Source organism: Ahaetulla prasina, chromosome 2 (genome assembly GCF_028640845.1).
Source record: "Ahaetulla prasina isolate Xishuangbanna chromosome 2, ASM2864084v1, whole genome shotgun sequence".
NCBI classification, from domain to species: Eukaryota; Metazoa; Chordata; class Lepidosauria; order Squamata; family Colubridae; genus Ahaetulla; species Ahaetulla prasina.
The window spans coordinates 20,280,392-20,351,756 of NC_080540.1; the positions used below are offsets into that span (position 1 = coordinate 20,280,392).

General features: G+C 41.0%; 4 protein-coding genes across 14 annotated transcripts in view; 3 read left to right on the forward strand and 1 right to left on the reverse strand.

Annotated features, from left to right (window-relative positions):
* Positions 1-2,824: 2,824 nt before the first annotated feature.
* On the forward strand, positions 2,825-12,969 carry LOC131190284 (uncharacterized). Its single transcript, XM_058167528.1, has 3 exons — positions 2,825-4,149; positions 6,709-6,835; positions 7,803-12,969. Exons 1-3 carry the CDS (start codon positions 3,301-3,303, stop codon positions 9,518-9,520), a joined length of 2,694 nt encoding a protein of 897 aa, XP_058023511.1. The 5' UTR covers positions 2,825-3,300; the 3' UTR covers positions 9,521-12,969.
* A 4,327-nt stretch (positions 12,970-17,296) lies between these two features.
* On the reverse strand, positions 17,297-37,748 carry LOC131190291 (zinc finger protein CKR1-like). Of its 8 annotated transcripts, XR_009153279.1 has the most exons (4): positions 37,260-37,409; positions 34,455-34,576; positions 18,401-21,149; positions 17,297-17,843 (listed from the first exon to the last, which is right to left on the reverse strand). XR_009153279.1 is itself a non-coding variant. In XM_058167547.1 (3 exons), exons 2-3 carry the CDS (start codon positions 34,540-34,542, stop codon positions 19,618-19,620), a joined length of 1,620 nt encoding a protein of 539 aa, XP_058023530.1. In that variant the 5' UTR covers positions 34,543-34,576; positions 37,619-37,748; the 3' UTR covers positions 17,297-19,617. The 8 variants fall into 8 exon arrangements, 7 of the variants coding, with proteins under 7 accessions (XP_058023530.1, XP_058023531.1, XP_058023528.1 ...); XM_058167547.1 differs by lacking the exon at positions 37,260-37,409 and adding an exon at positions 37,619-37,748 and having other exon boundaries at positions 17,297-21,149; XM_058167548.1 differs by having other exon boundaries at positions 17,297-21,146.
* A 7,941-nt stretch (positions 37,749-45,689) lies between these two features.
* LOC131190302 (zinc finger protein 271-like) lies at positions 45,690-55,441 on the forward strand. 2 transcript variants are annotated; one of them, XR_009153280.1, is made up of 3 exons: positions 45,690-46,640; positions 48,743-50,569; positions 51,193-55,441. XR_009153280.1 is itself a non-coding variant. In XM_058167571.1 (2 exons), exon 2 carries the CDS (start codon positions 48,770-48,772, stop codon positions 49,952-49,954), a length of 1,185 nt encoding a protein of 394 aa, XP_058023554.1. In that variant the 5' UTR covers positions 45,690-46,640; positions 48,743-48,769; the 3' UTR covers positions 49,955-55,441. The 2 variants fall into 2 exon arrangements, 1 of the variants encoding a protein (XP_058023554.1); XM_058167571.1 differs by having other exon boundaries at positions 48,743-55,441.
* A 5,813-nt stretch (positions 55,442-61,254) lies between these two features.
* LOC131190305 (pantothenate kinase 3) overlaps positions 61,255-71,365 on the forward strand; it is a 19,889-nt gene continuing 9,778 nt past the window's right edge. The window contains exons 1-5 of one of the 3 annotated variants that reach the window (XM_058167576.1): positions 61,436-61,910; positions 64,574-64,926; positions 66,454-66,707; positions 67,365-67,541; positions 69,787-69,910. In XM_058167576.1, coding sequence (XP_058023559.1) covers positions 61,883-61,910; positions 64,574-64,926; positions 66,454-66,707; positions 67,365-67,541; positions 69,787-69,910 — 936 coding nt within the window. In that variant the 5' untranslated portion in view covers positions 61,436-61,882. Of the gene's footprint in view, positions 61,382-61,435; positions 61,911-64,573; positions 64,927-66,453; positions 66,708-67,364; positions 67,542-69,786; positions 69,911-71,365 lie in introns of those variants that run through there. The other 2 variants (XM_058167577.1, XM_058167578.1) reach the window with 2 other exon arrangements.

Here is a 71,365-nt window from a genome sequence, read left to right on the forward strand (position 1 = left end):
AGTGGTTTTTATACAAGACTTCTATATACGTACATAGATGTGGTAGGCACATACCAGGCAAGCAAGCAATCTTCAACTCTACACAGAGAACCACAATGCAGATAGAACACAATGAGGAGAGAGATACTCGAGGAGAGAGATACGCCTTCTCATGGCCTCCCTTATATAGACAGCTTCTTAAAGCGGCAATAACCCTGCCTACTCATCCTCAGTCCATCATCCTGGTCCACAGCCTTACAGGGCTGGTCAGCTTTAAATCTTCATTACCCTGACACTCCTCCCATTTAAAACTGAACAGCTGAATGCTTTAACATATTCATGTTTTTTCTATTTCTATTATTCTTCGCTTCATACTCTCATTGCTATACACACTACAAGTACCAGTACTACTATAGCTGCTGGAACTACTACGGTCAGTATCTACTGACTCTGTACACTCATTATTCTCCATTACATCCTGTTTACCATCCCTTGGCTGCATACCTTTACTTTCTATTTTCACTAGCTCAGTTTCCTTGCTTTGGTTTATCTGTCTGCCCGTCATTCTCTTTAACTTCGGCTTCCTCCATTTATCGCATTGTTCCTTAGGCAATGACCATGGCCATATCTCTTGGCACTTACGGGACTCATTATGAATATCACCTACTCTAACCCCACCAGCTTTGAACTGCTCAGGAAGTAAACCTTTATTATACCTTTAGGTCTGCTAGGTATACCTCTGTTTGTTTGCCTTGGTTTTTTCTTACTCACAGGATACACCCTGTATTTTTCCTCCTTACAAACAGTGCACTCTAGATACATCTTGCACTGCTTTGTTTTTTTTTCTGTGGCTTATGCCACCTAACTAAGTCTGGCATCTTCTGTGACCCCCTGTTATTCACATGCTCTCCCCTCCTACGCAACAAATGTACACGGTTGCCATGTGTGGGAGCATTCGTTGGTGCACGTGGACTATTCTGCCTTCCTAGAACATACAGGCCATCCTTCTTAATCCCTTGTGGGCATATCCTTCCACCTTTCTTAATGGAGTACTGCCCTCCTGCAAACAGTATTTCATAACCCTGCCTTTCTAACCTGGATACACTTAACAGATTATGATTATATATGTACCTGCAGATTATGCAGGTACATATGGGACATTGTACAATGTTTCTCCTATCCACATTACCTTCTCCTTTTACAGCAACTGTTTGACCATTGGCCAGACTAACACATGTTTGCATAGTTGGTTTCAAACCAGAAAACGCTTGTGGGTCATTTGCAATAAGCTGACTCGCCCCACTGTCTAACAACCAAGTGTTCCTGGTGTTTTCAAACACTGTTGCTGCTAGGGAAAACGATGCTGGAGAACCGCTCATGTCCTGCATCCTTGTCTCGCTGCTCCTCTGTTTCTCCTGTCAGGGCAGCGTCTCTGGAGATGTTCTGTAGAACCACATGTGGCATCCCTTCACTGTATAAACTGTCTCAGCTGCTCTGCTGGCATCCTGGACTGTTGCAGATGCTAATCTGTGCTGATCATTCTCTCCTCCCTTTCCGGGTCACCTCTCCAGCCGTTTCTGCTCCTCCTCCAAGAATCGACCCGTCAAATATGCCAGGCTATGCTTTTCCCAGTTGCAATGTATGGCTGTGAAAGTTGGACCATAAGAAAGGCTGAGCGCCGAAGAATTGAGGCTTTGGAGAAGATTCCTGCGAGTCCTTTGGACTGCAAGGCCACTTTTTGATTCGTGCAGTATATAGGTCCTCAGTGGAAGGCAGGTTGGTAGCAATTGTTTTTTTCTGCAGTTCTAATTATCCTCTGAAGTCTGTGTCTGTCTTGTTGGGTTGCAGAACCAAACCAGACAGTTATAGAGGTGCAGATGACAGACTCAATAATTCCTCTGTAGAATTGGATCAGCAGCTCCTTGGGCAGTTTGAGCTTTTTGAGTTGGCACCGAAAGAACATTCTTTGTTGTCCTTTTTTGATGACATTTTTGATATTAGCTGTCCATTTTAGATCTTGCGATATGGAAGAACCTAGAAATTTGAAGGTTTCTGCTGTTGATACTGTATTGTCTAGTATTGCGAGAGGTGGAAGTATGGAAAGGTTTCTCCTAAAGTCTACCATCATTTCTATGGTTTTGAGTGTGTTCAGTTCCAGATTGTTCCAGTTGCACCACAAGCCTAGTCATTCAACCTCTATTCTATTCTATTCTATTCTATTCTATTCTATTCTATTCTATTCTATTCTATTCTATTCTATTCTATTCTATTCTATTCTGTGTTCATTTTCTTGGCTATTCTTGTAAATCTTCTCCAATACTACTATAATTCAAGTTATTTTTAAAAATGAGCACTTCAGGCACTCTCCAATCTAAAATTCAGGATCCTGTAAAGATTCAAAGGAAAGATGCTAGAAAGTTATTTACATATTTTATTAATCCCTGTTGGTTTAATCAAAGTGTATTTAATAAACCACAAATTAAGTGATTTTGTACAAAAGTATGGCTTACTAACCACAGTCGCTAAACCAAGAAAGCAGATCATCTTTTGTGCAATAACACAACCCAATATAATCCTTCCCTCCCAAAAATTAAAGCCTCAAGTTCAAAGGATCTGTTCAAAGGTAAATGTGTACAATTACAAAGTATCCCCACAAGGAGGCTCTTTAAAACCAAATATCCTGGCAAATTTTCCTTCGCACAGGATTACTTCCAGTCGCTCATATACAGTATTCACAGCTGGATAGCAACACCCATATGATGGGACTTCCGCCTTTATTCCTTTAAAATGGAAGGAGGCGTGGCTAAATAGGATATCTCCGGTTACTCAGCGAATTACGGTAGATTCGGACCGGAATGAAAACTAGGAGTACAGCTAACTGGTTTCTAGGCTCTTCATTTCCAAATAGCATTTAAAGCGCTAGACTTATGATATTAAGTAACGTTACGGAGAACAAGAACTGACACGTAACGAGGAAGACTGCTTCTTTTGTGCTCTGCAAGGAGTAAGGAGCCAATTTACAGATCCGGTTCGGCTGTCAACCTTAGGACTTGGGGAAAAATGGGAGCAGCCTGATTCATGTTCGCCTCTGTGGGGGAAAACGGGAAAGCCTGAGCGGACCAGAAGGAAGCCTTTCATTCTTCGGTAACTATTCAAAAAAAATCTTCCCTCACATTTGAATTTTTCTCTCCAGAAGAGCCATCGGTGCAAGTCATTATAGCAAGGGATTTCTTTCATTACATGTCTGGTTTCCTCTGTCTCTGTCTTTTACCTTGTTGTAAAGCCATTGTCTAAGATCCTATATACGGTGTCACTGTGAAAATGTCCTTGCAGTATATCAAGGATGACAAAGGTAAGGATCAGCTGCTTTACAAGGGATATCTGTATAAGAAAGTGCGTGCAAGTGGGAACAAAACATTTTGGAAGTGTGCTGAATATCACAAATACTGTTGTACAGGAAGGGCTCACACAAGCCACAATCAAGTTATAAAGTCTTTGCCACATCTTCATCCTCCCACCAGGATGCCAACAGAAGCTGAACAAGTGCCATATGGCATGAAGAAAACCACCCTGAGCCCAGAATCAATCCCTAAAATGAATACAGCAAGTTGTAATGCATTGTCAGAAGTTCGTACCAAGAAATGGTGTACAAACCATCCAAGTCAGACAATACAGCGTTTGAGAGCATGTTTGAAGGCAACCCGCCAATCTTCACCCAATTTACGGGAACCTGCTGTTGAAACGACTATTAAAGAGCCAATTATACCATCAGCTTTAACATCTCCTGGCTTTCACGAGTTCACTGACAGCTCTATGGATGGAGATTACAGGCCAAGTCCCTTTCTTCGTAAAGAGAAACACGCTCTGAACTCGCCTTCAATCCAGGCTAATCGGGAAGCTGGTCGACAGCGATTCCGCCTATCCACCCTCCTACCTGGAGAAACTCTGCAAGAGATTCTGTCCAGGCTGAGTACCACAGCACTGCAGTGGCTCTGTCCTCAGGAACACAGCAAGGACCAGATTGTGGACATGGTCATCCTGGAGCAATTTCTCAGTGTGCTTCCAGCAGACATGCAGACATGGCTGAAAGCCCAGGAGCCAGGCAGCAGCAAGGAGGCCGTACATCTGGCTATGGCCTATCATAAACAGGAACCTGCCAAGCCCATTCAGGTGCTGGGGAATGGGGTATACTGAGGATTTATTAGAATGACATTATCTTTAGAATGTAAAGCTGTCAATGTAGTTGATATTTAAACATGCTGGAAGTTCTGATGATGCCCTTGCTGCTCCTGAATTCACAGGCAGCAAGCAGTGCAGGCAGTTGTGAATGGAGAAAAATGTTTGGCCTCTCTAGCCAGAGAACTACTAATGCTGTAATCCTTTACTTACAGCTAGAACATCCATAAGGAAGTATTTTGAAAAGGAGGGGAGGGGTCTGGTGAGTACAAGGAATTTATTTGAAGTCTCAGCTTAAGGAAGGAAAAGGCTTTATCCGGAGTACGATATTCAGAAAAGCAAGGGATGACTCATCTATGCTTTAAAATAGCCAGCCTTAATCTGCTGGCAGACTTTATATGCTTTCTTCATTTAGAAATTGGGGAGAGTGAAAGCTGGATTAGAATGCATATATTGCAAAGAAAGGTTTTTATCCTGCTTCTTTTATTGCTCTCAAAGGCCCATGTATGTTGGAAAAAGAAAATACTTCCTGTCCATGTGTTGATACAGGCTAATTGGTAGTTTGTAGATTCATGCACAGATTGTGCTGCCTACATGTAATCTGATTATATAACGAACATGGATGGTATGGATTTGATATCTTTGCTGATACACAAAAGGTGGGGTCTTTTATCAAAGACATGCAATGATAACATTGCCTCAGTCCTCAGCTTTTCAGTACATGTGTAGTTCCACAGTAATTGTCATGAAACATTCAGTATTTTTGCAAAGAAATATGGATGTGGCAGCAAGATGCTAAAATTTGGAATAGTGGAGGAAGATCTGGAGGTAAAATAAAATTAGAATTCAGTAATATAAGTATTGGAATAAGTATAATAAATGTATACGTATTCCCATGTATAAATGACAAATTGGCAGGCTGTTTTAGGTTAGCACTTGGGCAGGGACAGAAAATTTTTTATACACACACACACACACACACACACACACATACATACTGTTTTATCAACAGGAATAATATGCAAAACAGAAAACCATACATTCAAGAGTAACAACAAAAAAATAATTGTGTACAAAAAAGAAAAAAGTGACCCAAACATCCAAATAAGTTTAACATTGAACATACCAAAAAAATCCACCCTGGCTGAATGCGGAACAGAAAATTTAAAAATTCTGATAATTTCTCCTCCTCTTACATAACAGATTTACAAATAATTCTCTCATCCTTATTTAGCAAGAAAAATATATTAACAAATATTTCAGATTAGGAAATCTCTAATAATCAAATAGACCCAACATCTAATTAGAAAATATATTTAAAAAATGAAAAAGAACAGTCAACAGATTAGCTCGAACATTATCTTAGTCTTCAAATCCCTCTGTTAACCATCCTATTTATTGTATTATAGAAAATCCACAAATGGCTTCCAGTCTCTTACAAAGCTGTCTTGTCCATTGTTTGATTATTGACTTGATCAGGTTTATAATTTGTTAAGAATACACTAGAAGTTTTTCTTCTAGTTTATTATTAACAAATTATGAACATGATCAAGTCAATAATCCTGATGTAGAATTCTAAAGTCAAACTGGCTGATTCTGGTCATTAATACCCTGTTTCCCCCAAAATAAATCATCCCCTGATAATAAGCCAAATCAGGCTTTTGAGCGCATGGCAATAAAGCCAATGGCTTATTTCAGGGCTTAGATTTAGAGCAATGCTTGCCAAACCCTTTCCTTCATTACTCAAAAGAAGTCTTAACAAACTATAAGGACTGGTCATAAGTCCTTCCCTTCAGCACCGTCGTGACTTCAAGTGGTCACTGAATGAATGGTCATAACTCAGTGACTACCTGTATTATAATACAATATTATTGAATGGTTATGTCATTTCAACAAATTCGCCTTATGAATTATATTAATTTTCATCTTCAGATGAATTCTTTGGGAAGTTTTTGAATATATTTTGGTACACGTGGCAAAAGTAATTTAAATATCCCTATTGTAGTAAGGGGTTTGTGTGTCATTATCCAAAGAACAATATCTTTGACCCATTTTGGGTAATTTACCCAGATTTGGGAAGTGCTGATTTAGAGAATCCATTTACTTGTTATGGTTAATAGCTGTTGTTAGACTTGTAATCCATAAATGGTTAAATCCTTTCTTTGAGTCATCCAAACCAGTTGCCAGTTAGGGCAATTTTTTCTAAAACAAAAGTAGTGGCTGGAGAAAAGAGCTTTATGTGTCAGTTACATCAGTGGAGTGGATAATTGTCTAGATGGCAGCAGAATTAATTTGAGGAATACGAAATTTTTACTTTTCATACTGATACTTTTTCATTGCTTTGTTGTTTTCAGTTTGCATTTCATATCTAGCCATCCAATAATCATGTGTAGTACATTGCTTATTTCCCTCGTACAAATTGGGAATAAAATTGGATTTGACCTGGGTAATCAAAGAAATTGAGGATAGTGCTGATATTTGATCAGTAATCCCATCTCAGAGTCTTTGTAAAATATTGTGTAATTAATAGACTAACCCCTCTGATTATTTTAGGATATGATAACCTTTGAAGATGTATCTATTCACTTCACTGAGGAAGAATGGACTCTACTCAACCATAAAGAAAAAAACCTTTATTGGAATGTCATGCATCAAAATTATGATAATGTAGCCTGTTTGGGTAAGAATTCTGAGGAAATCTAGAATGGAGGTATTCTGAAGATTAAAAAACTAAGGCAACTTGTTACTTTTTAGATGTTTGGTCTACAATTCCCATAGCTTACAAGGGTTGAGTAATTGGAGCCAAAGGCCAAAAGATTTGAAAGGCTCAGATTAATTTACCTTGGAACTAAGCTAAATTCTGATGTAAAAAGATATTATCGGAATTAATCCAAAAATGTTTTAATTAGCTGGTGGTTCCACAAATCTATGCATGCTGTCTTGAGCTTCTTGGATTAATGATAGGCTAGAAGTAGTCCTGATTTTTGATTACTAGTTTCAAAGAGTATTTATGAGCTAGTTCCAACAGCCATCCTGACCCCCATAGTCATGTGACCATATTTTAGGCATTTGGCAACCAGCCCACATTTATGGCCATTTGCAGCATTACATGGTCATATGACCAGATTTTATAACATTTTTGCCAAAAACCAGTGTTTACTTTCAAACCAGCCCATAGCAAACAATCGGTTTAATTACTGTGGCGGTTGCTTTATAATTGCCACGTTTGCTTAATGACTGCTGCAAAAAAAAAAAGGATATATAATCAGGTCACTCATGTAGGTTGACCCGTTTTATGGCAGTCATGACTTACAACCGTAATGGGCAGGCTTTATTACGGTCATAAGTTGAGGATTACCTGTACATAGCAGAATATTAAAAAGTGAGCTGAAATGTTATTTGGTTGTATACAAAGAGCAAGTATAACCATCCAGAATAACTGAGAATAAGTTATGGTGGTATACAAATTTAATAAAATAAAATAATAAAAAAATTCTGCCAATAGGTAAAATTTTTCATATACTTAGAATACAAAGCTTTTTATAAAATTACCATATTTAATATTATGATTGATATTGAAACAGAGTTTTCACTGCAAACTAATATTGATGGGCTTAAGGAACATTTTGATTGTTTCTTTCCTCCAGCAAGTGATCAGATCAAAGGAAAAAGCCAAGAGGAAGAACCTTTGCAGGAAGTCTTTGAACCAGCAGTGGAATGGTTGGAAAAATCCAAGGAGGCCGTTTTACAACATCCTGCACAAAAGTTGAATAACAACTGTCCGAAGAACCAGCAAAAGACAGCCTTGGAAAAGGAAGCAATATTCACTGGTTCTGAAAGAAATGTGATGGGACCAGATAGAGACATCATTCGTCTAGAAGTAGGGCTGCAGAATCAGTGCATGCATATTGATTATGGAGAAGGTGGTGCATCTGCAATACCTATCAATGATCAGAAACGCCTTAAAGAGGAAGATCTAACAGGCTCATATGGAATATCCAATAAGATACATCCCCAGAATTTTCAGCCAAATTTAATCAGAGAGGAACAGAATGATACCGAAAGGCAACAGTCAGAAAAAGAGAAATTTTATGGAGGCCATTGGAGAAATCCAGTCCACCATGAAACTAGAACAAGTTGGAATGCTGAGTGTGCAACCATTGATGATACTGAACAAACTGAGCCACTGATGCTCGACAGTCAGAGAGATTTTCGATATGTAGATAAATCATTGGAAACAATTATGGAAATAATTTCTCCAAGTCCTGAGTCAGATCCAGTGCTCATTTGCTCAAAAATACATTCTGCTGAATTGAATGAAAGTACGGATTTGACCAGTGAAAACCAGAAGATTTTGGAAAGTGGCCTGGTAGAAAACCAGAAGATTTTGGAAAGTGGTAGTTCAGGAATTGAAGGAGGGCTGGAGAAACTCAATTCTTTTGGAAGTGTTTTACAGGAACCAGCAACACAAATTCCTTGTTCAGATGTTCAACAAGATTTGGAAGCCCAGTACAGATACGCCAGTCTTAGTAATGAAGATGATGCTTCCAAAATCAGCCTTGGGGGTCAGTTGATTACACGTCCTAAGTATAAGCATTTTAATTCTTTCAAACAGTATGCCTGTTCCAATCCTGAGGAAATCATCAGTAGCCTTTCAGCTTTAATAAAACGCAGGAGACCGGACAGGAAATATTTCAGCAGGAGAAATTTGAAATTCCAATCTGGAGCACATCATAGAACTCACACAAGAAATAATCTCCAGAAACGCTTGATTAGGCATAACTGGTGGTACTTGAAACAAAACAGAAGCTGGCTTCTTGAATCAGGAGTTACTGTAAAACAGTTCCCGAAGTTTGATCCTGTAACACTTAACACTCAAATAGGTGAAGCTTTGTACCTGGCTATGCAAATCATAAGGAGGTTTTCTGCAACTGGGTTTTTCTCTTCGAGTTCCCCTCAAATGGAACAACAGGAGAGATCTTTCCCTCTTCCCTTTCTAGACAAAATGGCTGCTGAACCTACCTTAAGCCAGGTAATGACAGTGCTGCAGCAGGTGGCTGCGAATATTGCGGAAATCAAGGCAGCCATCTCCAGCCTGCATTCTACTGTTACTAGCCTCCAGAATGAGTCTTTCTCTGCGTGTACAGTTGAAGCTGAAGGTAGGATTTCTGATTTGGAAGACACCTCCCAAAAGACCAAAGCTCAGCCTGGGAAGTTTTGTAATGATATTAAAGCCAGTGAAGTCAAACAGGTGGGAAAAGCCATGCAAACCAATGTAAGAGCTAAATTGTGGTCATCCTCGAACGTTGAAAAAGGTGCAAATTCTCCACATCTCTCCCCAATTCATGAATCAGGAGATTCATGAAGAAAAAGATTCCATCCCCAAACTGACAGAATATAGAATTATAGAGCTGGAAGTAACGTTTATTTATAGTAACATTTGTAGAAAACTTTTCAGAACTGCAAAAAGAAGCAGTAGTGATCATAGTAATAAAATGAAGTGGTTTTTGTGTCAGTGGATTGAAAGCTGAGCATGGAAAAAGGAGGTTTAAAGCACTTTGCTGTAATCCCCATGTTCAGAAACTAAGAAGATGGCCTCTCACTCATCTTCTATCACACAAAACATAATATGGTGAGGAATATCTATCAGAAAAAAATCCTCTGGGAAAAGATTATGCAAGTAGAGAGAAGCAGAATAATGGTTTAAAAAGGTTGGCCCTTTTTAGAAAGAAGGAAAGGAAGAAAAGGAACCTTTTAAAATATGCATTATGTAACATGAGGAAATTGTCTCCCTTCTTAGCTCATTCCATATAACTTTCTTTTAAGCATAATGTTCTTGCAGCTTAGGTGTTAACCAAAATGCCTTTAAAAATAGAATTCTATCTGTATGTTGATGCACACAAAGACAGCATTTTGAGTGTGCACTTCTATGCACTCTTACTTGTGAATAAGCACTATGGTTACTGGGACTTATTTTCTTGTAAACATGCATTATTATTCAATTTTTAAATTCCAACATGAAATCAAAAAAGAGGCTCAATAATCGGTGGGGCAGAAGGGAAAAATGCTTCTCAGTTTCTCCATTGTTATCTAAGCCCTCAGCTTCTTCATCTCAGAGGATTTACCACATATTATAAATATTTTCTTAAACTGAACTCAAACCCTGATTATAGAAAGGTGCTTTTCTTGGGAAGAGTACCAAGTGGTTCATTCCTGCTTCTTCTGTAATATTGGTTCCACTTCCCAGCCTGGATCAGGTCCCCGGAATCTTTGGTAGTTTTCCATCCAAGCATCATCAGCCAAAGATAGTTAAATGCAGCCATTTTGCTAAAGGAATAAACTGTATGGCAAACATGATGTGTAGTCCAATTCCAGCAGCAACCAAGTAAATCCACCTCTTTATGGGAATCCTACAAGTAGGCCAATGCTTATAGGAAAGAGTCCTCTCTCAGAATTTGTCTCCATAACTTGAAATAACTGCCTTTGACCACAATGGTTCCATTTAGGAAACACGTCTTTTTCTTCATGTGTCAAACCCCCTTTGAATTCCAGCTTGACAGCCTGCAAGCAGACAGCTCATAGAGAGGTTGAACAACATACGGCTGTGTTTCTCAGAGCTTGGCTCTTAAGTCAATATTTTTCATTTGGTAATCTGAATACTTAGAGAAAGTAAGAGGGCCTTTTTTATATATAGAATGTGCCTCCCCACCCACATACCCACAGTAGATGCTGCCTCCAGAGAAATATGCCTGGCTCTGATTATTCTCAGTGTCAGCCAGGGACCAGTTTATTACCTCAGGCATTCTGAGTGATTAATGGGTTAATTTAAAACTTTCTTGATTTTGGGGGCTGCTGCTTTTCTAGTAATATTTTATAACACTTTAGTGTTATGCATTTTAGCTATTCCTTTCTTAATGTATATTTTGATGGCTCCAAATTTAATTTGATGATTTTAAAGGTAAACCGTAAGGTAAGGTATCCAAGTTAACATACTTTGGCTGACCAAATCTAAGTTTAAAAAGCTAAGTACTTTCTGCTTGGATAATAACATGGATGACAGAATGACAGATTAGAATGGAAAGTCGAAAACATCCCAGTGATGAACTGTTTCTTTATTACTACCAAAACATCCCCAAATGAACATCTCTATGAATTCAATAGTTGGGAAAACTAGATTTTTCAACAGTGGGATACCCATTTCAAAAATGAAATTAAGAAATATATTGACAATTTTCCCTTCTGCCCCTCCCAAATTATCTCCCATTTCTTTAAAAAATCAGTCTAGGACAAAATAATTCAGGTAGTTCTCATTTAGCGGCTGCCTCATACAGCAACTGTTTGCAGTTGCAACGGTAATGAAAAAGTAACATTACAACCAAGCCTCACATTTACGCCATTCACAGGTCTGTAAAGCAAAGAAAAGCTGAAGAAGGGTCATAAACACAGTCAGAGTTTCATTTAGCAACTGCATTGCTCAACAACCAAGCTGCCAGTCCCAGTTGTGGCTGCTAAAGGCTACCCGTACTTAGCACTTTATTAATAATAACAAGAGTTGCTGCCTAGCAACAACCAGATCTCTTGACTGAGAGTCTTGGGAGCATCTGGGAAGAATGCTGAGCCAAATACTGTTGCAGCAGTGCTGAATCCCGTGTAATAGTTACTGCATCATTTATATAGTAATTATTCTTACTGGGAAAAGCTGGGAGCTCAGGAAACTATTTTTTATTACCACCAAAATTTCTCCGCATTTTTTTCTGACTCTTAATGAATCCTTACTTTCTTTGACCACATTTCTTGAAACTATTTAACACATTAAATTGTACTCTATTTCTAATCTGATTATCTGTCCCACATTCAAACCCTCTTTTCATTTTATCCTTTGCTAGTTATCTTGGTCTTTCATTTTAAACCATCAATTCAATCATGATTTTAATCATATTTATTTGCTATACGAATACATGCATTTGCTTATCTGAAGTAAAAATTCACCAAACAATAATGATTCTCATTCATTTGGAGAATTTCTAAACAGCCCAACTGCTTTCTCTATTCCAGTTTCATTCTCATCCATTCACTCATATCAGACAGCAAAGTACAATTCCCTGTTTCTATGCATACGGCCAACAACCTTGATTATGTGCCATTAAGTCAGTATCAGGTCTTAGTGACCACATAGACAGATGTTCTCTAGAATGATCTGGTCTACCAATTCATACCCCCTTAAATATTTTAGCCTTTTCCTTCATAATTAAATCCAAATCTTCAATGCCCCGGGTATATTCATCAATGCCATGCACATGTACTGTATTTCATCTTTCCATAAACATCTATTACCTTCCTTTCATTTGTTGGATTTCCTTTATTATTTGAACCTCCTTATCACTTCCTTCTCTTGCATTCCATGTCACAGTCTTCCATATGCCATGGTTGTCATTGGAACATATTGATCTCTATGACCTACATGGCTTTGGGCAATCAAAGCTTTATAGTATGTTTTTCAGAAGAGAGAAAAAATGCAGATCAGGTAATAACCTTAGTCCCACCCATTCCAGATGCAGCATTCCCTGATGATGATAATAACAGCAACAGCCAGTTCAGGCACGCTGTGGGCAGATTACCACAAAGCCACCCAAAGCCCAGTTTTGTCCCACATGTTTTCATGCTATCCTAGGCCAGAAAAAGTCTCTATTTAGGATGTTCTACAAAATATTAAGTTAAAGATACCAATAATTATGTGCATGCCATTTTCATTTGTTTCATTATTTACAATACATCAAAAGCAAGGTGTCTTCTCTATGGATTATGGAATAAAGAATGGTGGATACTATTTTATTGTGTCAGATTGAATTTATTTCAGATTGGGATTCTTTTGGGAAAAGTGAAGGTGAGGCCTTTGAACTGTGGTGCTGGAGAAGACTCCTGCCAGTCCCTTGGACTGCAAGGCAATCAAACAGGTCAGTCCTGGAGGAGATCAACCCTGACTGCTCTTTAGAGGCCAGATCCTGAAGATGAAACTCAAATACTTTGGCCAGCTAATGAGAAAGAAGGACTCACTAGAGAAGAGCCTAACGCTGGGCGTGAGCTTAAATGGTCTCCAGGGGATGGTAGGGGACAGGAAGGCCTGGAGGAACATTGTCCGTGGGGTTGTGATGGGTCGGACACAACTTCACAACTAACCACCACCACCACCACAACAACTTTTGGGCCACATCTGTTCTAGCATTTTCTGTGTCCAGACGTACTCTCCAGTTTAGAACAGACCTTTGTTAGGCAGAATCCAGCAAGAAGTTATTGTTCATTTCCAGATTTTGGGAGAACAAAATGACTTTTCAGGTCAGATAAGAATTTGTACAAGGCAACGTGAGGAATACAGTCTTGTTGTTTGAGTGGTCTCATCAGTGATTCAGAAAAGGCTAGTTTTTGCATATCAAAGGAAAATACATTGGCTCATAGAAAAACATGATTTTCTAAACTTCAAAAGGAGGCATAAACACTATGTTAAAATGATAGTATCACTTTTACTTAGATATTAGTAATAAATCCTAAAATTCTACATAACAAATACAGTAACTTCATAGTTACTGATGATGAATGAGGGAAGCATAGATTATCCCATCAACATTCAGTAAAGAAATTTCTTGCTTTGTTGTTTTTCTTAATTTCTGATTGGAAAACTGGATTAGATATTTATTTTTAGTTTATTTAAATGTATTAGCTGCACAATTCCAATGGATTTATGACAATGACATCTAAAAGCTCCATTACCTAATTAAACATGACCTCAGAGAAGATACACCCACAACAACCACAACCAGAGGGCCCTGGGTACTAAAGCACGGGAGCCTGTTCCTCACAAACTCAACCTCTATTATTTCTAACCAGGATATCAAGAGGTTGAGCTTCTAGATCAGCTGGGCTCTTTGTCATTGTGGGGCGCTCGGAGCAACCTGAGGCTAACAGATACTTCCACTGTGAAATTCTGCATCCAAAAGAGAATTATTTATTTGAATTTATTAGTCATCCAACTCCAATGGTGCCGGTTTCTCTTAAGCACCCGACCAAAGTGAGAACTCTGACCTCACCTGCCAGACTACTACAGCAATCAGCAGTCAATCAATCAACCAGAGCCTCTTGGTACTGTAATTGGAAACCAGCTGGCTTAACCAGTGGAAACATGTGGGGCTTTCGAAAGATTCAGTTTTAGCCTTAGACTTCACTAGGACCGTGTTTTCCCGAAAACAAGACCCTGTCTTATATTTTTTTGAACCCCGAAATAAGTGCTTGGCTTTATTTTCTGGGAGGTCTTATTATTTGGGGTGCATGGAGCAAGATGGGACTCCTCTTGCCATCTTACCTGATTTCCAGCTCTGTGTTTAAATATTTTTGGGGAGGGCTTATTTTCAGGGGGAGGCTTATTTTAGTGCATGCGCTCAAAAGTCCAATTGGGCTTATTATCAGGAAATGTCTTATTTTGGGGGAAACAGGTATATGCTGATTTAGGACAGAAAGACTTTCACTCCAACCCTCAAAGGACCATGCTAAGCTGAAAAACATACACATGTCCCAAAGGTGCTTTTTCAGGAGGCAACTGAACTTTCATGTTTTTCTTTGAAGACGTTTTGCTCCTCATCCAAGAAGCTTCTTCAGCTGACAGGAGAGTGGGCAATGGAAATGGTCTTCCAAGAAAAAACAAGAAAGTTCAGTTGCCTCCTGAAAAAGCACCTTTGGGACAACCATGACCTGGGTGACTGAGAATCTCCACAGACTTTTAAACATACACATGTGTTTGTGTATGCATTTTGTGAAGAGAAAAACCAATTAGAAAACATTCAATTCTTACATGATTTGCCCTATCTTTATTTTAAGATGGATTTGTTTTATTGTGGCTTTCAGATACCAACCATAGAGATGCAGATAGGGTGAAGGGGCTAATCATTCAGCATGTGCAGTGTTAGCCACGCTAACCACATTGTAAAGGACTGCAGATCAACTGAATGGGGACAATTTAACCTACACTTAGACCTGACAGTTGAATTTCAGATGTCAGCATTACATTCTTTCCCTCTTGACTGAGCTTTTAAAAACTACATGATAGGACTGTTGTCTTTATAGCAGGCAAACATTCAGTGGATCTTCCTTTTTTAAGATTTACTCCCAGGGAATGAAAGGCTGGGAGAAGAAATTCTAATAGCTTTCTGGATACCATGTGGTTCTTTTAATATGTTAAGAGTTCTGTCAAGGGAGAGCCAGGAAGATGACATTTTCAGCAGGAACAGTTTTGGAGATTTTTAAGTGAAAAAAGAAGAGAAGGGATATTGACCCCTGTCTGTATTTATGTAGGTATGTGTTCTTTTGGAAAATTAGTGTGGGGAAATGCACAAGTAAGCTCCTTTACCTTTAAATATTATTGTGTAGATTGAAGATGCAGGTTGGTGTTGCTGGACACTGCTCAGGTTTCCCTTGATTTGGAATTGAGCCTAAATACCTGTTGCTTCTTGCTCCAGAAATTGTGACCTGCAGAATAGTGGCTGCTGCTTCTGATGGGGGTTATTCCCCAGAGAGTAGCTTGCATATCATGAAAAGGCTTCTAAATCAGAATACAGTGCTTCCCAAAAAAAAAGAGAAGCCCCTTTTCACATAAATTAGTTATTCAGGATTACAGTCTACAACATGGGTGTCATATTTGCGGTGTCGCATTGCCGTCACATGACATATCGTGACATTTCCCCCCTTCGCGGAGTTGTGGTAGGCGTGGTCAGCACTTGATGCATCCGGCCCACGGGCCACCAGTTTGACACCCCTGGTATACAAACAAGTTCAACACAGCTTTTCAAGCAACAAATTTAACCCACCAACCATAATAATGTCCCATCACAAGTTTAATTTTGCTCCAGAAGTTGTGGGTGCTCCAACAATGGAGGTTTTTAAGAAGAGATTGGACAAGTATTTGTCTGAAATGGTATAGGGTTTCCTACTTGATTGGGTTGGATTAGAAGAACTCCAGGATCTCTTCCAACTCTTGTTATTCTGAAAAGACATAGGACTACCATGAAAAACTATCATGGGTCAGGGGTGGAGCAAATATTGAAAATAAAGTTTAAAAACAGAATGCTTATAGAGCACACAGTCCACTCAGGAATTTTTGTTTATTGTTTTGGATTTGAGAAAAGAGCTGACTATCATTGCAATCATTGAATCAACTGGAGTGTTTGCCATCTCTGGAGATGTGATTACAGTATGAAAGTGATGAAGATTACAACTTTTGTGACTTGATAATTTGCTCAGTGATAATGAGGATTGGTGTCTTCCAAGTGGACCACTTATCAGAAAAATGAAGAAACTACAGTTGTCCTAACTTGCCAAAAAACCAAGGGGGAAATTGTAGCACCACCCATATCAATTCTGCCCCAACCCTACTCTTCCCCTCACCCTCAGGTATTTTTTTCAGTCAACTTGGTTGGGAATGTATTTAAAACTCCAAACCTGCCATATGTTTGAGCACAAGACCCCTGCTGGATCAGACCATAGTTCTACCTATATTAATTCCTCCCTCCCACAGTGGATATGCAGAAGCTGCTGGAAAGCCTGACATAAGGGGCAAGACAACACTACCCCATACCCGATTCCCTCAGTGACTTTGGGATTCAGCAAAATAAATGAGATAGTTTACAATTTCCAATCCTCAGTGAAGTGGTCTAGTTCATTTTAAAGCCACCAAAGGCTAGAGACCATCACACTGAATGGCAGCTGGTCTTGATTTTACCAGTCTACAATCCATTGGTTTCACTGGTAATGGCCACATTAGCTGAATACCACAAAATGTTTTGTTTGGGGGAGGCCAAACATCTGAGTAAGGGCACTTATGTCCCATCCTGTCTGTTTGGGCCTGATGCCTTCCATAAATATCGGGACTACAGATCCATCACCAGGCCAGGCGACATGTTGACTGGGATTTCTGGAAGTCAGAATTCCATAAAGTAAGTCCGATTTAACTCAAGTGAGCATTTTGGAGCTGGCTTATATACCTAGATGTCATAGCCATTCTGTTTCAGAATTTCCTCTGAAAACCATCCAGCAAGCTTGCTGAAATGATAGAACTAAACCCTATAGTACGGCGCATAGTAGAAAAATCAGACTTACAAATGCTACAATTTTTTTACTTGATTACTCCTAACCATCAACAAAGAAAATCAGAGATTAGGAAAGTTTTCATCTCTGTTAGTCAGTTGGGGAAAGGGGTCCTAAAACAGAAAAATGCTTGTTTGCTTTAGACAAAAAAATGGGGGAATAGGACAAGAGCAAAATCAAGAGAAGCATATCATGTCAAACAGGTACCTCAAAAGCAATAAAGCAAATGAACTTCTGAAGGAAACATGAGAGTAAAGCAAAGGAAATTGGTTGGGAAGCACAGACAAATAGGATGAGAAAGAGACAGGGTTACAAGACCTTTTACTAATACATCATCCATCTATATTAATCCTCTGATTTGGTGTTTCAAAGTGTGTTGTGGACGTGCAGAATCACAGCATGTTTGCAGTAACTCCAAACTCTCCCCAAGGCCAGTCTTCCAGTCTTCTGTGGGCATCTCTTCAGTAAGCATGTCACAGAGTTTGAAGGGCAAGATGGATTCTTCCAGTTAAGTCATCTGGAACACGAATCTGAGGTAGGATTTGAGGAAAGTACAGCAGCTGGAGAAATAACAATTCACAACCTCAGCAACTGGAAAGACAACCCTCCCTCTGTTTTCATCATAGCCTTACAGACTTCACTGGCTATCAGGACTCGAGAGTGGCTTTGCTTGAGGCCCCTCCCATCCATCCTTCATGCCTAGAATTCTCCCTTCACTTTCCATAGCCTCCATCAGCAATCACCTATCTTCTCAACCAAGTTTTCTCAAACCCCAAGCTTCTTCAGGTTCCTCTAAAACCTTTTTCCATCTCTCCTCCCCAATTCTAGGGACATCATGCTCCAGTGATAAATGCTAGAGGTTAACTTTGCACGGCCTCCCTCCCACTGAGTTTTTGTGCTCTTTCATTATATTTCTAGCCTGCTCTTCTCGAGATTAGATTCATGTTCTGCTTCTTTTTCCCCTTACACTTGCATCAATCCAAAATTTCTGGGTATCCTTGTTCCTTTCCTTTTTATGCCATAAGGTGCTGTTTGTCAACACCTCCTCGATAGGCCCTTCATACATGTCACTCATCATTCTGAAAGAAAAATTACGCAGCTGACCCAGGATCAATACCTGAAACGGCTTCTAATTTTCTTGAAAAACGAAAGGCTGGCACCTCTGAATTCTGACTTCTTCCATCATCCATAGACTATCCACAAATGTGTTCCTCGTTTCCGGATTCTTCTGGAATCTATCTATTGTCTACCCTCCATCCTTTTGGCCATCTCAACCTAAATGCACCGATATCCCCCTCCATTCTCTTGGTTAAGCAAATCCCACTTCCCTGCATAAGAACAAACCGCTGTGACCAATCTATCAAGGACACCCAAGGTTAAAGCACCAAAACCAAGTGTACTGGTGGACTGGGACTCATTAAACCAACACTCCACATAACTACAGGAGAGTCAAATGTTTCTATAATTAATGCTAGAAAAGAAATCCAAATATTTCTGGGTGCAGGTAATATCTCTCCAAACTAGTTATGCAGAAACTAAACAGCTAGGATTCTAAGAACCAGGAAAAAATAGGGAGGGTTTTTATCCATGAAGCGTCTCATCCCGTCCCCCCCACAACAATGTCTCAAGAATGGAATAGTTTTGATATTAAGATAGTCTCTAGATATTCAGGTACTACAGTACCACCTAATTATGGTATTCACTAAAATACAAATTGGCCAGCACAAAACCTCAGATGTTTAGGTTCTTTAGTCAATAAAGCTTTTTCTCCACATTCAAGAGGCTTAAAAATGCCCGTTTTCAGGCCCCATGCAGATTTCCACAGCATTTACTAAAGTCTCAGTCAGGCATATTAAGGTCTGGAGGTCAGTCTTCCGCATTTGTTAAAGCTTCATTATCCAGAGTTTCAAAAAAAAAAAAAGGGAGGGGGATTGTGAGGGGAGAGAATTGGTCTATCCGAGGCAAGGCTACCGAACGTAGAGATGAACAGTAAATAAAGCTTTTCCCCCAACCTTGGGGCACATTGATATGTACAGTATCAACTAAATGTGAAATAAAGTCATCCACGTGGACTCTAAATCAGGATCCTCATCGCCAATGGACATGGTTATTATTGGTCTTCTTGACAGATCTTCTTTCATATGCTGGTGATAGCCATACCTCACCACCGAGGCTTTTCTGTGAGCTTCCCACTGTCCTACACATTTCCTAAAACGTTCTTCTCTCTCACCATGTTCATAGCATCGGGTCCTGTTGCAAGAGCTGAACAAGAATTGGAGTCTCCACAACCTCAGAACATTGGTAAGGGCCTTCTCTTGCAGGGGTTCTCAACTATTAAATACTGGAGAACCCATTGCCTTCACATTTCAGTTCATTTAAATGTTCCTTAGGGGAATCCTTAACATGGCACCTTTGATGCTTGAGTAGGTTGGCTCGGCGGGTGAACCCCTTCCCACAGCTGGAGCACCGGAAGGGCTTGGTCCCAAAGTGGGTCCGCTGATGGATGAGGACTTCCAGGGTGGTGCTGAAGCTGCGCCCACATTCACTGCACTTGTAAGGCCTCTTGCCTAGGTGACTGCGCTGATGCTTGAAGAGCTGGGAAGTCTGGCTAAAGTGCTCAGGGCAATCGGGGCATTTGTAGGGTTTCTCTCCCGTGTGGATACGCTGATGCCTTTCCAAGTGGGAGCTCCAGGCAAACCTTTTGGAGCAATACTGGCACTTGTGGTTCTTCTCCATGGCGTGACCCCGCTGATGAGCTAGGAAAGCAGAGCTGTCTCCAAAGCATTTGTCGCAGTCCCCACATTTATAGGGCCGGGTATGAGAATGAGTCTTGTTGTGATGAAGGAGGTGGACCTTCTGGGCGAACTTCTCCCCACAGATGGGGCAGGGGAACGGGCGCTCCCCAGTGTGCACCCGACGGTGGCGCTCAAGATGGGAAGCCCACACGAACCCTTTCCCACACTCTTCACAGAGATGGGTGCGCTCACGGTGGTGTCCCCGCTGGTGTCGCATCAGTGTCTGCCGGCTCCGGTAGACCTTGCCACAGTCCTCGCAGCCCAGATGGGTCTTCTTGTGTTCCTCCAGCTCAGCGATCTGTGCAAAGCTTCTCCAACAGGCAGGGCAGTTGTAAGGGCGTTCACCCATGTGGTTACGCCGGTGCTTGGCCAAATGGGCACTCTGGCTGTACGACTCTCCACATTCAGGGCACTTGAAAGGCCTCTCTCCGGTATGGACCCGCCGGTGCCTCTCCAGATGGGAAGCCCAGATGAAGCATTTCCCACAGTCCGAGCACTTATGGGGCTTCTCTGCAGTATGGCCCTTCTGATGGTTCTCCAGGGCTGAGCTCTGGGCAAAGCGTTTCCCGCACTCAGGACACTTGAAGGGCTTTTCAATCAGCTGGGCGCAGCTGTGCTGCAAGAGGTGGAAGTTCTGGCTGTAGGCTTCCCCACAGTTGAGGCATTTGAAGGGCTTCTCTCCCGTGTGCATCCGCCGATGGCGCTCTAGGTGGGAGCTCCAAATGAAGCATTTCCCACAGTCGCTACACTGGAACGGTTTCTCCCGAGCGGCATTGGCTTCGCTCCTCTGGCGCCCTCTGCCAGCGGAATGAAGAGTCTTTGTACAATCTGAGCAACGTCTCTCAAGGCTTTTTTTCAAGGCGTGTCCACGCTGGGTGGCTTTGTCCTTCTTCACCACTGGAATGATCTTTGGCTGCTTGGGAGTTTCCCGTCTCGTCAAGGGCTTGACCCTTCTGGGCGCACTTTGAGAGGTACCTGGCCGCAATTCTTCCATGCCTTCATGCTCTTCGTCGTCATCATCCTCATCCTCATCCTCATCGTGGTTACTGTTGTTTAGCAGTTGATTAGCTGCTAAGACAAAGGCAAAACAATTAAACTCCTGGCCAACATCACACCAAACCCATATTATTCCAACTCTTTTAATTTGGTGTTTCATCACTGAAATATCCAAATTGCTGGCAAATGTCACAAGTATCACTTTATTTTTTTAAAGAACTGTTTACATTATCTTATTTGTTATAATGTTTCTTTATAAGCGTCTTCACTACTTCTGAAAGGAATGCATATACCTAAAAATTAACAAGTCATAATATTTAAATAAGGCAATAGAAGACTTCTACTTCTCCATCTATGCCACCATTTGAAATTTGCAAAGGCAAAATAATTTTATTTTCAGTTTTGCTTATTATGTACTGATTTAATAGTGCTTTAGGAGCAGCAACAAAAAAGGAAAAAGGTCTATATAAATATTTTAAATAAACAAACTAAGTAAATTTGGCAAATGTATTCACAGCCTTCCCCAACCGGGTGCTCTTCACATATGTCAGACCATAATTTGTATCATATACTTAGCAGTTCTCCCAAACTAGCAAATGTACAGGTGAAACTCGAAAAATTAGAATATCGTGCAAAAGTTCATTTATTTCAGTAATGCAACTTAAAAGGTGAAACTAATATATGAGATAGACTCATTAAATGCAAAGCGAGATAGTTCAAGCCTTGTTTTGTCATAATTTACATGGGGCTCCCCTTGAAGAGCACCCGGAGACTTCAGCTAGTTCAGAACGCGGCTGCGCGGGTTATTGAGGGAGCGGTTCGGAGCTCCCACATAACACCTATCCTGCGCAGACTGCACTGGCTACCTGTTGTTTTCCGGGTGCGCTTCAAGGTATTGGTTACCACCTTTAAAGCGCTCCATGGCTTAGGACTGGGCTATCTACGGGACCGTCTACTGCCAGCCTCTATCTCCCATCGTCCGGTACGTTCCCACAGAGAGGGACTCCTCAGGGTGCCGTCAGCCAAACAGTGTCAATTGGCGGCCCCCAGGGGGAAGGCCTTCTCTGTGGGGGCTCCGACCCTGTGGAACGAACTTCCCCTCGGACTTCGACAATTACCTGACCTGAGGACCTTTCGCCGCGAACTTAAAACTTATTTATTTCGTATGGCTGGACTAGCCTGATTTTTATCTTTATTTGATGGGTTTTTAAAGTTTTGTGATTTTATGGGGGAGTATGTTATTTTAACATTTGGGCATTTAAATTAGTTTTTTAAGGGATGTTTTTAATTATTGTGTGTATTTGTATTTTATCTGCCTGTTCACCGCCCTGAGTCCTTCGGGAGAAGGGCGGTATACAAATTAAAATATTATTATTATTATTATTATTATTATTATTATTATTATTATTATTATTATTATTATTATTATTATTATTATTATTATTATTATTATTATTATTATTATTATTATTATGGTTTACAGCTCATGAAAACCCCAAATTCACAATCTCAGAAAATTAGAATATTGTGAAAAGGTTCAATAAAAGGTTCTAGGCTCAAAGTGTTCCACCCTAACCAGCTAATTAAGCCATAACACCTGCAAAGGGTTCCTGAGCCTTTAAATGGTCTCTCAGTCTGGTTCAGTAGGAATCACAATCATGGAAAAGACTGCTGACCTGACAATTGTGCAGAAAACCATCATTGACACCCTCCATAAGGAGGGAAAACCTCAAAAGGTAATTGCAAAAGAAGTTGGATGTTCCCAAAGTGCTGTATCAAAGCACATTAATCGAAAGTCATGTGGAAGGGAAAAGTGTGGAAGAAAAAGATGCACAAGCAGCAGGGATGACCGCAGCCTGGAGAGGATTGTCAGGAAAAGGCCATTCAAAAGTGTTGGGGACTTTCACAAGGAGTGGACTGAGGCTGGAGTCAGTGCATCAAGAGCCACCACACACAGACGGATCATGGACATGGGCTTCAAATGTTGTATTCCCCTTGTCAAGCTGCTCCTGAACAACAAACGTCAGAAGCATCTTACCTGGGCTAAAGAAAAAAAGAACTGGTCTGTTGCTCAGTGGTCCAAGTCCTCTTTTCTGATGAGAGCAACTTTTGCATCTCATTTGGAAACCAAGGATCCAGAGTTTGGAAGAAGTATGGAGAGGCACACACTGCAAGATGCTTGAAGTCCAGTGTGAAGTTTCCACAGTCTGTGTTGATTTGGGGAGTCATGTCATCTGCTGGTGTTGGTCCACTGTGCTTCATTAAGTCCAGGGTCAACGCAGCCGTCTACCAGGAGATTTTGGAGCACTTCATGCTTCCTTCCACAGACGAGCTTTATGGGGAGGCTGACTTCATATTCCAGCAGGACCTGGCACCTGCCCACACTGCCAAAAGTACCAAAACCTGGTTCAATGCCCATGGGATTACTGTGCTTGATTGGCCAGCAAACTCACCTGACCTGAACCCCATAGAGAATATATGGGGCATTGCCAAGAGAAAGATAAGAGACATGAGACCGAACAATGCAGAAGAGCTGAAGGCCGCTATTGAAGCATCCTGGTCTTCCACAACACCTCAGCAGTGCCACAGGCTGATAGCATCCATGCCACGCCACATTGAGGCAGTAATTGATGCAAAGGGGGCCCAAACCAAGTACTGAGTACATATGCATGCTTATACTTTTCAGAGGTCCGATATCGTTCTATGCACAATCTTGTTTTATTGATTTCATGTAATATTCTAACTTTCTGAGATTGTGAATTTGGGGTTTTCATAAACTGTAAGCCATAATCATCACAATTATGACAAATCAAGGCATGAACTATCTCGCTTTGCATGTAATGAGTCTATTTCATATATTAGTTTCACCTTTTAAGTTGCATTACTGAAATAAATGAACTTTATGCACGATATTCTAATTTTTCAAGTTTCACCTGTATTACTGCTGTTACAGCCTAATGCAGTAGAGGGTGCTAAATCAGAGGAGATTACCATAAGAATTTATTTATTTATTTTATTTATTTTATTTGATTTTTATACCGCCCTTCTCCCAAAGGACTCAGGGCGGTGTACAGGCAGAAGTAAAAAAGACAATACAATGTACAATTTAAAATGTGAATTAAAAAACTTATTATAATTAGCCCGAAACTTTAAAATATATAAAAAACTAAAATCCCATTTAAGATTAATATTAAAAATTTTAAAAATTTAAAAAACCAATAAAATTCAATAAAATTCAAGCCAGCCCCGCGCGAATGAAAAGATGTGTCTTCAGTTCGCGGAAGGTCCAAGGTCAGGTATTTGGCGTAAACCCGGGGAAGCTCGTTCCAGAGTGTGGAGCCCCACAGAAGGACCTTCCTGGGGCCGCCAGCCGGCATTGCTTGGCGGACGGCACCTGAGAAGTCCCTCTCTGTGAGGCGTGCGGGTCGGTGGGAGGCATGAGGTAACAGCAGGCGGTCCCGTAAGTACCCAGGCCCTAAGCCATGGGCGCTTTAAAGGTCGTAACCAACACCTTAAAGTGCACTCGAAGGCCACAGGCAGCCAGTGCAGTCTGCGCAGGAGGCGGTGTTACGTGGGAGCTACGGTAGCTCCCTCTATCACCAGCGCAGCTGCATTCTGGACTAACTGAAGCCTCCGAGTGCACCTCAAGGGAGCCCCATGTAGAGAGCATTACAATAATCAGCGAGAGGTAGCGGCGTGAGTGACTGTGCACAAGGCATCCCGATCAAGGAAGGCGCAACTGCGAACCAGGCGAACCTGGTGGAAGGCCCTCCTGGAGACGGCCGTCAAATGATCTTCAAGCGACAGCCGTTCATCCAGGAGGACACCTAAGTTGCGCACCCTATCCTTTGGGGCCAATAACTCGCCGCCAACAGTCAGCTGCGGCTGCAGCTGACTGAATCGGGATGCCGGCATCCACAGCCACTCCGTCTTGGAGGGATTAAGCTTGAGCCTGTTTCTCCCCATCCAGACCCGTACGGCCTCCAAACACCGGGACAGCACTTCAACAACTTCATTGGGGTGGCCCGGGGTGGAAAAATACAGCTGGGTGTCATCAGCGTACTGCTGGTATCTCACCCCGAAGCCACTGATGATGTCACCCAACGGCTTCATATAGATGTTGAACAGAAGGGGCGAGAGGATCGGGCCCTGCGGCACCCCACAAGTGAGGCACCTCGCGTTCGACCTCTGCCCCCTGTCAACACCGTCTGCGACGGTCAGAGATAGGAGGAGAACCACCGATACGGTGCCTCCCACTCCCACTCCCCCCAACCGGCGCAGCAAGATACCATGGTCGATGGTATCAAAAGCCGCTGAGAGGTCTAATAGGACCAGGGCAGAGGAATAACCCCTGTCCCTGGCCCTCCAGAGATCATCCACCAATGCGACCAAAGCTGTCTCCGTGCTGTATCCGGGTCGGAAGCCGGACTGGAACGGGTCTAGATAGACGGATTCATCCAGGTATTGGGGTAGCTGTCGCGCCACAGCACTCTCTACAACCTTCGCAACAAAGCGAAGGTTGGAGACTGACGATAATTACCCAAAATAGCTGGGTCCAAGAGGGCTTCTTGAGGAGGGTCCCACCACCCCCTCTTTCAAGGCGGCAGGGAAGACCCCTTCCAACAAGGAAGCATTGATAATCCTCTGGAGCCAGCCTCGTGTCACCTCCTGAGTGGCCAGTACCAGCCAGGAAGGACACGGGTCCAGTAAACATGTAGTGGCGTGAAGCCTCCCCAACAACCTGTCCACGTCCTCGGGAGCCACAGGGTCAAACTCATCCCAAACAGACTCAACAAGACGTGCCTCCTCTCCCTCGCTTGGATCATCCCAATTTCGGTCCAGACCATCCCCGAGCTGGCGATTTTATCGTATAGATAACCACTAAACTCCTCGGCACGTCCCTGCACGGGTCATCCGCACCTCCTGATGAAGGAGGAGCGGGTCACCAAACAGGGCGGCCGGGCGGTTATCTGCCGGCGCAATGAGGGTGGGCGTAGGAGCGCCTCGCCTCCCTCATTGCCACTAGGTAGGTCCTAGAATAGGTCCTAACTAGTGTCCGATCAGCTTCGGAACGGCTGGACCTCCAGGTGCTCTCTAGGCGTCTTCTCCGGCGTTTCATCTCCCTCAGCCCCTCGGAGAACCAAGGGGCCGGACGAGATCTGCGCCGGGTCCGAGGCCGCAAAGGCACGACACGGTCCAAGGCCCCAGCCGCGGCCTGTTCCCAGGCCACAACTAGTTCCTCAGTCGTGCCGTGGGCCAGATCCTCAGGAAATGGCCCAAGCTCCGTCAGGAACCTCTCGGGGTCCATCAGGCGCCTGGGACGGAACCAACGAATAGGTTCCGTCTCCCTGCGATGGTGGGTGGCGGTTCGGAAGTCTAGACGAAGGAGGAAATGATCGGTCCATGACATTGGTTCTGTTACTATATCATCTAATACCAGATCATTTAACCACTGTCCAGAGATATAAATCAAATCCAGCGTGCCTCCCCCCATGTGCGTAGGGCCATCATTTACTCGAATCAGGTAAAGCTGATTTACCTGATTCGAGTAAAGAGCATCATTCCAATGTTAAACTGGGCCAGCCAGCCTAATCCCTAATTACAATAGCTACCAATTAGAGATTACAATTACAATTATATCCTGCCTCTCAGATTTATACTCTCACCAACCCTTTTATCCTTTTATTTAACAAGAGAACAATTTTCACTGCATAGGGAATGTTTCTCCTGGACCCTCTGAGTAAAAGTAAAATTTCCACCATCTTCAATCCATTCCCACCAAGCAGCAGATACACCAAACAGATTTAAGAATCACAGTCCAAGTTCTTGGGATACTCTGAGTCTAAAGGCCAAAGGAATTAAAAAGGCTTGAAACCAGGTGGCCGATATGAGGGTTTGCAAAGAGAAAAAGAATTGGGGAAAATGGACTGAGAAGGAAATAGGGCTGGGCAAACTTCAAGGATGAATGCTTAAGGTCAGGGGGGAGGAAATATGGCCCCCTTACAACCTGTAGACCAGAGGTCTCCAATCTTGGTCCCTTTAAGACTTGTGGACTTCAACTCCCAGAGTCCCTCAGCCAGCACATCTTTAGATGTGCAAAGCTGGCTGAGGAACTCTGTGAGTTGAAGTCCACAAGTCTTAAAGGGACCAAGGTTGGAGACCCCTGCTGTAGACTTCGTGCTGGCTGGCTCAGGAATTCTGGGAGTTGAAGTCCACAGGTTGTAAAGAGTCATCGTTTACCCCACCCCACCCTCGCTTAACATGGAGGACAACCCAAAAGGGTGATTCAGAATGTCAGCAGAAAAAGAAAGGGGGCTCCTGGAGAAAGAAATGTAAAAGATACAAGGGAGAAAGATGGAAGGGACAGGGGACATAGGGAAGGTGATTTCAGCTTAGGGCATCCATCTTGGGACATAAGTACAGCTAACAACGTTGGCAGAACTGGAGTAGCATGCAGCTAATAGGATGCAGAAAGGTAAAGTCCAGTCAGAAAATCATGAAATAGCCTTTCCAAGAAAAAGGAACACCTCAGCTCTCCCACCTGTCTACTCCTCATCTTTTTTTTCATTGACCAGGGATACTAACCAGGATCAGTAAGCAGCTGGAAGAGATCTTCCTGGGCAGCTATTCTTGCTCTCCTGCTCTCTGCCATTAGATGAAGATTTATTCTCCTCTCTCTTCCCGGAAGACAGCCAAGGAAAGACTGAAAGGCCTTTAGGCCTGGGAATGGCTATTTGTCTAATAGGTGGAGCCCACCGGATTAAAAAATAAAACAAAACCCTCCCACAGAGGAAATGGGAGGAGTCAAAACTCAGAGAGGGAGGGAGGATACAGGGGTGGGATGCAAGAGCTTTTGAGTAGCCTGTCGCACCTGGACAAGTTTTCCAAAACTTGTATGGCTTTTTTCAAAGGACACCTGAGATGATCCCAAGTATTTAAACTTTGTTGTTGTTGTTGTTTTATGTCTGGGGGGAAAAAAATCAAGATCTTTGCACATCTAAAGAATTCTATGCTGGTTCAGGAATTCTGGGAGTTGAAATCCACAGGACTCAAAGTAGCTATAGTTGGTCTAAAGGAAACAAGCCTGACTTTTCAGAAATGAGCCCAGCATTCAACTATAATGAGAAATGTGCTTTTATACTGTGAGAATAGGTTGACACACACACACACACAAAATGAAGCAGGCATATAAGCAGAGAGGATAAAAATCCAGGAATCTCTGTCTAAAAATAGGGGACTGCAACAGTGATAGTATTCAATTTTTTTTTACTACCGGTTCTATGGGCGTGGCTTGGTGGGCATGACAGGGGAAGGATACTGTAAAATCTCCATTTCCTCCCCACTCCAGAGGAAGGATACTGCAAAATCCCCATTCCCTCCCTATCACATGCCACCACATGTTTACTGGACCCGTGCCCCTCCTGGCTGGTGCTGGCCACGCAGGAGGTGACACAAGGCTGGCTCCGGGGGATTATTAATGCTTCTTTGTTGGAAGGGGTTTTCCCTGCTGCCTTGAAAAAGGTGGTGGTGAGACCCCTCCTCAAGAAGCCTTCCCTGGACCCAGCTGTTTTAGGAAATTATCGTCCGGTCTCCAACCTTTGCTTTGTGGCGAAGGTTGTAGAGAGTGTGGTGGCATGTCAATTACCCCAATACCTGGATGAAACTGTCTATCTAGACCCATTCCAGTCCGGCTTTCGGCCCGGATACAGTACGGAGACGGCTTTGTTCGCGTTGGTTAATGATCTCTGGAGGGCCAGGGCCAGGGGTTATTCCTCTGCCCTGGTCCTATTAGACCTCTCAGCGGCTTTCGATACCATCGACCATGGTATCCTGCTGCACCGTCTGGGGAGCTTGGGAGTGGGAGGCACCGTTTATCGATGGTTCTCCTCCTATCTCTCTGACCGGTTGCAGACGGTGTTGGCAGGGGGGCAGAGATCGACCGCAAGGCGCCTCACATGTGGGGTGCCGCAGGGGTCGATTCTCTCGCCTCTCCTGTTCAACATCTATATGAAGCCGCTGGGTGAGATCATCAGTGGTTTTGGGGTGAGGTACCAACTATACGCTGATGATACGCAGCTGTACTTTTCCACCCCAGGCCACCCCAACGAAGCTGTCGAAGTACTGTCCTGATGTCTGGAAGCCGTACGGGTCTGGATGGGGAGAAACAGGCTCAAGCTCAATCCCTCCAAGACGGAGTGGCTGTGGATGCCAGCACTGTGGATGCCAGCCGCGGCTGACTGTTGGGGGCGAGTCATTGGCCCCAATGGAGAGGGTGCGCAACTTGGGCGTTCTCCTGGATGGGCGGTTGTCTTTTGAAGATCACTTGACGACCGTCTCCAGGAGAGCTTTTTATCAGGTCCGCCTGATTTGCCAGTTGCGCCCCTTCCTTGACCGGGATGCCCTATGCACGGTCACTCATGCTCTTGTTACCTCTCGCTTGGATTACTGCAATGCTCTCTACATGGGGCTCCCCTTGAAGAGCACCCAGAGGCTCCAGTTGGTTCAGAATGCAGCTGCGTGGGTGATAGAGGGAGCCGTCCGTGGCTCCCATGTAACACCACTCCTGCGCAGACTTCACTGACTACCTGTGGTCTTTCGGGTGCGCTTCAAGGTTTTGGTTACTACCTTTAAAACGCTCCATGGCTTAGGGCCAGGTTACTTACGGGACCGCCTACTGCTACCGATTGCCTCCCACCGACCCGTGCGCTCTCACAGAGAGGGGCTCCTCAGGGTGCCGTCAGCCAAGCAATGTCGGCTGGTGGCCCCCAGGGGAAGGGCCTTCTCTGTGGGGGCTCCCCCCCTCTGGAATGAACTTCCTCCAGGACTCCGTCAACTGCCTGACCTTCGGACCTTCCGCCGCAAGTTGAAGACTTACCTATTTATTCGTGCAGGACTGGCATAGAAATTTTTAGTAGCTTTTAATATTTTGATGTAAATTTTATGGGGTTTTTATGGTTTTAAATGGTTTTAATTTTGGCTTGATATTCAATAAGTTTTTTAATTATTGTTTTATTGTGTACATAATTATTGTTTTATTCTGGCTGTGAACCGCCCTGAGTCCTTCGGGAGAAGGGCAGTATAAAAATCTAATAAATCCAAATCTAAATCTAAATCAGCTGGGACTTGTGAGGCAGAAAATAGATGGTGGCCGGGCCAGTCAGAGGTGGTATTTACCGGTTCTCCGAACAACTCAAAATTTCTGCTACCGGTTCTCCAGAACTGGTCAGAACCTGCTGAATACCACCTCTGTCTGCAACCTTGGCAACTTTAAGCCTGGCCAACTTCAACTGGCTGGCTGGGGAATTCTGGGAGTCGAAGTCCTCCAGGCTTAAAGTTGCCAAGGTTGGAGAGCCCTGGTCTAAAAGATCCCTTCAGGGAGATAGATAAGAAGGAAGCCAATCCTTAAGGGAAACAAAAGGACAAAAATGTCATCTGAATTGGACAAAGGATGTTGGACTGTTAGTATGTGAGTGAGGGGCCATAGGGCTAGCCTGTGACTGCCTTTGAGTGTGACAATGCCATCATAAGAGAAGCTCATTGACTCCAATGCACCAGCTTTAGCCAAGACTTTCCCATAAAGGGTTAAACGACTTATCTTTTTTCTCTAGCTTTCAATACCCAAAGAATAGCTCTACCTCTCTGGGTAAAGCTAAGTAAAGAATGCTTAAGTTAGTGCAGGGGTCAGCAACCCGGGGCTCTGGAGCCGCATGTGGCTCTTTCATCCTTCTGCTGTGGTTCCCTGTTGCTCAAAATATGCACCACAACCGCCAATGTGCGATACCCACCGGCACGCAATTTATTGAGCTTTTTGACCCCGGTAGGTCAACCCCATGGATAAATCCAAGAAAAGAAAAGTTTCAAAAGAAAAAAGAACATTTCATTCAACTTCATATGTTAGTTTTGTGGCTGCTCAGGAAATAGTCAGGCATGGGAAGGGTTTTGTGGCTCCCGGTGTTTTATTTTCTGTGGGAAACAGGTCCAAATGGCTCTTTGAGTGTTTAAGATTGCCAACCCCTGGGTTAGTGGATAATTAAGTACTCAAAAGAAATTCACTGAGTGATAAAAAAATATATCAGTGACTTGCATATCTCATTGAGACAAAAATCACTATTAAAGTCTGCATGAAAGCCAGTACACTACAAAAGTTAAAATCCACTCCACTTCCAGCCAGCTTTTAAGGGGACAGTCTGGTTAACTCACAACTAACCAATCAGATTTCTGCCTTAGTGTGTGGTCAGTCTCCAGCTTCTGGTTCAAGGTTAATTGAGTAAATCATGGGGGTTTTTTTCACCATGAATGAATCTGCCATAAAGTCACAGTGACCATGTAGGGCCTGAAAAGTCCTAGGGAAGAAGATATTCCAGAGGAGTGACCATGACATTAACATGTTCTCTCTCTCCCCTCTCTCTCTCAACAAAAAAGTGCCTCTTTTCTATATCTTACTATGTAGGGTTTTTGTTAAACAGAACAAGTTCAAGGGAAGAGTTTTAGATAGTGGTTTTCTGTTGTCTTGATCTGAAAGTTCTTAAGCCTGCAAGCCAGCTTTCATACTCATTTCCCAACCTGCAGCCTCTCATTAGCCATGTTGGCTGGGATAATGAAATTATAGTATATAGGCCCGTGATGGCGAACCTACGGCACGCATGCTGAAAGTTGCACGTAGAGCCATCTCTCCAGGCATGCCAGCTGTCGCCCGTTGCACTTTTGTGTTCCAGCATGCACCTGCATGCCAACCAGCTGATCTACGTGCATGTGGGAGCACCGGGAACTGAAAGAGCAGCCAGGAAGCTGAGCTCCTGGTTTCCGGCACGCCAGCTGGTCTTTGCACGTACATGCCAGAAACTGGAAGCTCAGCTTCCCAGCACGCACATGCATGCTGGGGAACTGCTGTTCCGGTTTCCAGGACCCCCATGTGTGCACGCCAGGGAGCTCCTCTTCTGGTTTCTGGTGGTCCCCTGCGTGCACTATCATTTCAGCACTCAGTGCGAAAAAGGTTCGCCAACACTGATATAGGCTATCTGAAGGGTACCATGTTGCGAAAAAACTAGTCTCCTGGCCATCTAGGATAACTTGGCCTAGCTTTTGATTCCCTCACATCAGTGCTCACATTTTTCCCCTTTCTAAAAGAAAGTTCTATTTTGTAACTTGACAATTGCAGCGATATTATCTAGAATCTTGCATGTGGAATGATACAACCACACATGGCCAACACTGCCTGTTCAAGGAGTACACTTTTTATTTTACTAATTGCAGATTATGCAGAAGAGACAGGATTATGAGGCAGGACCAGAACACGCTAGTAAGATTCAGGGAAGTTACTGAACTGTGCAGCTCCATTAAGCAGCTTCATTAGAAAAGTTAATACCATAGTAGTACATTCTGAATCAATGAAGTAGTCACAATAATCTTTTCTATTCTGTCTTTCCCACCTTCTTATTGAAATGAGCAAAGAGCAGTCAATATGGAGTTCCATATAGAGACACATTCTACTGTTTCCAGCGCCATAGCCTCACACAACTTGCTTGCTATTGCCGAATTCATCTGACACATGGAAGCATCAGATATCTCCTCCAACAAGGCATCCAAGAATGCTGGGATTCATAGGCATCTGATACAAATTACAGGGACAAAACAGACTTTGTGACATCAAGATGCAAATTGTAACTTTTCCTACTTGCATCTTGACACAATGATCAAAGTCCATGGCAGGTATCACAGCAAACGTTTCATCATTCCTCAGCCAGCATGATCACATCTGAAGGCCAACACAGTGAGGAAGATGATCCAAGTGGGGGCTTGAAGGACTATGAGATGTAAAGAGCTAACAAGTTCCAAGTTTGAGTCACGAAAGGTACAAATTCTTTACTCTTCCTACACTATCCGCAAGTAAATCAAACCAATAGTGCAGAGACAATGTATACATTTTGGACTTGGATTTCTAGCTCAACAAGTCTGTGAAGTGTTTGGAGTAGAGCCTGTTCAGCATGTCTCTCCTAAGATGCAATGATGTACACAATGCTTTTATGCATCCAAAAAAAAAAAGTACTCTGGATTCCGGCCAAAGCCTCAAACAAGACTGGGGAAAAAAAATCTGTCTGAAAATCACTCCAAAACTGAGCTCTCTGATAACTGTTCAATTAAACCTTAGCTGCGCTGATGCTTAAGAAGTCTGATATTGATTCTTTTGGGAAGCGTGTGCACTTCCCTTCAACCAGATTCTTTACTCTTCAGGGATCTCGGAATCTACATATTCCAACCAATCATTATACCTAAGATCACAAATGGTGATTCAGGACATAAACTGTTTATCTTTCCTCCTCCTCGTAAGTCCATTAAGTGGCCAGAGCACAACCCCTATCAACCAAATCATTCCTATTTAGAACACTGAGTTGAATAAAATCAGTGTGCTTCTTAAACATATCTAAGAAAGACACATTCTGATAGAGAGAAGTTCCGTGAGGATGGGTTCCAGCATGAGTCCGAAACCTCAGAAGACAACCTCTGGTCCCAGTGACCGACCCAGAATGGATCATGCAACATTATCCTGGGACACATATATTTGCCTTCATATCTGAGAAAGCTTAAGAAGAACTCCAATACAGCACTTTAATGTATTACTATGATATCCATGGGATCAACCACCACTTTTCTAACTGCAAAAGAGAGGGAGATGATCTCTTACATCAGCAATCTCCAACCTTTCCAGCTCAGCGGACTGAGGGGGGGGGGAGGGAATGGTTTCGTGCGCATACATGCACCACTTTCACAAGTGCAGCTTCATGTGCACGCAGTCACCCACCACTTCCGCATCCTGGTTCCAAACGGGCTGGAGCCCAGAGGTTGGGGATTCTCAATGCCGAAGCAGTATAATGCCATTCTCAATGCCAAAGCAGCACTTCCTTCTGCAGAATCTTGACATCAAATGAAACATCATTCAGCCTGAGGCATTCTTATACTTCCAAGACACACAGGAGTCTTGGAGGAGTAGCCAGGAACAATCTGTATATCAGAAGCAATGTCATCCTTCCACACAAGTATTAGGGCCTCTACCAAATCCCAAATGTTTTCTACTCATCCCTTTTATTCTTGTAACATCCTTATGAGACTAAATATAATAATGCCCAGCTCACTTTATATTGAGTAGAGATCTGGAGGTGGTGGGGGAGAGGTAAGAGAGATTGCTTATTTAAATATTTCCTTAGGGAGATCCAGACTCCATTGTCTTAAGAAAGGGAGAAGACTCAGCCCCTTCCTTGCATGTCTCATAGATGACAAAAGACTGTCATCTTTATTAGATCTAAGAAATCAAATACACATATGAGCAAACAGAACAGTGACTCCAAAATAGGGGGGGGGGAAAGGGGGAAAGTGTATTCTTACCAAGAGACATTAGTGTCTCATAGCTTTCTTGCATAACATCTCGATACAGAGCCTTCTGACGCTGGTCTAGATACACCCATGGCTCCATGATACAAATAGTGTTGTCAGAGGCTTACCAGCACCTGTCAAAAACAAATTAAATGCAATGGATTTCACTGAAGTAGACTTCCCTTACTTGGAGCCCTCCCATCGTATTTTGCAGCCCAGCTGCATTTTTTTCACATACTTGTAGCAATCATTTCGTCTCGTTTGATCAATGTTAACAAAATATTCGATAAAGCATATTTTATCTGCTTCCAGCTTGTTTGATTTTTTTAAAAAAACACCAAAGGGGAACAATAATGCACTGCAGTAGCCACTTAAAACAGCAACAGCTGCCCTACCACAGAGGGAGTTTGGGGCAGGACAGAAGGAGTAATTGCCTCTCCATGCCAATAAAACTCATAACCATAAGTACGCAGAGGAAGAAGGAGCTTCCCCTTACAACCAGAAGCAGACTTTCCCATACAAGGCGCCAGGGCAAAAGCCCCATTTGAAGTGCTTTTCATGCACCAGACTCTTGCAGGCATCTGGGGACCAGGCCGCTGCTCTTGGTTTCCATGGCTTCCAGTTTCAATACAGAAAAGGTTTCACAGGCCTTTAAGGACTTTTACATTATAGGCTTACATTGATTCCATAACTGTGTTTTCTTCTCTCAGAAAGAGACCCTGGATATTATCTTTCCAAGGACATTTGTGTGTGGGGGGGGAAGACTTCCAAGAATCAGCAGCATTTTTGCAAAAGCAGGATCTGCCAGACTTTTCCAAAAGAGGGGAAGTTTCCTCAATCCTCTCAATTTCCCCAAGCAGTGTAGAGTAGTGTAGTGTAGTGGTTAAGGCACTACAAAGCAAGAGCCCATAAATTCTGGTGATAGCTTAGGCACAAAGACAGCTGGGTGACCTTGGGCCAGTCCCTCCCTCTCAGCCTTAGGAGAAAGACAGGAAGGGAAGCAAACTATTTCTGAAAAAATAATGGCAACAAACCGGCAGGGACCGAAACAAACTCATTCCACTGACTCATTTCACTAGCTGTGGATTCCACAGATATCCACAGCTAGTGATTTCTGCACCGTTTTTTTTAATATTCACCACAGCTTTCTTTTTCCAGCTTGGCTTATTTCATCTCTCGCCCCTCAGAGGCAGCTTAAAAAAAATATTTTAAAAAAAATCTACCTAGTTGTCAAGAAGAAGCAGAATCTTCACCTTCCTCCAGGGAGAAAAAGTGCTCCGCTAACAATATATGTGAATTTTGAACTACCCTTCTGTCCTTGCAGATTCCTGCAGCAAAGAGGCTGGCTTTGTGAGTGTTTTTAGCAAATAGCCTGTCTGATTGCAGTCAGCAGGTTCCTAAGCAATGCCGTGCTCTGAACTTAAATTCTCTCATATCAAAGTTCATTCCCAGCACCGCAGCAAGTCCTGATCCAGTACTAAATAATGGGTAAATTTAGCTTGCTCAATCTGACATGCTTTGAATCACGTTGGAAAGAGACAAAATCTACATGGGCATTCTGACTTTGAAATTGTATGTCTGGGCTTTTATAATCCTCTTGGTACTGAACAGGTCTGCCTTTGTATCATAAGCTACTGTGAGAAAACCGTAGTTTTGCAAAGGAGCTAAAAAATACATTTAAAAAGAAAGAAATTCATTCAGCCCTGGAAGGAAATTTTAAGCCATTCTGTATGATCTTACACAGATCTGTTCAGGGATTAGTCCTATTGAATCCAGCTATACTTAACCTCCAGATAAATACACACAGAAATACAATTCTTTGCAAGGCTTCTATTATTATTTAAACACAAAAGGTGTTTTATTTAAATGACCACACCTTACTGTAGACATTTGTCCCAATCATAGCCTTTTAACATACTCAGCTTCTTCAACATTGCAGTGGTGCTGTCATTTTTATCGCAGATCTGTGCAAGTGCAACTGTACCATTTCATCAACAAATCAAACGTACACAACAGTATCGATAAACATTTCAGGTCAGTTTATTGATTTGATCAGCCACCCAGGAGATTTAAGTGGCAAGATGCAATATCTCAATACGGGAGATGGGCAATCCCCAGAAGTGGCAGGAAGATAACAAGGGAAGAAACAAATGCAATACCTTTGCACTTCTGTATATTCAGGATGCTATTACTATAGTTCAAAAGCAGGCCAATGCTGTGGTTTTTTCCCCCCAATCCCATTAAATAACAATGAAATAAAATAACCTCTGCTCCTGAATATACATTGAAATATGCCACTTGCTCCTTAATCAAGAGGCGACTTAGGATACCGAAGCCCCGAAAATTAATTAGGGGTGTATGCCACAGCAACATATGACCCCCATCCGGGAGCAGCAAATTGGCCCCCCAAATCTGATCGGCCTACGCCTAAAAGGTCTTGAACCAGGTAGGGGGAGGAGGGCGGCAATCCAATGCAGTGATTGACTCTTTGCTTTAAAAAGGACAGAAAAAGAAATATCCCCCCCTTAAGTGCAGCTCTTCCTCCGCTACCCACCTCAAGGGCCCAAGTCACACACACACGCCCCTCACCCCCATCCCACAGCCCCCTGCAGCCCAAGAACGTCCCACCGATACTCAATTGGGGCTCTCCTCTTTCCAAATCCCCACCACCACGGCATTGGTTTTATTTCGATCAATGACTCCCCCCCACCTACCCATTCCGCACACACACACACAAAAAAAACCGAGGCGAGGGGCATCAAGAGCAAACCTTGCAAAAAAAACAAAAACCCTCCAGGCCCGGATGCCTTGAATCACCTGCAATCAGCCTGCGGTGCGGCTCCAGCAAGTTTGCAGGTGGGGCGGAGAGGGGGGAGTCCCTCTATTGCAGGGAGTGGGGGGGGATCGGCGGCGGACACAGCAGCAACCACTTAAAATTAATCCGGATGTGCAGCGGCGACTGAGTCGCGAAACCCCGCCTCTGTAAGTGGGGCTGCCGAGCGGCGGCCACGGCCGAGAAAAGAGCAGCTTCCCCTTCTAAACAGGAAGAGGAGCCCTCTGGCGGGCACAGCCCACATCGGGGACCCCCGAAAGATGGGTCTCTGTCGGGGGTCTGAAAGAGTTTGAAGCCTGGACCGGGATTATTTGGGTGGGATTTTAGGTATATGGCCAAATACCTTGAACCCTCAAGTTCTGGATGAGCGCAACTCCATCCTCGTCTGATCCTCCTTGTTTGGCGTGTGACACTGTCCAGCCTGAAATGTGGTGGCTTTGAGGTCCAGCGGGCTCTGCCAGTACAGCTTTTTGTGAATCAGCATCCTTTCTTGGCAGTCAATGAAACTGATGTCAGCAGAATTGCTATTTAGGCATACAGTACAGGCTGGGTCGCAATTATTATAACAATGGGCTTTCAGCGTCCCCATTGTGCTAGACTGCGCTGCTGGGCTGGGACTACGCAGCCACCTCCGTGTCCACAGATGAACTGCACAAGAGTGTGTCTTCTTTGAACCCAAAGGACTGTCTAGTATACATAAAGATGATCAGCAGGTGCAAACATATGTAAATTTCATCCCATGTAGGTGGTTTCCCAAACACATGAAAATTGAGGCGGCCCCACAGTGGTGTCAGCCTCATACCCCATGGGCACCATGCCCACCCAAAGGATAAAGTACACAGAGATCCCCCTTTGGATATACTTGAGTGCAAAATCCAGAGGATCTCCACAGGGTGGAGGTGAAACCCCAAGATGGTGTCCACAATGATGCGTTCAAGGCCCTGTCCCTTTTTAAAATGCATTGCCATCTTAATTTTTTTGACACAGAGACACCTTTGGAAAGATCTCTGTAGAATCAGGATCCTTATACAGGTAGTCTATAACTTATGACTGGCTGCTTAGTGACTGTTTCAAGTTATGACCCACCTGGAAAAGAGGACTTAAAACGAGGATTTGATGTTGTGAGAGTCAGCCCCCTTCTGTAGTCACATGACCATGCTTTGGGTGCACGGCTGCATTAATGACAGTGTTTAACAATGGTTTTGCATGTTCAGTTTTGGCAAAAGCACACTTGCAGCAAACCATTGGTTTGTTTAATGACTGCTACAGCTGTTTTACAAATGCCGAGTTTGCGTAATGACTGCCACAAAAAAGGGTCCATTATGGTCCTATGTTGATACTATCTCTAAAGCAGAATTTCTGATTATGTAGAATGGTAGTTCTTAAACTGGGGTATTTATCTTGGGAGTAATGATCCAAAAAGCAGACCCTGCATCTGCGGGAAAAGAAGACAATGAAGGAGGAGGAGGATGATTATAGATTATGGGTAATGGAGCAATTTATAATTGCTGGTTTATGAATTGAGGATCCAGTTGCAACTGCCACTGGCAAAGTGCTGGTGTATAACAACCGCATCTGGACATTTTTCTGGTGGTAACGACATTACTTAAAAGACTGGAGAAAGAGATAACCCGGACAAACAGTTTAAGAAACACTGAAAAGAGAGATAGTTTTTTTTATCCTCCACTTCCAGTTTTAAACTGCTCATTTAGAGGTCTGTGGATGTTCTGTTTTAAGTGTGTTGTGAGTTAACTATTTCCTTACCAGAAAATGTTTTGGTAATTGCAAACTATTAAAAAAGATACATCCAGTTAATTAACTGCTTGAATATTATGGTGCTTCTGCAAACGCAATGAATTCAGTAATACAAGGGAGTGAAATTCAGATGTAAAAAATATAAGTTGTCAATTTACAGGCTTCCTTTACTGCTTAATGACAGATCAATTTTTTTTCATTTAGCTAGAATTAGTCAGTGTAATAAAAGTTGTTTAGGTTAGGTATATTAAAGCCAAATTCAAGTGCTCACTTCACCATGGAAATCACTGGAACTCTCAGTCCAACCTACCTCACAGGGTCGTTGTGAGGACAAACACACGTAACACTAAATATATAGCAGGTTCACACATATAATGCATATATGCACACATTCTGCATACAAATGACTCTTGCAATAATAATGTCTTTATTACTTTTATTGAATGCAGGGTTTAAAAAACTAAAACTCAATTTTAGTTCTGTCAGTTTCCATGGTTCCTTTTATGTAGTCTCCACCTTCTCTTAGCTCTTTTTATCAAGTTGGGTGATTGCATTCTATCATTTTTCAGTCTGTAGCATGCCTCTGAGTACTGTTTAGGAGACCTAATTACCTCTAATGAAGTAGGAAAACATTAAGTACCTTGGAACATATACAGAGAATACAACATGCTTCCTATTATTATCATCATGCTTTCTTTTCTTAAAGAAGTCCCCTGTTATTCTTCAGATTAGAAGGCCAAGCTTTGGCTTCCAGTAAGAATATTTCTACTCATTCTGAAGCATTTTGTTGCAAAAAGTGAGTTTTATTTTCCTGAGAATCACAGTATTCCATCAAAAACCTGCCTGGCCAGATATTCAGCTGTCATACAACTGAATAAAGAAAAAAATGGAGACAATTTAGTTCAACATGCTTTTTTTAAACAGGAATTACATACTTTGGGACTAAGTCATCTTAAAACTGTATCATATTCAAGTCAATTTCTTGATGAAAAGCATTTCAGAATAAGAACAGGTGGGAGGAAATTACCACTAACAAACTAACCAACCAATTAACTGACTAAATAAATAAATGTGGGATATAAATAAATAACTTACAAATGGCACTGTCAGCTCATAAAGAAACTTGGTGCCTTAACTCATGCTAGAATTCAGTGCCCAGTATCCACATGAAATTTAGCAAAATATGGAGGGGGGGGGAAACCAGCATTATTCCTTCACTTTTAATTACTGTTTGGCACCTGCTCTAATTTTCTAAATTCCTTTTTATAATTAACTGAATTTTATTACAAAATCTATAAAGTGTGGAAAGTGTCAGAAGTATAAGTGATACTTTTTATAAGTATCAGGGTTCCAAGTAACACGCCCAACAAAAGAAAACTCTGAGGCTTGAGTTTCCTCAAAGTTTCCTAAAATGTTTTAAGGGGGAAAATACAACAAAAAATAGCTATAACATATAATTTTAGCTAGATAGGTATAATTATCGAATGCAATTATTCAAGTAGATGCATTTTTCTAATACATTTATATAACTATCTCATTTTTGTGTTGGATGTTCATAAGCATTATATTGGATAGTGTTGGATTTTCATATGCATTATGAAATAGACTCTTCCAAAGAAAACACTTTTAAAAGTAGTCCAACTTTCTCCTCACTTCCAGACTTTATATACAATAATATGTTTTAAATTAGAGGTTAATAGGCAATACACTACAGTAGCTGGTTTACATAGCATGCAAAACCACAACCTTGGTTGACAAAACTGAACTGCTGCTTTTATATGATATGCTGTCTCCAATTAAATCATTGTGGTTTAATGGGATTAGTCCAGTTTGCACAACATTCCAAAACAATGTCAGGATTCCCACAGCACACCAAACCACAAACAGCCCAGCTCATTTTAATCTGAATGTTAAATTGAATGTTAATTCCTGTACAAGACTGCATAATAAATAAGCCCCAAATGTGCAGACTTGTAAAACTTCAATCACAACCAAGGGTACCTACATGTTTGATAGAATCCTTTCTGGAAGATGAAAGAAATATGTTGAAGAAAAAATATTAGGATGGGAATAAATGGAAAACACTGAAAGAAAAAAAACCCAATTCTCCATATTTACCTATGTTAAATTAGTTTTCTTACAGTTTAGTTTCTTTTCTACTTGAACAGTTTTCTTTGTTCAGCAAATGGTGGTTCCATGCTGACCCCAGAAAATGTAAATCAGATAGAATAATAGTGATGACAAGAAAATCATTTGCTTGATATTCTTGGAAAAGCTGCTTGATTCTGAGATTTTTATCAGTGGTCCTAAGGCTTTCACTGGAATGGTCCTGCCTTAGTAAGATATTCATATATCCATCTAAAGCAGGAACCTCCAACCTTGGCAACTTTAAGACTTGTGGACTTCAACTCCCAGAATTCTTCAACTCCCAGAATCTTAAAAGTTGCCAAGGTTGGAGACCCCTGATCTAACGCATGATGAATGTGGGATCGTCTACTTGCAAATCACTTAATGAGCTGCTAATGTTTCTTAATTTTTTGCTCCCTGGACACTTTGTAAAAAATACTAAATAGGGCACATTTTAAAAATATTTTTGCAAGTATCTTCAATATTTGGCAAATAACTTTGATTTCACAGACCTGAGCATGTCTTGGGGGACGTCCAGAGTCCTGGGATCACACTTTTAGAAACAGTGAGATATACACTTCATGAAAAGGCCCACGAAGAAGGGGATGAACTTAGAAAGTAATGATTATTAGAAAAGAGAATGACATGAATGGGCTGCATCTCTATTGTAATAAGTTTGCATCTTGTTTCTTTCAAAGTTAACAGATTATCAAGAATTTGCCATCAGATTTTGCCCCAAAAGTCTTTTGAGAGAGAAAGGCCAAATTATATCAAATAGGTGGTAGACCTGAAATACAATGTCTACTGAGATTAAGTCAAATTCATCACTTGTGATGTACAATAGAAATAAAGTTCAGATATTATATTTATAAATATATAAATGCTTAAACATTTAGTAAGACCTACACACATACCTAATGTGCCTTTGGGAAGAAGCAACGTTATTAAAGCACGGGAACGAATAACATCCAGATATATCCAATTTATAAACAGTTTCTTGCAAAACCTTGGGACAGCCAAGAACCGTAAAGGCAGTAACCATAGTTACAGTCTCACACAAATCCATTCTCTCCAGATGTGTAGGGAAGACAATTCTTATCCTCCACCCAGGTCTCGTATTGTGCGCATCTATTAGGAATTATTGTAACCCTGCATATCTGAAGGGCGTGTGCTGGGAAGGGCGGTAATTTAGCATCTGAACCTAAACCTTAAGGACACCGTCCTCCTCTTTTCCGACAGCACAGGTTACTGTAATCATATGCTTGGAGAACTTTCACCCGTAGAACAGAGATTAAAACGCTCCCTGCGGATGCCTCGAAAAATTGCTGTGGGTTGCTAGATTGCTCTAGCAAACAGTGCTCGGATTCCTAGAAGAGGCCGGAAATCGAAAAGGAGATAGGCTGTCTTCCTGTCCTTTCCTTTTTTCTTTCCCCGGATCTCGATTTCGCTAAAAGACTCAGCTGCCTTGCAAAGGGGGTGGGGGTACGGACTTGATTTCATAGGTTTGTCTGTTCACATCCGACTGAATCGGAGGAAGGCAAAGACTTCTGGAGAGGCAGCCCTTCGCAGCCTCGCTCTGCTTCGGAGCCAGCATTGGCTCAGCTCTTCATGCAAGTCCCAGTCCTGGCTACGGTTCAGAAAGGGACATAGGAAGAAAAAAAATATAACCTTTTGTCTAAAATGGTAGAGGGTTTCCCAGCTTGAGCAGGGAGTTAGACTAGAAGACTTCCAAGGACCCTTTCAACTCGTTTATTCTGTTAAGAAACTACGCTCCCTCCCTACAAACCATCTCAAGGGGCTTATGTACTGTAAACGCAAACTCAAGGCTCCTCCCCAATGCATAGCAATCTTGTAATATAGTACTATACAAATGTATGCAGCAGCTCTGTCTGGTCACTTCGAAAGCGTAACAGAGCACTTCACTGTCTTTTTTTTAGAATAGAATAGAATAGAATTTTATTGGCCAAGTATGATTGGACACAAAAGGAATTTGGCTTGGTGCATATGCTCTCAATGTACATAAAAGAAAAGATACGTTCATCAAGGTACAACATTTACAACACAATTGATGGTCAGTATATCAATATAAATCATAAGGATTGCCAGCAACAAGTTATAGTCATACTGTCATAAGTGGAAAGAGATTGGTGATGGGAACTATGAGACGATTAATAGTAGTGCAGATTCAGTAAATAGTTTGACAGTGTTGATGGAATTATTTGTTTAGCAGAGTGATGGCCTTCGGGGAAAAAACTGTTCTTGTGTCTAGTTGCTCTGGTGTGCAGTGCTCTATAGCGTCGTTTTGAGGGTAGGAGTTTGTCTGAATAGAAGCCACCAGAAAACAAGCTCCAGATTTACTGCATGCAGAAAAGATAAGAGTCATCTCCTGCTGTATGTAGAAAAGATAAGAGATGAGTGGCATAACAATTTAATAAAATAATGAGGCAAATGAGGGGCCCACGTTACAAGACTTATTGAGCTGTTTTGGGCTATCAAGAGGTGTGGTATGGTGCGCTGAACCAACCCCTTGTTTAACCTGTCTATCTTGATGGAATGCAAGCCCCTATTCAGAAGCTGTGCTAAGGAGTGCACCACTAGCTTTCTTCAACTTGGTGGCTTCCATATGAGTTAGTACTAGAACAGCCCAGAATTCCCTGCCAGCATAGCCATGGCAGAACTTTTTAAAGAGTTTTAGAGCCCCAGGACACAATTTTCATTTGAGTGACCTCCCCTTTGATCTGATTTGTACCCTCTTGTCGAAATAAACATCTCTTGAGTTTTGTGTATTGAAATCAATGGGCATGTTTTGTGTATTGAAATCAACGTATTGAAGTAAATGGGAATGTGGGGGTAGATATCAAAATATCCCAAAATGTTTGGGATTATATTCAATATTCTTATAGAATTTTTTTTATAGAATAGAATAGAATTTTTTATTGGCCAAGTGTGATTGGACACACAAGGAATTTGTCTTGGTGCAAGGATTTGGTTGCCCAGTGAGTGTGTCTGATTTAGAACCATTCTTTTATGCTTTTTTTGAGATGATTTACAGATTTACAGATTAACAGAGTTGGAAGGGACTTTATAGGTCATCTAGTCCAACCCCCTGCTCAAGCAGGAGACCCTAAACATTTCTGACAAATTGCCAATAGTGTTTAGGTATGAATGCTGCTGATTTAGGATTGACTGGTTATTTGTACATCTTTCCCTGTGCCATTGTGGTAATAGCTGTATAGAAATTTTGAACAGAGAATTCACATTTCTACCAAAACACATGGCTATTTTTGTATGGTGCCTGCTTTTTGTGCTAATTAAAAACTGAATTATGCTGGCAGCTGCAGGAAAACAGATGGGGATAAAAATGCAAGAGCCAACAGAGCTCATTACAAATTAGATATTGGGAAAGGTTGCAAGGGACCACCCTGTTGTTGCAGAGACAATTCAGGAAGCTAGGCAGAGACTAGAAATGACCACTACACAAAAGATTCAGCAGAGTCCTGGTGTCAACTGTCCAAAAGAGACTAGGGAAAGAGTTCATGAACAATTACAGCACAGCAGCCAAGATTTCATAAAGCAGTGAAGTCTTGAAAGACTGCTTCCCTTCACACTGGGAAAGAGTAGAAATAGTACTTTAGCCAGGACCCCTCACATGAAAACTTCCCTCTCAATGAATAAAGTATCCCCTCCTTGTCATAAGTAGTCAGGAAAGAGTGGCCATGGACAATGGTAACTCCTTAGGACCAATTCTACAATCCCTTCTGTGTAGATATGCATAGATGTGCTGTAACAAGCTACTCCAAGAATTTGTGACATCCAAACTTAAAGTCAGCTTCTGATACTTTAAAAATCTCAGGTTAAGCAAGTATGGAAGTTGCCTCTTGGGTAGCATGTATGGTAGATGCACATATTTGCAACCACTTCACAAATGCTTAGAGAGCAGAACATAGCAGAAATAACAAAAATCTCTGCAAAGCAGTTCCTAGAAATGTTAAGCTTGTAATACTCAGTTTAAATAAACATTATTCTCTAAAATGAAAATGGATTCTCCCATACACACATGCAAATCATAAGCAGGATGTTATTGCCTTTTGATCCCTGCCCCTTCCCTAACCCAAGAACGGCAATGGAAGTGAGTCTCTAGAACAGAAGCAGACCTCATTTTCATAATAAAAGACACATTTAGAACAGTTTAGGCTTTTCCCATCAAGTCTGCCCTATCCAATCAGACTGCCTGGGGAGATGCAGTAATTATAATCTTCAGCAAGTATCTATTGTACTTTCTTTTCATCTCTTAAATGGGAAACATTTATTTACTGCTGCCCAGACATGGTAGCCCTAATCTGAATATTTGAAAGATTAATGGCTCAAGAAATGCCATCAAGTAATTAGACTCTCTTGATAATACCAGATTTTTTCCTTACAATGAAAATGTTCATGTTTGGGAGCATTGCCTGATGGAAAGGGAGACAAAATGAGAATGAAGATTCTTATTTTTCCTGACTGATAAATTGAGGGGCCCAATGTTTTAAGTTATCCAATAATCCATTTTATTTTTTTGTTGAAATCCATAATACATAAAGAAAAAAATCTTCTAAAAATTAAAAGTGGAGATAAACAGATAATAAACAGCTTTTTTTCTATATATCAACACTGGCAATAGGTCATTATAGTTAGGCTAATACCCAGATTTAATAAAATTGCACAAGCTATCCATTAGTCTGGAAATCATACCAACGGTAAAAAATCATTTGCCTCCTTTCTTTAACATCGTTCTACTACAGCGTTTTAATGGTTGGATTCATACATTGCGCTAAAAAAAGATTAGTTTGTCTTCGGTTTCGCGTGATTATGTGAAGCCCGTCTTTGCTTAACCAACCGCGATTTTAAAACGCACGCGAACCGTCTTCTATTCACGCACACACGTGTCCGATAAAGAAACCTGCTGACACGTGAAACGGAAATCTGTTTATGACAAATCCGGAACGCCTGTCCAGCTCCAGTTTCTTTTTCTTTTCTATTCTATTTTTTTCTACGGGTGACTCGAGGCGCAGTTTAGCTGCGGAAGCGTAGATGGTTGCAGTCCGGCTTAGAAACCGTAACGGCACAGGAAGGGGTTGGCTCAAGACCGCGGGGCCGTGTGTGGCCAGCAACGGCGGACGAATCCGGAGGAATAGATCCGGGGTGGAGAAAAGAAAGAAAGAACAAAAGGAGAGAGGCGGCCCGCTGTTCCACTCGTGTGTTCATTTATGTATCTTCTCATTTATTCCCCTGAGTTACTTTAACGTCGAAAGTGCGCCTCGGAGCCCTTGGCAGAATCCGCTCCCTTTTGAGATTTAGGCCCACCCAGCCCCGCATGATCTGGGCCGGGGATAGACGCTGATTGCTGCTTCGCGGGGAGCACGACCTGAGTGAAGACTGCCGCAGCTCGGGGTCGTTTGGTTTTCCCGGGGGCGCTGCAGCCGTTAACTCTTGAGCACCCACAGGTAACGATTTGGAAACAATGGGGGGGAGGGAAATCAATAAGTACGACGGTAGTTTTATTGTATTAGACGCGGGAGAGGAAGGGATGGGGGTGCATTGTTCGTGACTAAGGCTGCGTCGAGGCGGCTTAGGCTCGTTTTCGGCTTCGTTTGCAGTCCTGACACGTTTTCTGAAGGCAATTCCCGGCGAACTTACGGCAACTAAGCACAACGAAGTGGCAGATAGGTTACCTTGAATGTCAGGGATCTCAACCCCTGAATATGAAAGAAGGGTGGAAGGAAGGGAAATAAGAGAGCTTCTTTACTCCACCGTTGTGTTAGGTCAGTAAATAAGTTGCATGAAACGCTTCCAATCTTCATAGGTATTTGTTTGGAATCCAAAATCTTTTTTAAATAAGTAGAATGCAAGTGAACATAAATAGGACCCAAGAGTGCAGGACCAGCTTATCATGAAGATGGATGAATGAAAGTTCTCCTGCCATCCTAAACCCAGCCCCCTTTTTTCTTCCAGGAGCTTCCATGTTTTCCAGTCAGAAAAGTCTGTGGTCATTGTTAACTGTGAGCTGCAATAACATTTCTGAAGGGCATCAGATTGAAAAAGATTAACCCATGTTTGTACTTTGGGGGGTGGGAAGAAGGGAAGGATTCTCTAACAACGGTTCCATTTTATGGGATTGTTTAAATTGCCCCTAAATGGCAATTGGGGAATTCAAATAGGTTGGGATATACAATTTCTCTTTGATATGACATGCTTTAAGTCAGTCTTGACAGAAGCACTCCCTGACATTTCTTTTAGATTTCTTTCAAGGTCAGGGGACTGAAAACACAGTTTCCTGCAAATGACCTTGTCAAAACAACGAAGAACTAGATTTCTGATTGCAGTGTTCCTAAAACATGTACCTTAATATCAAGATTAGGCAGCTTTAGGAATTGGGGTTCCAGATTTATCAGCCCAGTCAGCTAAGGAGTCAGAGGTTTTTGACATTGGAAGGAGAAAATTGAACATTTTTGGACAATATTTTTCATTATATTTAGTCTTTTGAGAGTTTTTAAGAATGAAAATAGGAGTCTTTCACCTTCTTTCTTATTTCCTAAAAATTGTATTTCCATTTTAAGTCACACATCATGTCTTGGAAATCAGATAATTTTATGGCCAAATTTCAGCAGCACAATTTCGGTATGCTCTGGGATGATCCCTCCTGTAAATACTAATGTAGTAATGGTTATATTTAATAATTATACACACTTATAATCTGTGTTGATCACTCTGATCCTTAGAATAATCCTATAAATTCATCAAATATTTCATCACTTACTTATTTGGAAAGTGAAGGTCTTGAGCATACTTAAGGCCAAATACAATATAATCCTGAACATGCTTACTTAGAAGTAAGTCTACTATTTTTTTATGCAATTTACAACCACATTTAAGGGATTGCAAGGCTATAAATTTATGGCTTGCTTATATTTGTCTCAGGAATTTCCTAACACATTTTGAAATGCTGCGCTTCACAATGTTGCCTTATTTAAATCAGCCATTGGTCACCCTGTAATAGCACAAACACATTTTCAAGCTCAAGACAGTTCAGTCAGCTTTTCTAGTCAGATTAGGCAAAATATTACCTGCCAGCTGCATCATTTGCAACAAAAGACCCACCTTACAGGGCTGTTGTACAAATTACTGAGGTAATAGTTATTTTCAATTGCTGTAGAATGCTATTGAATCATGGGACTGAGTCATAGAATTTTGCCCATTTTTAAGAAGGAAATAGACTTGAAGGGTGCTAAATCCTGCTTTAGATAGTAAGGACTGATAAAACCTCATAGTATGATTTATTTAATATAGAAAATCTGCTTCTTGTTTAATTTTTTTAATTTTTATACCCTATGACTATCATTAAGTGTTGTACCTTAGAATTCTTGATGATCTTTTCTTTTATGAACACTGAGAGCATATACACCAAAGACAAATTCCTTGTCCACACTTGGCCAATAAAAAAATCTATTCTATTCTTTTCTCAGCTTTTGGTTGCCTAATTTCCCCTTCCCTTGTGCTCCTGATTTCCTAACTTCAACTTGCTGATGCTATGGCTTGTATATTTCAGGAATCCTTTTGTTTAAGCAGATTAAAGATGATGAGAGAAGAGGATAACCTGGTGAAAGAGGAGGAAATTCTATCAGAGGAGGAGGAGGAGGAAGTAAAAGAGGAGGAAATATTCACAATTATAGCGGATGAAGAACACCTGGTGAAAGAAGAGACAATATTTGAGGAGGAGGAGGAAGAAGAAGAAGAGGATGAGGAAAATCTGGTAAAAATAGAGGTGATTCTCCCAGAGGATGAAGAAAATCTAGTAAAAGAGGAGGTACTTCTTCCAGAAGAATCTTCCCTTCTGGAAGAATATGAAATCAATGTTTTTCAAATCCAAGGGGATGAAATACCCTGTGACAGTGAACTTGGTCCTGAGATCTCAGGTTATATTCCAAGAAAGAGACATTGTAAAACCATGCCACGGGCAGGAACTGTTGGAGAACCCAACCAAGCCACAGCCCGGAAGGGTGGAAGAATCTATAAATGCCCTGACTGTGGAAAAATCTTCAAGCGCTGTTCACCACTTATCAGACACCGCAGAACCCATACTGGAGAGAAACCTTACGTTTGCCGTGAATGCTTGAAACGTTTCAGTGACAGCTCAGCCCTTGTGAAGCACCAAAGAATCCATGCAGGAGAGAAACCTTACACATGTCCCGAGTGCGGTAAGAGCTTTTCCCAAAGCTCAACCCTGATTGCACATCAGAGAATACACACCGGAGAGAAACCATATAAATGCCCTGACTGTGGGAAGAGTTTTAGCGTGAGCTCTAATCTTGTTGCTCATCAAAGAATCCACACAGGAGAAAAGCCTTTTGGGTGCCCTGTCTGTTTAAAAGGTTTTCTGGTCAGCTCCCATCTTATCAGACACTTGAGAATACACACTGCAGAGAAACCTTATATTTGCAGAGAATGTGGTGAATGCTTTACCCAAAGCTCTCACCTTGTTGTTCATAAGAGAATCCACACGGGAGAAAAACCCTATCTGTGTTCTGAGTGTGGAAAAAATTACCGTGGGATCTCCGATCTGATCCAGCATCAAAGGATTCACACAGGAGAGAAGCCCTACAAATGCACAGAGTGCGGCAAATGCTTCAGCCAAAGCTCTTGTCTCAAGAAGCACCAGCGAATCCACACAGGCGAGAAACCTTACATGTGCCTCAGGTGCGGGAAGAGATTTAACCGGAATTCACATCTGACTAGGCATCAAAAAACCCACGTGGGGTAATTTCTAAAGAAGAGTTTTCTGCAAGTTCTCCTCTATTACAGCCCCCTGAAGAAATAGTGATGGATTCTCAAATAGTAATCTGTTCCTCATCTCCTGTAGGATCTTTTGTCCAAATCCCTTGAAACTTGCAAGAGTATAAAAAGATTTGGATATGTTACCAGGATGCCTTTGCAATGTTTTCTTCTCTGGCACTGGTTAAGATCCTCTTTCTAGATTCCCTCCTTTCCATCCAAGATTCTAATAGGATCTTAGAAACTTCCCTGGAATATCTATACTTTTCCTTGTTACGATTTTGAAAATGACACCCCATTTCAAACACCTTCAGGCATATCAGCCCTTACTTTTTCCTGGATTCTGAGAATATCTTAACCTTCTACTATCCCTCAGGTTTCCACAGTGAAAGAATTGAAAGCTGTGAAAAGTTGTGCTGATAGCAATGGAGGAGAAACAATTAGCACTCATATCAAACTCTGATGAGATCAATCTCTTTTATTTGTAATGCAGTAGCACATGAAAACAGCAAATATTATTACCACATGAAATTGACATACATCCTCCAGTGGACTGCTTCATGGTTTCATGCTGCCACTGTTTAAAGCCAATGGAAAATTGCATGTGAGAAAAATCTGCTTTACTTTGTCCATTATGGGGTTTGTCATAAGGCAGAGAAGCGGTCCCGATTTAGTGTATTTCCTTGACCCAATGACCCCCCCCTTTCTTTATTATTTTTAATAGTAGACTATAGAAACTTCACTGCTTGGAATCTGAGTTATAAACTTGATCATCCTGTGCTTGGTGACTCTTCATTGTGGCTGTCCCCAAAGCTGGCAGGTGGATGGGTGGTGGGTGGGGGAAGGTCATAGAATACTTGCTGAGAGCACATTCTTGTATGCAGCAGGCCCTGGTTTTAATCCCTTGCTTTTTCAGCTTAAAACATCTTGGATAACATGAGTGGGAAAGACTGTTGCCATAGAACAGTACTGCTAATCGAAATAAAAGTGCTGGGTGAAACAGCTGAACGATCTGATATAAGCTCCAATTCTTGGCATCTGTCTTCACGGATGTCATGTCACACCCTAAGAAGCACAAAAAGCAGATGGCCTTCCTTGGTATTACTGAAGAACAATCTGGCATCTTATGTAGCCTAGTCACTGCCATGCATTTGTAGGCTTGTAGTGACAATATCAGAGATTTAAATTGTCAATGCTATTATTTTTCTATTTTTTTTTACTTTTTAGTGGAATTTATTGAACATTTTGGAGTAGATTTCCCTGTCAAGTGACAATAGGATAGTGGCTAAAAGACTGAAATATGCATCGGAAAGGTTTCGGTTTCAGTGTCGACACTGAGATTCTTGCTTGGTGGCCTTTGGCAAGTATTTTCTTGATGTAAGTCAGACCTGTAAAATTTGCAGTATGAGGATTATAGCCCTTATTTGCTTATAAAATTGTTGCAAAGGTTATACAGCTTGAACAGCTTAAATGTGCTCCCTAAGCACACTTACTACTGTGTTTCTCCTTCGGTTTGGGATAATTTTCACACCCCTTGATGGTAAAATGTGAGTTCTTCTAATACCGGTAGTCCTCGAGTTATGAAGGTTGACTATTTGAAGTTACAGCAGACCTCGCCCAACCAAAAAAAAAAGCTCTACATAAGATCTCATTCCAAAGTTATGATGTATTCTGACCTAGGCTTCCTTAGAAATTAAACAGCACAAACTTTGTCCCGGCAAACCTCTTTAATTCATACGGCTGTAAATTACTTTCATTTACAGTCCACAAGGCTTGATAAACAGTCTTTCAGAGGAAGGTTATCAACACCCACTTATCTCACCTGGAACGCTGCCAAAGAGCTAATTTCTAGACGCAGAGCAAGGCCAAACTTGGCACAGAGCCACAAACAGAATTTTCAAATCTTGAATCGGCCAGATGAACCAATTGCTTCCTGCAAAACCTCACATCCCATTCACTTCTCTTTTATGACTTATGGGAGGGGCCAATCATCTCCAAGCCTTACTCCCAAGTTGACCCTGTCTCCTTAATTGTTCTTGTCTCCTGGCAGCTCTGTGCTTGTGCACCCTGGGAACAGGCACATTCTGTTCTTCTGCCTCGCTAGTGTCAGACTCCGGAGACTCCAGAGGCAGCAAAGAACTACCAGATGGCCTTGGCCCCCTCTCTGCCTCTGACTCAGAGACATTGTCCGAGCTTTTCCCAGACTCCAGGACTGGCCCACGTTCCTGCCCACTGTCCAAATCTGCTGCCAGCTCTGCTGGCATGCCACAATATGATGCCTGCAGTGCCCTCACAGACTGACCAACCGCAGAGATGCTGCAGCATGTCCACCTACCTATTTCCCATCCCCTCCATTTTGCCCTGCAAGGTCCCCACAGACACTAGGCCTGCTTTGCCACCCCACCAGGTTCCACCCCATCCCGGTCTTCGTTCGCTCACTTTTCGAAGAGATTCAGGGTAGGGAAGGAGGGCAGGGTGCTCTGTTGCTGGGCCTATGTGGCCAATTTTCCACAATTGAGGAAAAGATATCATGACAGTTTTCATTTTATCACTAGTCTTAGCTCCCCCAGCTTTAGCTACGCTAATTTTATGCTAGTGCAATTAATGCTGGGGGAGCGAAGGCTAACAATAAAAGGAAAACTGGCAGGATTTCTTCTTGATTTTGCCACGTGGACCAGAAACAGATTGGGCCTGTCCTCCTTCCCCATCTTGATCTCCTTATCTCTGAGGATCTTTGAAAGGTCAGCATGCAATGTGATGGAGTGAGAAGGGGGAGGTCCATAGGGCTGTGGGAACCCCAAATGGTGGGAAGTGGAGCATGGGTTATCTCGGGGTAGGGAGAGCCTTTGGGAGGCCCAATGCAGGTGGTTTTGTGCCTGCATTAAGCCTCCCAGAGTCTCCCCCACTTTTGAGACACCCTACTTAATGACAAATGTATTGGGGGGAAAAAGGGGGTCATTAATGAGACAAGTTCTTTAGAGATTATTCTGACTTCTGACAGCAATAAGCAGGCTCTGTTACAGTTGTAACTCAAGGACTACCTGTATTTCTTTGTGAGTGCTGCCCTAGTTAGAAAGGTCTTTACACAAATAAAGATGGCCCTAGAACCCACACAAGGAAGGCAACTATCCACATATTGAAGGAATAACTTTAGCAACAGAAAATCTTCAGTTTTCAGTTATTTTCTTGGAAGAAACCTATTAGAATAAGAGAGGGCTTCCCACTATGGAAATCTTCTTTGGAACTTGACAGAACTATGGAAACGGGGGAATGAGGAGCCAGGAAAGATGATGGCTGTAATAGATTTGCCCCCAATCTCCTCTTTACATGAGAAGAATCACAGGGAAGGAGTAAAAATGTCAGAATTCTATAGAAATCTGTTCTGAACATGAGCAAGAGACGTTCTTGCCTTCCCTTGAGGCAACTGTGATAGCTGACTCTAATTTCTGAAGAGCAGATGGAAGACTCATTTTCTGAGAAATAAGGAGAAAAAAGACTGATGCCTTAATTTGGATGGCTGCAGAATACCTATAGTAGTATTTGAATGTTTCTCTTCTTTGCCCTTTAAAGTCCTACTCCATTTTATATCAGAATGATCTCCATCCCATCATGGGTCAGATATATTATTCTGCTTGTACCTTGCAAAAGAGTACCCGATGGTTTTCTACTTCTGGTATTGAGAAGTGTGTTGTGGCTTTTGTTTTTCTTGGTTCTTGAAAATCAAAATAAGATGATGTGTTACACTCCTAAAATATATACATGTCATTTGCTTACCAGTGATTTGTACTGTGTAGTGCATGCCCATCCATGCTTTTTCAGAAGTTCAGTGTATTTGCAGAGATTTTGTCCAAGATATGTATATAAAGGAAGGCAGGCTACAGTATTTCAAACACACAAAAAAATAGAATGGTTTTAGATTTAAAAAAAATAGTTAAGGCTCCCCAATCCTATATTTCTACTTCTGACATACTGCAGCAAATATTCCATAGTATAGTTAGTTTTGTTTTAAATTGAAAGTGGCAAATCATTTTAGTCTTGTTTGCAATGCGTTAATTAAATTGATGTTGATGAGGAAAGGAAATTGGAGGGTGCATCATATAATAGTAACATAAAATAATATGCATTTAACCCCTTGAGTAAATTGTACCAGGACTGGTGGCCAAGGGACATAGTGAAGTGTATCAGATATATGGTGTATGGGTCAGGGTTCAAACCATCTTCCATTTGTCTTGTATTTCCCGCAGCACAATCTTGAGTCCCACTTTTTGGATACCCCAACTTTTTCCAGAACGAAGTATGCTTTTAATGACTAATTCAAGCACTAGTTAGAATTCTGTAAAAGCATCATAAGGTGGATATTGTACTTAATACTCATTGCAAGTACTTGAAATAACTAGTCAAGCACAGTGTTAGATTCACTTAAGATACTGTATTATAATCTATTTTTGCATTGTTTGCCACCTCTGCAGAAGAAGTTCAAAGGGAATGTAAATTTAAATGGAGGCCCATATGATAAATGTACATAGCAAATAGCATTATCATTTCTGTATTACATAAGGAAGGTTATCACACTGTGCTGTACTTTATCCTGTTTGAAAGCTGAGCACAGAAATCAAGCTATGGTTTGAAATTTGCACATGCACACTATTTTAATCCTGATAAATATCTATGGAGATTCAGGTCATGGTTATCCCAAAGGTGCTTTTTCAAAAGGCAACTGGACTTTCTTAGTTTTTCTTCGAAGACATTTCACTTCTCATCCCAGAAGCTTCTTCAGTTCTGACTGAATGGTGGAGAATGGAAGGATTTATATTGCAATCATCTGGTCATTAGCATTCTTTTTGAGAGTTGTTGAGGCCACTTGGAAGTTTATCTGTGCCCTTGGGGTCAGCTGGATAGCGCAAATAGGTGTGGAACCTTCTTGGAACCGCTATCATTTAATTCTGATACCGGTTTTGACTACAAGTATCAAAGGACAAGATATTGTATTTTTTCCTCTCTTGAAAATATATGGAGGATTGAATACTCACTTAATATTAAAAGTGGACATATATTATAATAGTATAGTATAATATATTGAATGTCTGGTTCCACATAACTTACGAGACTAGGATATAATAGTTGAGGGGAATTTATGATTCAGCATCTTATAGGAATCCAGACACAGTCTTAACTTCCTATGAACTACACCACCACTTTAAAGAATATGTGATTTTTTAAAAAACAAATTTGTTGGGCATTGCTTGTTATGTGAACACAGCAAATGTATTTTTAATCCAGTTTTAAAGTACTGCATTGAGCCATTGTATATACCAGATTTCATTCTGATAGTTCACTGGTCATCTACCCAAAAATGCTTAATCAAAGTGTTATGAAATGTTTAAAAAAAATAAAAAAAATGATACAAACTAGCAAAATTCCAAATCAACTGTCCCTGAAAGGCCCTTCTTTCAATAAATTTTCTATAATGCTGTTTTTTATCTTTTCAAGCACTATTTCTGTTCCAAATAGCAGATTGTAAGAAAGCTGTGCCAGAGGAGATAGCATCAACCAACTTCTAAATGAAATGAGCTACAGTATTACTTCATTTCCCTTGAAGCAAATTCAGACAATATGTCCAGAAGCAGAGATGATCTAGTCACAAGTGAAAATATAAACTCAGAATATTCTTGCTCAGAAGTTAAGCCTCGGTATAGAAAACATTTAAAGTTCTAACAAACTTGTCTTAGAATAAATCTTGGTCAGTTCTGTATTTATCTTTCATTATTATCTTTAAAAGTACCTTAAGGCAGGATACATAGCTTACCTCCTACTTTATCTTCAGAACTATCCTGTAAATTAGATTAGATTGAGAAATGGTTACTGAAAGCTTTTTAATGAAGGAGTAATTTAAATTCCTGGTTCACAAAACATACTAAATCACTCAGGCTGGTAACCAGGAAAGTTCATACAACTACAACCTCTTTGTCTTGTTTCATGCAAGTCTTTAATTATGATAAATGATTTCCACATGTCGTCTGAACCTGTAGACATTTCCAGTTAATACTCACCTGAATTTGAAAGTGACAATCAACCTTTCAGATTCTGTGAACCAAAATTGGCAGCTGCCCTAAATTGTGTTACAGATACAGTATGGGAAAACTGGACCATGATTAAAGACCTATTCAGGATGGAGATAAAGAGGTGGCACATTCATTCCCATTAACCAAGCTAAGTAGCTTTGCATTTCTTATGAATAACTAATCCATCTCAACTGAAACCTAATTATTGTAATTAATGTATTATATTGGCTCTCAGTTTATCACGTTTTGGACTGTATCTCTTGGAAAAAGCTCCAATGCTGCTCTGAGATGAAAACACTGACATGTAACACAGGGGTGTATAGATGTTGGAGGGATATGGTGTGGAACATGCTCTCCTGAGCTTCCACAGACCAGAGATATTGTCTAAAAGGAGTAGTAGCATTTTGGGAGAAGACATTTGTAGTAGATGTTTGAGCAGAAAGCTTCCAAAAGGGACACTATTCCCATTCCCCATTGAAATTGCTGGCAAGTAGACCCCAATTCCCATATTTGGAGGCTAATTTAGAGGTGACAGAGGGGGGGATGAGCAGCAGAATCTCAGAGCAATGAACTGCTTCTGGATTTTGGCTATGAGTTTTCTAAATCCACACTAGCTCCTTCTGACCATTCTTACAAGATATAGCACTACTAGGTGTTTCTGTCAACTGATGGATATGAGCAAGGTAAGATACTGCTGTATCCCAATTCCTACAATTTTGTTGCAAACTAGGGAAGAACATTCTGTTAACTTTTCTCCAGTTTAGTGTAGTGTTTTAAAGCAGGGGTCTCCAACCTTGGCAACTTTAAGACTTGTGGACTTCAACTCCCAGAATTCCTCAGCCAGCTTTGCTGGGAGTTGAAGTCCACAAGTCTTAAAGTTGCCAAGGTTGGAGACCCCTGTTTTAAAGCACCAGCCTAGAAACAAGGAGAGAATGAGTTCTAGTCCAATTTAGGCATGAAAGCCAGCTGGGTGACTTTGGGCCAGTCATTCTCTCAGTCCATACTTAGTTGATCCATTGATAGGGCATTTTTTTTCTTTTTAATATTTTCCTAATATTGTCTTGACTAACGGGAAGAAATCAAAAACCAATAGTTTTTCCCCTGGTTGTAGTATAGTGGTGAAAAGGATAGTATAGATGGCATAGTAACAAGGATAATTCAAAGGATTCAGAAAGATCACTGTATTTGTCCATGCTGAATTAATGTATTTTATTGATCCTCACATCACACGGAACCAACTCAAATAGAGGGGTTTGCACAACTTACAAAGTTACTACCTCCCAAATACATAAAAGTAAATAATAAATTATAGTTGGTGTAATGGTTAAGAAGCTGGACTAGAAAGCAGGAGACTATGAATTCTAATCCATGGAAGGCATGGACTAGAATTTTAGGCATGGAAGGCAGCTGCAGGACTTTGGGCCAGTTATATCTTTCAGCCCAACCCACCTTTACAGGGTTATTGTGTGAAAATTAGAAGGTAGGAACACTGGGTATGCATGCTGCTTTGAGCCAAAATAGAGTTTGGATAAAAAGTATAACAATAATTAGGTAACATAACACAACCAAAAGTTCACTTTCTACTTATTACTTCTTCACATTCAAATTGAAGGCTGGATTCCCATGGATCTCTTAGCCAAGCAGATTCACCAATCGCCACCATCCTCCCCCATGTAAAAGTTACTCAAGACTCCAGTCCAGCATGGCATGGTAGGAAATTACATATCCCAAACTATGCTACTTCTCAGTAGCTCACTGATTCTGCTACAGCAACTACTCTTACTCTTCTGCTTCAATGCTCTATTCTGAGTATTTTCTTGCTCTTTCCCTGTTGCTTTGCCACCACGGAATGCTGAATTCAGTCTTATCTCTAAATTAGCTGTTAGCTGGCCAGTAGCGCAGTGCAATAGTAACTTGGCTATTTAGTGAGCCCTTAGCATGGCAATTCATAGCATGTAAATCCACTAAGAACCCAATGCTCAAGTACTTGTAGTTTTCTAGGACAGGGGTCTCCAACCTTGGCAACTTTAAAACTTGTGGACTTCAACTCCCAAAATTCCTCAGCAAAGCTGGCTGAGGAATTCTGGGAGTTGAAGTCCACAAGTCTTAAAAGTTGCCAAGGTTAGAGACCCCTGTTCTAGGACATTATCCTTGTTACTATGCCATCGATACTATCCTTTTCACCACTATACTACAACCAGGGGAAAAACTATTGGTTTTTGATTTCTTCCCGTTAGTCAAGACTGAAAATAACAGGCTTTCAGATCTCAATATTTATACACAAGAGTAAACATTAGTACATTCTGCACAGAGCTGCGTATATTCTTTGAGGCATCAGATATTCCACCTGTCTTTTAATTCAGCCTGAATTTAATCATCTCAAGAATTTCCTGAAATTTCCATGATATTTATAACCTAGATTCTCATTCTACTTGGCTTTCTGCTTCTAGAAATATTGTCAACTAGCATTAGATTGAGAAGCTGCTTGGAATCAGAATGCCCTGGTTGAATACCATTGTAACTTGAGACGTTAAAGCATAATGTAACTGTGATAATAATCTAAATTACCATTATGTTAATATGTAACCTAATATAAACTGTATCAGAGATATACAATGATTAATATAATTGCCTTCCTAGCATAGGCTATGAAAATTACAGAGTAAGAATATTATTGCCAAAGAGAACAAGTATGGAAGTAGCAAGTTGCACTCAATAGTAGCCTTGCTTGCTTATATTAGATTTATGCCCTGACCTACTACCTGATGATGTTCAGGGTGGATTCTACCTATAAAATCACGTAACAGCAGTAGAATTTTAAACATTAGTCATACATTTTTTTTGACAAATTGAATTCAGGTTTCAGGGAATACCAAAGTAAACAAGCAAGTCTTTAGCCTTTTTTTCTTAAAATATACAGCGAGGGGCCAGCAGTCCAAGGTCTAGTGCTACTGTGGAGAAGGCCCATTAATGTATGTCCAGCCTCTTGCAGGGTAGAACCATAACAGTTCAGGTTGCTTCGCCCGGTATTGACCATTTTGTAGTCTCTCAGATATTGGTATCCAGAACCAGTTAGGGCTTACAGGCAGGTAATCGGTATTAGGACATTAGGACCATTGTTGTAATGACAACCTACCCATCTTAAATATTTGGTTTGAGTCTGTTAGCTATTTAATCTGCTGACCTGCTTTTTTATATCTATGGATATTAAATAAAATGGGATTATATCCCATGGACCTGCAGTTTGATACTATGGGGACAGTATTGCCCAGAACTATTTTTGGGGAATGGCTTCATAGATAGGAATGGAACCAATACAACAACGCCACTTGATAAGATGCCATGGTCTATCTATTGTACCAAAAGTTACTGAGAAGTTTGAAAATGCTTAAGTCTTCATTCTAATTCCTATATTCTGAAATAGATTTTTAGGATATTTTTCAGGCAAGTGGAAAATGAAATAGTGATTGTCTTTCAAAGTAAGTAATAGTATATGGAGTCTATAAAATAACAGACACTCCCCAAACCATATCACAGTACTACTTGGTGAGCTAGTAGGAAAACAAAGGCTGTTACAGAGAGATTTGTTGCTTAACTGATGTTAAGCATGTGATGTTTGAAGCAGATGAATTATATATACTGTATATTCAGAAATGTTTCACAATCTGCAAAGGTTAAAGACCTGAATGTTCAAGTGCAGCAATAAAAATCTTAGTGGAACAAACATCAGAGAACTTTGATGCTCAATTTCCTGATGGTGTAAATTGATGGTGTAATATGGAAGGTCACTATTAAAATAGCAGAACGGGAAGGTCAACACTTTTTGAAGTGATTAAGATATATAATTTTTGAAAAAAATCTAAAAAGTACATCATTGTAACAAAATGTAAATTGCATCCATATTTGCTGTTTGTTCATCTTGCCTTCAGAAGTTATGGGTGCTCCATCACTGGAGATTTTTAAGAAGAGATTCGACAGCCATTTATCTGAAAATGTATAAGGTTCCTGCTTAAGGATTGGATAAGAAGACATTCAAGGTCCCTTCCAGCTGTTATTCTGTTATCTTAGCTGGAACAGGAAAATGCTTCTTAGACTAACTTTGTCACTTTGAATGTATGCTGATCGGCATACATTAAATTGAAATTTTGTTGCGTACAGCTCTCAAAGGGTCACCACCTCCAGTATACACTACATAAACATGACAGAATACAAAATTATGCATATACCCACATATATGATACTGAAAAACAACACAGTCTAGTTCGGATGTATACATGTACATGGCGAGAGGATTCAACTGGCCAATTGCAAGCAAACTGACAAAAAAGTGGTTCAAATATTCAACTTCTGCAATTTACTGCTATGTTTTGCTACTTACACTACCTTTCCTTCCACAATTCAAAGCCCATTTATGAAGCATCCGAACTGGTGTGCTTTTCCTGCCTATGTGAGATGATGCAATAATTGCCTTTTATAGCAGCTTTTTCCCTCGGCCGTCTTACACAACTTAGCTACCTCTCTGAAATTATGTGTCACTCTGTCCTCGTGCTGGTTCTTGGTTTTACACAATTTCCCCTGGGCTGAATGGAAATTCCTCTCTACAAAAAACAGTTCAAGTCGCGGTCGCATTTTTCCAGCCGTGCTTTGCCCAAGTGTGTAACTTCTAGATTCTGTTAGCCCTTCGTGCATTTAAGACCTTTTCCACCCAGTCCGAGCTAGGAGAAACTGGGCACGGCAGCCCCTCCGTTCTTCCCCAGAAGGACATTATACGCATTTTAAACCCCTTCTCCTTTACACCAATAAAGAATTCTAATTCTAATTATCTAGGGCGCATGCTACAGGCTTCTCCTCTTCCTCCGCCCCAGATCACACCTGGGAGGGTGGAGCGAGGAGAGCCGTTGCCCATCATTGGCTTGTTTCCTATGGGGTGAGGGGGGTGGATCTCGCCGGCAGCCTGCGCGGGGAGGTGGGGGTTGTGTGTGTGGGGGAGAAGCATCGCTGCTTTGGCAAGACGGGAAGTTGGAAGCTTAGACGGCCTTCTTTAGACCGCCGCGCTAACTACGCTTCCCTGCATGCTTCTGGCCCGCAGAACGCTGGGGGGAAGGGGATGGAATCGCTCAGTGCACTCTGGGAGTTGTAGGAGCGGCGAACGGAGCCGGTGCTTTCGCTTCCCGTCGGCCCTTGCGCGCCTGCTGCCTTGGGGCGGAGGCGGGAGGAGGAGGAAGGAGGGAGGGAGGGAGGCGGAGGAAGCGCAGGGAGGTGGCGTTGCGGCATCCAGCGGCAGACCGTCGGCCGAGGGGTGACTCGGAGCCGGGGTTTTGACTCAGCCGGAGGCCCTTCCCGCCACCATCGATGTGAGCAGGCGGCCCTTGGGGGAGGATTGGGAGGGCGGGCGGGGCCGTGTGTGGGTGGGGCCGGCTCGGTGTGGTGGGGGTGGGAATCCAGCCGCCTTCACGCTCGGCTCCAGAGGGGACGGCGCGACTTAGAAGAAGCGCTGCCACTCGGGAGTTTGAAGGCGTTGTGCCAACGGTACCCCGGCCTCTACCCAGCCTGGCCCGACCTGGGCTGCCGCCTCCTCCTTCTCCTCCTCCTCCTCCTCCCTCCGGCCCCAGCGCCTCTCCTTGAGCGGTTGGTGCTGTCAGGCCGGCGCGCGCGCGCGCTCCACCTCATTCCCCCCCCTCCTCCGCCGGCACGCGACGAAACCACAAGCCGCGAAGCCGAAGCGCGCACGCACCTCCTTTAGCCCCCGGAGCCTCCTCTTCGCCGCCTCCGCCTCCGCCTCCTCCTTGAGTAACATCGAGACGCGAAAGCCTGCGCCCGAGCGGAGTTGCCTACGCAAAGGCAACGGCGGAGATATGAAGATCAAAGATGCCAAAAAACCATGTAAGATCCCTTTCTTTCTTTCTTTCTTTCTTTCTTTCTTTCTTTCTTTCTTTCTTTCTTTCTTTCTTTCTTTCTTTCTTTCTTTCTTTCTTTCTTTCTCTTTCTATTCTTTTTTCCTGTCTTCCTTTCCTTCCTGTCTTCCTTCCTTCCTTTCCTCTTTCTTTCTTTCTATCTTCCTTTTTTTATCTTTCTATTCTTTCTTTCTTTCCTGTCTTCCTTCCTTTCTTTCCTTCCTTCCTTTCTTTCCTGTCTTTCTTTCTTTTTCTTCCTTCCTTCCTTCCTTCCTTCCTTCCTTAGACTTGCCTCTTTTTTTTTTGCATTTGAAAAAGAAACGGGTTACCTGTATTATAGTCAATACTGGATGTTTCCACCACGTAGCTTCTGTATAGGAGGGTTTTTCCAATTCTGTTTCTATTAGAAATGACTGAATTCTGAAAGTGTGTTTGTGTGTGGCGTAGGCGTTTACTAGTAGTTGAGCATCCAGTGCATGCATGCATTCGTGAAAGTAAGTCCCATTGATCCTATTTAACTTAGTACTGAGAAAAAAACTGGGTTTTTTATACCCAGTTTTCCCCAAAATAAGACATCCCCTGATAATAAGGCCAATCAGGCTTTTCAGCGCATAGCAATAAGGCCAAACACTTATTTCAGGATTCAAAAAAATATAAGATGGTCTTGTTTTTGAGGATACACGGTGATCAAAGCATAAATAAGTGGTGCTTATTTATCAAATTCTCCAATTGTAATAGTGTATTTTCAAAAAAAAATCAGTATTGTTTTCTTTTGACTAGTTGCGTGGATGTAGGAAACTAAATTCCAGGTGGAAAGGAATTGATTATGTATGTTACAAATGTTTACAGTAGCAATAGTATTCAGGCTTATATACTTCCCTATAGTGTACAGTACTCAATGCCACAATAGCAGAAATGATCAAGGGGAAATACAATTTCCTAAGTAAAGCTTCACTTTTTCAGAACATCTGCAAAAGTGACATATTTCTTGCTGTTTGTCTTGGCATGAAAATATTTATGCAAGACTATTTAAGTTAAAGTATTGCATTTGATAACTTAATAAGAACATACCCTATACCTAAACAATTTTTTAAAATTTGAAAATATATTACTTGTACTTTTTTATTTCTATAGCTGGAATGCCAGTATTAATACCTAAAATACCAAAAAAGAGAAGTGGTTAGTTTAACACTTTGACATTTGTAGACAATCATATATATGTAATTGTATTTCTCAGTTTTGAGTTCAGTACATTATATTCTTGTCATATTTGCAGGGATAAAATACTTTCTGATTTATTGGAACAATGTGTACAAAATGACTGAAAAACCCGCTCTACATGCATAATCAGTTAGTAAAAAGTTGTTTTAACAAGACAGCTTTTGTATTAAAATATATCTCACCATATTATGGAATAGTACTCCTTAATTACAGTGTGTCTTCTCTATCTGAGGTCTTGGAACAAAACATTGGTGGCCACTTTCAAGGTCACTGCTTTCTCTTCCTAATGATTAAAATTAACACTGACCCCTTCAAATGCAGGACTGTGAAAGAAATAAGGCTTCTCTGAAATTGTGTTAATGAAAATTCTGCTTCTATAAAAACAAAAAGATACTGTGGAAGATTTAAGACCTTCAAATGAAAATGTACCTAAAGAAAGTTTTCTGAAAACGAAAAGAGCTAACTTGCTTTTGATAGCCGCATTTAGAATAATGCAAACTCATGTTTCCCAAAAAATCCATAAAATCTAACTTCAAATATGTGGTTGTTCATTTTTTAAGGCTGAAAATTATTACTGTTCTGTTGGCAGAAAGAATGGGCAAAGTTTTCTTAGTTCATTTAACTTTATTGCACTATAATAAAAAGTTATAAACAGGTGACTTATGTTCCAATATTTATTTGAAGTATGAATTGTAACAACTTAATTACAATTTATGAAGCAACCTATATAAAAATCATTAAAACAGGACTCCCTTATCTCCCCTAAAAAATTAATACCGCAAACTAAACATACATGAACTAGAGAAGGGTGAATTTGTTGTAACAATGTGAAACTAAAAGATGCTTACACCTCTCCTGGAATCAGTTTCCACTTCCCCAAGTGAGGCATATATCTCACAATTTGGGAAATGCTGTTTTACAGACTCTTCAGATGAATCATCCTATTGCAAAGTACTATTTTAAAAAAAAATATCTGTACCCAAACATTTTCATCTAATGTTTTCAAATGTTTAAGTCGTTCTGAAAGTATTGTGATTGGCCTTAGCTTCAGTTCACTGATTCCTGAGTAATTTAAATAGGTGCTTTTGGGGGAAAAAACAATGAAGTGGGTTTTTTCTTAGAATTATGCATATGCATATATATTTACATGTGCACGCTTGACCAGCCCATTGGAGATAACAGAATTTAAACAAAGCTGTTGCATACTATATATTGTGTAACAAAATCCTTATGATATATGGGAATCCATGGTAATATATAGAAGTGAACTTGTCCTCTGCTCTTATGAGAGCTTTTATCAACACCAAATAATTTTCATTAATTGTTTAACAGAATAAAGAAGCCTGGCAAATAAAATAATATTTGGTATTTCTAACAATAAAGCTCTCCCTCTCTCTCTCTCCCTCTTTCTCTCTTTCTCTCTCTCCACAGCTTTTCCATGGTTTGGAATGGATATTGGTGGAACACTAGTGAAACTTGCATATTTTGAACCTATAGATATTACTGCAGAAGAAGAGCAGGAAGAGGTTGAAAGTCTGAAGAGTATTCGCAAATATTTAACATCAAATGTGGCCTATGGGTCCACTGGTATTCGAGATGTCCACCTTGAACTTAAAGACTTGATACTCTTTGGACGAAAGGGAAATTTGCACTTTATCAGATTCCCAACACATGACTTGCCTACTTTTATTCAAATGGGAAGAAATAAAAACTTTTCAACGCTACATACGGTGCTTTGTGCCACTGGTGGTGGTGCTTATAAATTTGAAGAAGATTTTCGCACAGTAGGTAGTTTAGTTGCATGTTCTCTCACTCTGACTGACAGAGTATGTATACTGATTGTGGTGATAAAGTAATAAATCTGTGTGGCAATTGGCATTTAGGCTTATATATCTCCCCATAGAGCTTTACAGCACTCTGAGCAGTTTACAATGTCATTATTTGTGCATTGCTCCCAACAATCTGGGTCCTTAGTTTACCAATCTTGGAAGGATGGAAGGTTGAGTCAACCTTGAGCCCTGTCAGGATCAAACTCCAGACTATGGGCAGAGTTTCCCTGCAATACTGCCCTTTAACCACTGCGCCACCAGGGCAATCACTTCTTTTTCATAAAGCAAGGGTCTGATAAGGACAAAGAGATCTCTGGATTTGTACTTTGGAATTTGACTGCTGAAGAATCACTGTCTGCATGTAGGGAGGAATAACTTCCTAAATAACTCCTTGTTTTCTTTGCAATCCTGCACAAAAGAGCTGGCAAGATTTCCCCAATTGTTCTTTTAAGTCTTACAGCAAAAAAAAATTAAGATATGGTGACATAGATGGGATTAGTAGTATGTGGGTATATTCAGCCTTGCCCTGTTCAGGCAGTTTCCTTTTGTCTTTTTCTTTGTTTAGCAAGTTCAATTATTGCATGCAAAATAGGAAGGCAATCTGGCAAATTTAGATACTTGCTAGAACTGAGTGGCGCATGCTTATCTGATTTGTCTTACCAATTGTCATGTGTTGCATATTATATATACAACAACCCTCTGCTCCAATATGTTGCAATATAACGCTTTCATCAGTTGCAGCAATCTAAAGTCTTTTTAAAAAAATATAATATAATATAATATAACAACAGAGTTGGAAGGGACCTTGGAGGCCTTCTAGTCCAACCCCCTGCCCAGGCAGGAAATCCTACACCATCTCAGTCAGATGGTTATCTGACTGACTGATAATGATTATAAGGTTTCTATAAAAGGGTCAGGATAGTATGAGTGATCAGTGGAAATGAAACTTGACTTCCATATTTTGATAATAAATATATTGTGTGGCTCTCTTAATATATCAAATCTATCAATCAGGCTCCAAATTTTTAAAAAATATTTTCATCCTGCCTTTATTATTTTTATAAATAACCCAAGGTGATGACATAAATAACACTCCTTCCTCCTCCTATTTTCTCCACAAGAACTCTGTGAGATGAGTTGGGCTAAGGGAATGACTGGCCTAAAGTTCCCCAGCTGTCTTTCATGCCTGCAGGAGAACTAGAATTTACAGTCACCTGATTTCTAGGCCAGCATCTTAACCACTAGCCCAAACTGGCTTTTGAACTATAACTTCCAGTATTACCTTTACCATAGCTATAATTATAGTTCAACTTCTGGAAGATCATAAGCTCTCTCATTTGGTATAGATGGAGAAAAATTTAAATTTTACAGCAATGCTAGGAGGATGGTCTAGATCTAGAATGAAAGATCAGGTGCCTATAGCCTCTTAAGTTTTGTTCGGGAACATGTTATGCTAATCAACATTTCCTCTTCTTTTTGGAGATTGGTGACCTCCAGCTGCACAAATTGGATGAACTTGATTGTCTCGTCAAAGGCTTGTTATATATAGATTCTGTCAGTTTTAATGGCCAGGCAGAATGCTACTATTTTGAAAATGCATCAGAACCGGAAAGATGCCAAAAGATGCCTTTTAACCTAGATGATCCATACCCTTTGCTGGTTGTAAACATTGGCTCTGGAGTCAGTATTTTAGCAGTTCATTCCAAAGACAACTACAAGAGAGTGACTGGAACAAGGTACACACATAAATGCATGCCAAGTTTATAATGTGCTTTCTCAACTATCTTTCAGATAATATGTCAGTTCAGAGCTATGTCTTTTTCAAAATATATTTTGATTTTACAGTATGAGTTTTTATGTTTATGTATTTATGAAATATATTGAATGGCCATCTCAGGTTTGTTTTTGAGAACATTATGGACTGATAATTATTAGATAAATGATTTTTAAATCATAGGTAAAAAAAAATCAAAGGAAAGAAAGCCATCAAGATTAAGAAATTCCCAACTGCTGATGATCAGTCCTTTGGTAATAGCTGCAGTAATTTATTTGTGGTGCGAGTTGACAGGTTATTTGACTATCTTTAGTCAAGCATAGGGAAGCTTCTTAAAAGACTTGCAGTGAATCGGTTTCCGGATAGACGTCTTAAGCTGGACTTGTTACATTCAGAGTAATGTTCATAAAGTACCCTATGGAGTGGCAGACTGTAGTGGAAATTAAAGTATTTATTATATGTTGGTTCATTAAATACACTTCCTGTTTTATGTTTTTACAAATGTTTTTCTCAGTTGTCAGTTGATCATATGGTATCTCTTTCCTAATTTTAAATAGGTAAGACATGATCATCATTGCTTTAGTTAAGAAGTATAATTTTACAAATGTTTCATGTTCAGTCTAGGTGGTGGGACCTTTCTTGGTTTGTGCAGTTTACTGACCGGATGTGAAAGTTTTGAAGAAGCTCTAGAAATGGCATCCAAAGGCGACAGCACACAAGCTGACAAGCTAGTCCGGGATATTTATGGGGGAGACTATGAACGGTTTGGCTTACCAGGATGGGCAGTGGCATCTAGGTAGGTATTGGAAAGTAACACAGATCCTGAATTCATGACATGTACTGTGTTAATAATATATCCACTGTATTACATTATATTATTCATTTATAAATACCTGAGAAATCTAGAACAGTAATATCTTTTTGAAATGGAAAATATGTTGGTGGCATGGAAAAACTACCTTTAATAGTACTCTCCACCCATTAGATTATATGTTTTAATATTTTTCTTTAATAAAAATTTATAGAAAAAAATTGAGTAAGACATTTAGGTGAAATTTACTTCCTCGTGCCCCGTAGTTTCTGAGAAAAGCACTAATGCTGTGGAAGGAGGAAGGAAAGAGAAGAGAAGCACAATTGGTAGCAAGGTTCTTTAATACTAAGAAGAGTGGGGTCAAACTGTTCTCCAAAGCACTTAAAGGCAGGACAAGAAATAACACATGGAAACTTATCAAGGAGAGATCCAGCCTAGAACTAAGGAGAAATTTCCTGACAGAACAATTAACCAATGGAACAACTTGCCTCCAGAAGTTGTAGGTGCTCCATCACTGGAGTTTTTTAAGAAGAGGTTGGACAGCCATTTGTCCAGAATTGTATAGGATCTCCTGCTTGAGCAGGGGGTTGGACTAGAAGACCTCCAAGGTCCATTCCAGCTCAGTTATTCTGTTAAAGTGAATAGACTCGATTACAGTGATGAAGATTACACCATTGGGAGACTTGTAACAGATTAGGAGTCAATCATCATGGAGAAAATCTGCCTATGTGGTCACTACAAGTCAAAAACAACTTGATGGCATATATCAAATTGTAACCCATAGAGTTATCTGGTTAACATTTTAATTAATTGCCTCGCACCAATAGTTGCCATTGAAGTCTTGCAAACTGACTTCTGTTATCAAGTAGTGCTTGCCCACTGAAATTGATTTAAATATGCATTCCAGTTAAACAATAAAATATGTATATCTTGGTATCTTGAAATATCTTTGCAATCATAGTCATAATAATATGATTGAAGAGGTTTTCAACTGTTTGCTTAGAAAACAGAAGATTGACTTATAGCTTAACAGACTAAGGCTTTGTTGCTCAGAGTAACGTTCTTTCCCATTAACAATTATGTTTGGTTTCCATTCAGTATCTACTTTGTCAATCTATTTTTTTCCTTCACAAAAAAATAATAATGACAGAATTAGCTAATTTATACTGCATTAGTTTTTTCTTTAGATAACAGTGATAGGTAGGTGACTGCTTGGCAGTAAATAGAAGAATCATACAGTTGAAAAGCATTTTGCCAGACTATCAGTTAATTGCTTGAGTGCCCAAGGATGCAATTAATCTGGTCCTGAAAAATTAATTTCAAATAACTATTTTCTGTTCATATTTCTACTACTTAATCTTCAGTACTGCCTGATGAACGTGCCTTTCACAATTTCCAAAACCCAGGACTTTTTGATTTCAGAAGACACAATAACTCTTCCTTTATTTGATACATGGTAACATTTTTCTTCTTCACATATATAAAATACATATTCGACTGCACTCAGTTCTTCTTTCTCTTACGTCAAGAATGCCTGTATACATTCACTGTCAACCCAATTTCCTGCTATTTCCAGAGGGGAAAAGCAAAACTAAGTCAAAATTAAATTGATCCATCTATAAGGGTGATTTGGAAGCCTGGGCACAAAATAAGGTCTGCGAGTTATATCAAAATACTATGAAGCATTTAATGATCGTGGGATGTTTCCAGCCTTTCCCATCCTACAGTCCTTACAATAGGCTAGACTTAGATCTAGTCGTTCTGACACTGAACATTTTTGATCTCCCAAAGAGGAAATCATTTCTATAAGTACATAGGTGTAACTAGAAGAATGTAGATCAGTATCTAATTGGGGAATTTTGCAAGTTTATTTTTATAAGTACAAAGGTGCTTTCTGTTGTGTAATTGTTCGATTATGTGCCAACTCTTAGCGACCACATAGATAGATTTTCTCCTTGAGAATCTGTCCTTAACCTGTTTTTTCAGAGTTTCACAAAAGCTTCTATCCATCAAAATAGATAATGATCTCTGGCAGTGCACCATCTGGCTTAACTGTATTGAGCTTCGAGTTCCAAAGTTGTTGAGCAGTTATTATTGCTTACAGAGCATGGCATGAGTTCTTTCAAGCTTTGTAAGCAGCTTTTATATAAGAAGTACATCTTATCACAGGTGGAGAGAGATATTATTATATACTTTTTGATGAACGTCAATATTGTAAATTTTTTTCTAGCTTTGGGAATATGATCTGCAAAGAGAAACGGGAGTCTGTCAGCAAAGAAGACCTGGCTAGAGCAACCTTGGTTACTATCACCAATAACATTGGATCTATTGCACGAATGTGTGCTGTAAATGAGGTAAACATTGTTAGGGGAAGGATGTGGAAACTTTGTGTTGTCGTAAATTGCAGATTGGAACAATTCTTTTGTTCTTTCTCGTTATAATTTCTATTCAAGATTTGTCCTTTTTCTTTCATTGAATTTAAATACTCCAGAGCAATCCTAAAGTTGATTGGCACTTAAATCTATCTATCTATCATACAATTTAGAGATTGTCCAATTCCAAATGACTCTGGATGGCTTAATCAATTTTTCTAAATAAAAATAACTTGAAGGCAAACACTCTATAACAAAAAAGAATGTCCTACATGATCAACCACAACTCTTTTCATAGCCTTGAAGAAAGCCAAATTTTCAATGACTTACTTCCTGAATGTTGCCCAAATGAAAGCCACACAGACCTGTGGATGGATGCTCTTCCCTTGAGCAGCTCCTGCATCAAGAGAAGGGATCCTTCCTGGGTCCTGATAGATGACACTTTTATCAAAGAACCAGGAATGCCTTCATTCTCACCAGTGGAAAGAAACAATTAAGATAGGCATTCCGTCAGCCAATCCCTATGACCATTAAGAATTTTAGAGGTGATAATACTTATCTTGTATTATCTTCAGAAGCTGATTGATAGCCAGTGCAGCTTGTAGAGCAGTGGTGTCAGCATGCCATCATTGCCTCTTCCATCTCATTCTGGACTGTTGTAGCTTTCAGATGATTTTCAAAGCAGTCCCATGTACAGCTTATTGCAGTAATCCATCCAGCTTTATTAGCTAACTATATATGAATTATAAGGTTTGGTCTAATGCTTGGGGAGAAAGGTGTCTTTGTTTTAAACTATGTTTTATGGATTGTTGTGGTCCATCTAAGGTCATTGTATGAGATAAGCAGCCATATAAGTACTGTAAAACAATTGTTTTTATCCAGTATACGTTCCTCAGGAAGTTTGTGTAGTGAACACACTTCTACCTTTACTGCTTTCTGAAGCGCTGCTCTCTTAATTTCTGCATCTGTTTTTTATGCATGAAAAACTTTAACATAACCAATTTTCCAACAGGAGAAAGAATTAGTTGCTCATTGGGAATATTTCTTGCTGTCTTTGGCTTCTTTACAGTGCTGCCTTGTTGCATATGGATCAAGCAGCATTGTACAGGGCTATGAAGACATTAAGTACTGCTTCACTGTAAACAGTGGTTGAATTGTATTACATATAATGCATAAGAATCTGAGGAATAGCCCACAGTATTTTTGTGTATGCAGGATTAAGATTATAGGGATATGTGAAAACCATCTGATGTCATTGGCCAAAGTTTACTTTGATCTTCCATCGTTGGTATAGTTACATTTAATAAAATGCAACCAAAATTTATAAAGCAATTACAAATCAAAAATGACTCAAAGAATTACTCAGCGGCCTGAGCAAATTAAAATGTCTTAGCTGTGTGAAAAAAGCATGAATCTTGATATCAAGTAAACTTGCCT

Coding starts and splice junctions, on each gene's coding strand:
- LOC131190284 (XM_058167528.1), top strand. CDS start 3,301: ATGTCCTTGCAGTATATCAAGGATGACAAAGGTAAGGATCAGCTGCTT. Junction 4,150..6,708: donor AACCTGCCAAGCCCATTCAG/GTGCTGGGGAAT, acceptor TGATTATTTTAG/GATATGATAACCTTTGAAGA. Junction 6,836..7,802: donor TGATAATGTAGCCTGTTTGG/GTAAGAATTCTG, acceptor TCTTTCCTCCAG/CAAGTGATCAGATCAAAGGA.
- LOC131190291 (XM_058167547.1), bottom strand. CDS start 34,542: ATGGAGCCATGGGTGTATCTAGACCAGCGTCAGAAGGCTCTGTATCGA. Junction 21,150..34,454: donor TGAGACACTAATGTCTCTTG/GTAAGAATACAC, acceptor CCTTTGTCTTAG/CAGCTAATCAACTGCTAAAC.
- LOC131190302 (XM_058167571.1), top strand. CDS start 48,770: ATGATGAGAGAAGAGGATAACCTGGTGAAAGAGGAGGAAATTCTATCA.